The sequence below is a fragment of the Physeter macrocephalus genome, unplaced genomic scaffold, assembly GCF_002837175.3.
Source record: "Physeter macrocephalus isolate SW-GA unplaced genomic scaffold, ASM283717v5 random_360, whole genome shotgun sequence".
NCBI lineage: Eukaryota > Metazoa > Chordata > Mammalia > Artiodactyla > Physeteridae > Physeter > Physeter macrocephalus.
Window position 1 is genome coordinate 12,446 of NW_021145594.1, and position 62,555 is coordinate 75,000.

General features: G+C 53.6%; 2 protein-coding genes and 1 non-coding gene across 8 annotated transcripts; 2 read left to right on the top strand and 1 right to left on the bottom strand.

Annotated features, from left to right (window-relative positions):
- The first annotated feature begins 13,877 nt into the window (after nt 1–13,877).
- CDC37 (cell division cycle 37, HSP90 cochaperone) lies at nt 13,878–23,551 on the top strand. The gene is made up of 8 exons (XM_007107251.4): nt 13,878–14,098; nt 19,774–20,055; nt 20,393–20,501; nt 20,604–20,719; nt 20,806–20,928; nt 21,554–21,736; nt 21,837–21,908; nt 22,988–23,551. Exons 1-8 carry the CDS (start codon nt 13,997–13,999, stop codon nt 23,138–23,140), a joined length of 1,140 nt encoding a protein of 379 aa, XP_007107313.1. The 5' UTR covers nt 13,878–13,996; the 3' UTR covers nt 23,141–23,551.
- A 3,259-nt stretch (nt 23,552–26,810) lies between these two features.
- On the bottom strand, nt 26,811–26,914 carry LOC112067661 (U6 spliceosomal RNA). The gene has a single exon (XR_002893398.1). It is a non-coding gene; the product is annotated as a U6 spliceosomal RNA (small nuclear RNA).
- A 10,204-nt stretch (nt 26,915–37,118) lies between these two features.
- On the top strand, nt 37,119–60,079 carry TYK2 (tyrosine kinase 2). 6 transcript variants are annotated; one of them, XM_028485083.2, is made up of 26 exons: nt 37,119–37,195; nt 38,328–38,445; nt 38,586–38,691; nt 39,007–39,222; nt 42,619–42,742; nt 42,860–43,007; nt 43,328–43,491; nt 46,424–46,790; nt 47,375–47,584; nt 47,705–47,862; nt 50,768–50,876; nt 50,971–51,160; nt 51,244–51,347; nt 51,443–51,625; nt 51,714–51,801; nt 52,726–52,853; nt 53,744–53,879; nt 53,962–54,116; nt 54,837–54,987; nt 55,454–55,560; nt 55,791–55,983; nt 56,359–56,477; nt 56,851–57,023; nt 57,246–57,363; nt 58,304–58,414; nt 58,498–60,079. In XM_028485083.2, the coding sequence occupies exons 4-26, from the start codon at nt 39,027–39,029 to the stop codon at nt 58,630–58,632; spliced, it is 3,567 nt and encodes a 1,188-aa protein (XP_028340884.1). In that variant the 5' UTR covers nt 37,119–37,195; nt 38,328–38,445; nt 38,586–38,691; nt 39,007–39,026; the 3' UTR covers nt 58,633–60,079. The 6 variants fall into 6 exon arrangements, with proteins under 6 accessions (XP_028340884.1, XP_028340886.1, XP_028340885.1 ...); XM_024134298.3 differs by having other exon boundaries at nt 37,194–37,278; XM_028485082.2 differs by lacking the exon at nt 37,119–37,195 and adding an exon at nt 37,236–37,322.
- The last annotated feature ends 2,476 nt before the right edge of the window (nt 60,080–62,555 follow it).

The window sequence follows — 62,555 nt, forward strand, 5'->3', positions numbered from 1 at the left end:
GAAGATATGTGGAAAAGTCCCCGGCATGGAGCCCAAGAGTGAGCCATTATGAGATGGAGCTCACTAAGATAATGATGATGATTGTCACTCAGCCACTGTCCCCAGAGAGTAGCACCACAGAGACCAGGGTAGGGGGAATCCTTGGGGCCTAAAAAGGGACTAATGCCCAGTTCCTATTGGACCCCGCCCCCCCTTGGGTCTCTCAGGACAGTGACCTGCGCCAGTTTGGTGCACTGCCCCTGGTCTTGGCATTGCCTGCTGATTCCAGCTTTGTTTTCCTTCAGCCCCCCCTCCAGTTCCCTGTGGGAAACAGCAGGCTGTGAGTGCTGGATCCATGACACTTGCTTCCTGGGGGTGGGCAGGGGTGCTGGAGTGCCTCGAATGGAGGTGGGTGGGTGACCTGGAGGCTGTGGTGCCTGCTGGAGATCCCCAGAGAGAGCTAAAATAGTAGGGTCCCAGCCTAGAAGGGCCTCCCTCAGGAACTCCAGGAGAGGCCTGAATCTGACTGTCCCAGTGGTGTTCCAAGTAGAGGGGCACGCATGAGAGTCAGGTGAAGCACTCAGTCAAAGCCATCGGTCACACATGTCACCAGGACACAAAGTCAGACCCCATCGGAACACTAGGTGGTTAGAGGACAGCATGCCAGGGAGTTGGGTGCACGCCCCAAAAGTGAGAGCACCAACTCTCAGACACGGGCACACAAGCAGCCGAGAACATTTCACAGGGTCTCAATCACAGTGTCCAGGAACATACACATCACAGTGCCACCATCACTGCATCCCAGAAACACACGCTGTCACAATCACTGTCCTAGGAGCACACAGAGTCACTGTCACAATCACTGTCCTAGGAGCATGCACAGTCACTCTGTGACAATCACCACATCCTCCAGTCAGGGACACAAGCACAATGTCCTGGGAGCACATACAGCCACGCTGTCACAATCACAGTATTCCAGTAGCACACACAGTCATCCCATCACAATCACAGCACCCCAGGGGCACACTCAGTCACCCAGCAAAATCACTGTGTCCCAGGACCACTCGATGTCACTGTCACAACCTCTGTCCCAGAAGCACACAGTCACTTAGTCACAGTCCTGGGAGCACAGTCGTACAGTCACAATCACCATGTCCCTGAAGCACACAAGTCACACTGGCACAATCACTGTCCTGGGAGCACACAGTCAACATGTCACAAACTATACTATCCTGGACACACACAGTTATGCTGTCACGATCGTAGGACCCCAGAACCCCAGGCAGAGCATGCAGCCAAGGCAGCCACAGCTGGCCATCCCCAACAGCTGGAGCAAACTCAGGTCAATGAGAGGGTACCCAACTCACACTTCATCACTAACACTGTTACCTAGGGAGCCAGGCACTCCCTCACCCTGTACTGGGACTGTGCACCCCCTGAACACTGTTCCCTCCCTCTGGGCAGCTACTGAACCCTAACACTCCTGCCCTGAGCGGGGGCTCTGACATAGCACACAGGCCCTCAACACAGGGCTCCCCCAAGAGGCCCCTTTTAGATTACTGACCCCAGCTGCAGGGCAAGTCCATGAATCCCGCTCCCAATACAGTCCTCCCCACTCTAGAAGGACCCTGGGAGCGCCCCAGCCTGCAGGAAGCATTGTGGTTCTAGCAGGCACCCCCTACAGACTGACCCTTAGGCCATCCCCAAACACAGTGAATCTAGCCCCGTCAAGTGGCACCCAGCCTAGTCACTGTCCTGCACGGTCACTGACGAAGGCTACAGACCCCTAAAGCTGCAACCCTCAACCAAGACCCCGTTAATAGCACACGCAGCATGGCCCCCCCATAAATCGATCGCAGGATCATCTTCAGTAGGAAGTCTCGGGTACAGTGCACTACCGGGGGTCAGGTCCCAGACGCCCCCGCAGTAGAACTCCTCCCCCCAGCCCCGTCAGTCACACTGATCCCACCCGCATCACAGCGCCCCCCCGCGGTCAGAGGGGCGAGTTGCGTCCTCTCTGCGCGCCTATCCTCTCCGCGCGCGTCCGCCGCGGAGTCTTACCGCCTGCCGCTGCCTCCGCCCGCGCTGCCGCTGCCGGTGCCGGTGCCGTGAAAGGACGAGGGCCAGGACATGCGGGACGTGCGCAGGCCGGGCCGGTCGCCGGTGTCCACGGCGTCGGCGCGCTCTATGGGCCGGTGTGGCGGCCGCTCGGGCTCGGCGCGCTCCGCGCTGTCCGAGTAGCCGCGCTGCTGGATACGGATGGGGGTCCGTGGCTGCCGCCACAGGTGCTGGGGGGGCGGCTTCAGGGTGGCCTGGCCATCCCGGGGCCCGGGCAGAGACAGAGATAGGCTCCTCTCTGAGGGGACGGCCGGGGGCTCCATGGCCCCGGCCCCCACCTGCACCCCAGGGGGCCCCGGCCTCTCCAAGCTGCACCCCGTTCAGCTGCGCGCGAGCTGACGCGCCCGGGGCCCCGCAAGTGCCCCTGGCCTCGGTGGGGCCATGGCGCCCCGGGGAGAGACCCGGGGGCGCTACGGGCCGATCGCCCCCGGGCCGGGCGCGGAGGCTTCCTGTCAGCGCCTGGCGCTCTGCTTGATGCGGGGCAGCGCTCTCCGCGCTCGGCGTCCCGCTCGGAGGCAGCCCCGGCTCTCCCGCCCCGTCCCGCCTCTCCCCGCCCCACGCCCGCCGCGGCTGTCAGCGCCGCCCCCCTCCTCCTCCGTCCGGGCCAGTGGGGGGCAGCCACCCGAGGAGGGGGCCCTTCCCGCCCACGCAGAGCCCCGCTCCCGGCTGGGAGGGGGCGCCGGAACTCAGCTCTCTCCAGAGCGCCCTGCCTTAGCCGTGGCGCACACGGCCACGAAGGAGTTAAACGGTTAATCCGATCGTGAAGGAGACACGCGACTGGTTGCCGGTGTGTCAGTCAGTCCGTCCATCATGGTGGGGGCGGAGCCCAGTGCTGGCTTGTCCTCTTCGCTACCCCTGGCCAGGGGGAGCTTGTGGGAAGTGGTCCCGGTAACACGGATGCGGTCCCTGCAGCGGGCGGCGACGGTGCTCGGGGAATCTCCTGTTGGTGGGTCGGAGGACGGTGATGGTGTGTGCCCGGGGCGGGATGTGCGCGCACGTGGCCTCTTCCGAGGGATGTCTGTGTTTTCGGTGTCTGCTCGAAGTGTGTGTGCGCACGTGGTTGGCTGCTGCGGTCTGCCTGTTTACCTGGATTTCGCTGTGCGTGTATCTGCGTGTCTGTGGCTGAAGGAAGTGTGTGCACGTGTGCTGCCTGTTTGGAGGGTGTGTGCCTCTTACAGGGTCTGTTCTGGTGGCCTGGGGTCTGTGCTTGTGTTCCCCCGCGATTGGGTGTGTACTGTGCTGGGTCCGCGCTCGCGGAGCTGTGCACTCGATTCAGCCTCTGTTGTTTGACTGTGGTGTCTGAGGGAGTCCATGTGTGTTGGTGTTTGTGTGTGTGTGTGTGGCCAGCCTGGGGCCACTCTGAGGTGTTACTGGGGTGTGTCCCTTTGGCTCCTGTGTGGCTCCAGGAGGACACCCCGGCTCTGATACCCCGACTGCCCGCCCACCGCTCTGTGTATCGCTGCACCTTCTAAAGCTCTTCTGCAGCAGGTAAACTGAGGCAGGTCCCAGGCAGCCGCGGGACGCATCCCCGTGCCCTTTTCAGGCGAGTAAACAGCCGCGCCTCCTCCCCGCTGCCCCCGCCGGCAGAGCCCCCCTTCCGGCACCTAAATCGGGAGTCGCCGTGACTCACGCTCCCGCCTCCCCCAGCGCCGCACTGAGCGCGAGCGAGCAGAGAGCTAGCGGGATCCGAGCGCCCTCCCTTTCCCCCGCCCCGGCCCGGGCCGAGCCCTGGTGTCTGTGGCTGCGGGGCAAGGGGAGAGCACACACACCAGTGGCCCGCCCCCGGCCGCTGCGCGCTCGGATTAACCAGTTTGGGTGCAAGTACGCGCAACCAGGCCCCGCCCCCGCGCGCCCCCCTCAAGGGCTCCCCCCGGGCAAGCCTTGCCGTCTGCCACCGCCCTCCCTCCGCACTGTTCTTATTGGAAAAAAAAAAAACAACAAAAAAAAAACAAAGCCCGTCTCCAACCGTCACAGCCGCTTTTCTCCCCGCCAGAGGGGGCTCCAGGCGTGGGCGAACGCAGAGCCAGAAACGCCCTCCCAATAGCAGCGGCTGGATGTCCTAGAGGCCAGAACTGTGTCCCCCAACTTCTCTCAGGGACCCTCCCCACAAGTGCATACTCAAAAAGGCTTCTAGGGGATCGGTAAGGGCTGGAAGTCCTCCCCAGATCACTTGAGGGTCTTGGGCTGGACCAAGTTCTTGGCGGGGGGCGGGGGGTTGCTGTTGTCTTGTCAAAGCTCTGGGTGGGGTAACACAGGGTGGGGTTGAGGGTGGGGTCAGGTCACAGCGGGGGCTGCACAAAAAGGAAAGCCCAAGGCAGTGGGGCAGAGCTGGTAGTTGGATCTGCGCCCTAAACCAGGTAGAGGCTAGAGGAATTTTCTTTTTGTTTTTTTTTTTTGGAGGGGGGGTACATTAGACCACTGGAGAGGGGAATGACAGTCACTTCCTCCCCCATTTGGAAATGAACCATTGTACCATGATCCAAGCAGAGACCCTGGAGCCCTCCCATTGAGTAGACAAAGGGGTGGGTGGGGAGATTGAGGCTGCAGAGAACAGTGGCAGCTGACTGGCTTTCAAATTCATCCTTGGGCCAAGATGGGGGTTGAAGTGCCCTTCAAGGACCCCAGATGAGAAAGAGTAAGGAAGTGCAGTGTGAAGCTGAGCTCAGGAGAAAGAAAAATGCCAGTCCAGACCTCCTCCAGGGTCCCACCATCTCCTTTTAAGGCCTTGAAGAAACTGCATCCTCTCAGAAAGGAAAATAGAGGTGCACAGCGGATTGGTGGGAGGCTCACTCCCTAGCCTGGCCCAGCTCTCTGATTATGGGAGCATCGCTGGGGACTGGAGGGTTGAAACCCTTTCCGAAATCCTGCCCCTTGCTGACTCAGGCAGCTGCAAAATGGAAGATGGGGTTCCTAGAGGCTGCAAGAGGTGCCTCTTGCGGGGGCGGGGTTATGTCACAACCTGACCCACCAGGCTCCAGGAGAAGTTTCAGCTGCTTTTGCAAAACACAGGGAGCCAGGAGCCTAGAGCACGGGAAAGGGTTGGTGGCTGGACTTAGCCCAGGTGGCCCTGTTCCTCCACCCCACCTCCCAGCCTGGTCCACCTCCTGCCTACCTGTCAGCTTTGGTGATGGAAATCCGCGGGGGGATCAGCAGTGGCAGCGTGGTGGGCCGTGGTGGCAGAGGGACCCCAGTGTCCAAGGGCTCAGGCTCAGCCCAGCCCAGGCCTGGGCCCGTGGAGAGGCGTCGGCGAGGGCGTCGGAGGGCAGCCCCGAGCATGTTGGCTCGGCCGGGCTCGGGGGTCTCTCGCGGCCTCTGAGGTGTGACAAGGGCGGGATAGGGGTGCAGCCTGGTCAGGCAGCTCTGAGCCCCTCCCTGCAGTAACATCCCTCCCTAACCATCTGAGATAGTGGCCGATGGGGATATAGGCTCCTGTGCCCCTCTCATGTCTTTGCCACTCACTAATCCCTCCCACAGAGGATCCCTTCTCAGCTCTTACATCAGAAGGTTGCCCGTTCTCAGCCATAATTTTTGTGGGACTCCCTTTTTCCCCTCTCTTTTTTTTTTTTTTTTTGTGTGTGTGTGTGTGGGCGCACCACGAGGCATGCCGGATCTTAGTTCCCTGACCAGGGATCGAACCTGTGCCCCCTGCAGTGGAAGCACGGATTCTTAACCACTGGACGGCCAGGGCTCTGGGCCCTCATGCCTGTACTCTGCCCTTCACTGTGAAACCCCTCTAACACATCACCACCCTCCACATCCAGGAAGCCCCCTCTAGGCCTAAACGTCTGTGGCCCCCTCTCCTCATATCTGAGACCCTCAAGGCCTCACCCCCAGCACCCTCCCCTCCACCCTACAATCCTCTCCCTATTTGGAAAGCCCCTTGGAAGACCCTGCCTTCTATCCCTGGGCTGAGGGCCCTTAATTTGGGCAGTAGGAGAATAATGAAGTCAAGGGAGTAAACTGAGGCACAAGGGGACAAGACTCCTTGCTGCCTGGGGGGAAGTGAAGCCAGGCTTAGTGAGCAGTCAGTCTTGGTCTCTAGAGGGCTCCCTACTTCCCCTCGCAGCCCAAGCCCCGCCCCCAGCCAGGGCCCCGCCCCTCTCACCTCGTCACCGGTCCGGGCCACGGACAGGACACTGCGACTCCTCTTCATCCCGCCAGACTAGCGCGCCTTGGGGGCTTCAGGAGCCATGTCGGCCCCGGCCAGCACCTCCTGCAGGACCAGGCCGAAGGCATCCGCCATTAGCTCCCTGGGGCTCCCCCTGCCGGCTGAGCATGGAATCCGCCCCTGCCCCTCGCCAACTGCCTCTCCTGGGGCGTGACGTCAGCAGGTGGCTGACGCCCTGCCTGTCGGTGACGTCGCCCGTCTGTTGCCAGAGCGACAGCTGATGCACGACTGGGCTCTGAACAGCGTCAATGCCTGGATTGGCCACTGGGGGGCCGAGAGCCTCCGGCCCGGGTCGCCCCAACCCCCACCTGTCCTCTTGCGGGGGCTCCTCCAGCCTGGGGATCCCTCAGAGAAGACAGGGAGCTCCCAGAGCCGGCCGCGTGTGGCGCGTGGTCCGAGTCGGGGGCAGGAGGAAGCGTCTTCTCCGAGCTGTTGGGCTTTTATGCCTAAACCCGAAATAGCTCCGATGTGCGGGGGCCGGGCGCAGCGAGACGGCGGCTTGGGCACAGATGGGGGACGCGCAGGCAGAGGCGCGCAGAGACAGACAGGGACGCGTGGAAATAGAAACAGACAGGGACACAGACGCAACTCCCGATTATGAGTGCGCTCTGCTGCCGGCAATCCCTATCTAAAAGCTTGCGGGAGGGGAAGGCTGGCTCGCTGCACCGTCACACCCAGGCGCTGCAAATTATTGCTGTGTGGCCGTAGGTCAGTGACTTAAACTGTCTAAGCCTCAGTTTCACCTCTGTGAAATGGAATGATAATCCTTGCAGGTTCTATACGAGAATGAAATGAGATCAGACCATATTGAATTCTCGAAGAACAGCGTCTGGCACGCAGTAAGTGCTTAATAAATGCTATTACCATCTGAGCCTGTGGGAACCTGTTAGAACCCAAGTCAGATCATGTCCCTCTTCTGCTCAGAGCCCTCCATGGCTTTCACCTCCCTCAGAGGAGACGTCAATGTCCTCAACAAGAGGCTCACACAGTCCTGCTGTCCTCATCTCCTCCCACCCTCCTCCAGGTTCACTCTGCTCCAGCAGAGTGAACAGCCTCTTGGCTGTTTCTGGACACACCAGGCAAACTCTAGCCTCAGGGCTTTTACACTTTCTGTTCCCCCTGCCTGGAACTTTTCCCCCTTAAACATCAGCAGGTCCCTCACATCCTTCAGGTCTTTAATCACATCTCACCTTTTCAGCATTTCTCCTGGTGTTTCTCTCCGCCCCACCCCTGTTTAAAGTTGTTAGCCTCTCAGGATTCTTAAACTTCCTTATCCTGCTCTATTTTTTCACAGCATTTATCACCTCATAACATACTATGTAATTTACTTATTACCTGTATTGTCTGTTTTGTCCCATACTAGAATATCAGCTGCAGGAGGACAAAAATATTTTATCTATTTTATTAATATATCCCCAGTGCCTAGAACTGAATCTGGAACATCATAGGCTCTTAATAATTATTTGTTCAATGTCTAGTTATTGTTTTGAGGACTCAAGAGCATATTAATAATGTTCCTAGAAGGTCTCCTATGGACTAGCTCTTATTTCTTTTTCTTGCATTATAGCTCTAACTAGCACTTCAGTTCAATATGAACTAGTAGAAGTGAATGTAAAAAACGTCCTCTTACCCACATAGTGCTTAGCACCAGGCAAGTCTATGACAGACAGTTGTTGAACAAACGGATGAATGTATAAAGATAGCTTAAAGGTCACCTCCACTTCTCAGCTGGACTGAGCCAGTCCCTGTTCTGGGCTCCCACTGCTGTTTGTTCTGCCCCTATTAAAGCACTCATCATCTGGGGTTGTAATTATTTGTATTCCCCACTAGAGCTCTGTGAGGGCAAGAAATGGTACCCATTCATCATGGTCCCCCACACATAGCCTCAATGAATGCTGAGTGAATAAATGAAGGAATGAGTTAAACATACAGAGAAAGAGGCACCCTCTCCTCTGTATGCAGACAGACACATATGCTCAGACAGGCAGAGAAAGGGCCATGTAGTAAGGACCATGCTTAGGCTCCAGTATTACACTGACAGACATGCATTCAAATCCTGACTGTGCCACTTATTAGCTGTATATTTGGGGGCAAGTTGCCCAGCCTCTCTGAGCTTCAGTTTCCTTATCTGTAAAATGGGGATAATATTCATACCTATCTGAGGAGGTTGTTGTGAGGATGAAATGAAATAATGCATGTAAGGTTCTGAGCACAGTGCCTGGTTCATAGTAGGTGCTCATGAAACAGTAGCCACTATCTTAATAATACTAACAATTATCACTGTTGTTGACTCAGTGGAGCTATGGACATACATGGGAGACAGCTACACATTCACAGAGACCTCAATTCCTCCCGTCCTCCCCCCTCATCCCGCTGGCCTCCTCGCTGTTCCTCAAACACTTCAAGCATATTTAGACCTCAGGGACTTTGCACTTGCTTTTCCCTCCCCTGGAAAATCAGCCTCAGATATCCTGCGCTCCTCCCACCCCCGATCTCCCTGGCTCTGCTTTCATTTTGTTTGTTTTAGACTTACAACATTCTAACAAGATATATAATTTACCTATTTTATTATTGCCTGTCCATTGATTAGGACATGAGGTCAGGATGTTGGTCTGTTTTGTCCCCTGCTGGATCTCCAGGACCTAGGACAATGCTGGTATACGGTAGGTGCTCAACAAATGTCTCTTGAGTGAATGAATAAATCCACTTGACTCCCGCAGCTCCTTCACCTCCTCTACTCAAAGTCACCTCCTTTTAGAGGCCTTCCCTGGCCTGGATGCCTCCCCCCACCCCATCACCCTCTGTTTCTCACTGATCTTTACTTCTGTTCTCAGCACTCATCACCCCTGAGGTATCATATGTTTATGTTTCTGCTTGCCCCCACCCCTTAGTTCCATGAGGGCAGGGGATTTTTTCTGTCTTGTTCTAGGGCCAACTTCATGGACACGTGACCTGAGCAGTCCCACTGGGCTCCATGCTTAGAAGGTTTAATGCACTGCTGTCGTGGTCTTGAAATTCTTAATAATTTTAAACAGGGGTCTTGCATTTTCATCTGGCCCTGGGCTCTGCAGAATTCTTTAGCCGGTCCTGGCTGTATCCTCAGCGCCCAGAACAGCTCATTGTAGGTGCTCAAGGATTTGTGGAATGAAGGAAGGGAGGAGGCCAGGGGAGAGAGGTGGAGACACACATGCCACCACCATCTGGACACCTGTGCACATTTGCAGAAATCATCTCTGGCAGAAACCTGGGCATGGGACACAGGGCCTCAGAAACTGGCCTGAGTGCCCAGGTGGACGGGAGCCGCTAATCCTGCCTTCCCCTCCCCTGCACAGCAGCCGGTTGGCGAGGGGGGTCCAGATGGCAGAGCAGGCACCAGGCTCAGGCTGAGAAGAGGCCTCTTCCCTCATCCGGCTTGTCAGCGTCCCTGGCCTGGCCTGACAGAGGAGCACTGGCTTCACCCAACCTCCACTGCCTTCAGAAGGACAGGGAGATGGGCAGCCAAAGAGGGATGGAAATGACGATGAATACCCTCGTCCACAGCTTGCCCCAGATCATTCAGGCCTGAGGAGGGACGATGGTTACCCACGCTCCATGACCTGGAGCTGGGAAGGACTCTCAGCCCCCCTCCCCAGGGGGCATGCGTGCGCGTGTGTGTGTGTGTGTGTGTGTGCGCGCACGTGCGCATGCACGTGTATGAACGTGAGACTTTGTACACAGCTGTCCACATGCAACTGGACGGGTAGAACTCTCTGGGAGTCTGAGTGTTGTGTAGTTGAGACTAGACCATACATACCTACAGGAGTGTGTGTATGTGACAGAATGACACCATATCAGTCTATGTGGGCGTGAGGCTGGCTGTGTCTCTGTGTGACTCTGAGTATGTGTGTGTGTGGAGGCGGGGAGGGTACATGCATGTGGGTGCAGTGGGAAGTACACTGGTTAGAAATGTGGATTCTGGGTTCAAATCTCTGCATGGCCACCCAGTAGCTATGGGGCCTCAAGCACACAATTAACGTTCTCAGGCTCCAGCCTGTATGTGGTGTTTGTGTGATTACGTTTGTCTGGATCAAAGTGTGTGTGTGTGTGTGTGTGTGTGTGTTTGAAGGGTAATGCAACTCCTTTGGGAGGTCTTCCTGGATACCCAACCCAAAGTAGACCCCTCCATTTTTCTCTCTTGTCACAGGCTATTTCTATCACTGTCCTAATCACAGTTTGTTGTTATATATTTATTCGTTTGTTTATGTTGTTTCTTCTCTGTTTTCTCTACTAAATATCAGCTCCATGGGCATAGGGGGTTTTCTTCTGTTTGCTGTTGTCATGCAACTTTGTGGGGTATCTGTGTGTGTGTCTGTGTGTGTCTCTGTGTGTGTGTGTGTGTGTGTGTGTGTGTGTTTGAAGGGTAATGCAACTCCTTTGGGAGGTCTTCCTGGATACCCAACCCAAAGTAGACCCCTCCATTTTTCTCTCTTGTCACAGGCTATTTCTATCACTGTCCTAATCACAGTTTGTTGTTATATATTTATTCGTTTGTTTATGTTGTTTCTTCTCTGTTTTCTCTACTAAATATCAGCTCCATGGGCATAGGGGGTTTTCTTCTGTTTGCTGTTGTGTCCTGAGCACCTGGCACATAGTAGGCACTGAGTAAATACTTGTTGAATGGATGAATGCAGGGCTGTGTCTGTGTGGTATGGGGAGAGAGATGGGCACTGGCTGGGTGTCCCGGGTTCCTGGAGGGACCTGTGCTCAAGTCTGGTCTCTACTCTCTTCCATTCCCCGCTGTTCAAAACCATTCCTTCAGCCACCCTCACTTGTGTGGGAATGATGACACCCCGTCAGCTCCCTTATTGCCTTTGACGACATCTTTCCCTTTTCTGGGTCTTAGGGACTCACTCGCCTCATCCGTAAAATAGGAGAAAGGATGGACTGGTTCATGATAAGCCTCCTACCTGATCTAAAGTGTTATGAAAATAGTCTTAATCTAATCCCCTCTTTAACTCATTCAACATTTACTGAGCACCTATTGTGTACCAGCCACTCTTCTAGACCTGGCCCTCCCCTCATGGAGCTGAAAGAGAATGAGGAAGGCAGATACAAACCGTAAATCTCATTTAATCTTGAACATCTTTCCCTGCAGTCACTCTCTATGCCTCATGAAATTTTAGTCTTCACAGTCTGAAATCACCGTGGATATTTCTCTGTTCACACACTGATCTTGCTCCCTCACCAGTGTCCAGGGTCAGCAGAGCAGGGACCCAGCTGGTCTTGTTGGTTGCTGTAGCCTGACAGCCTGGTCACAGTGTCCTGCACACAGTAGGCTCTTGGGAAATATGTGTGAAATGAGCTGTAAAATAAATGATGGCGTAATGGCAGACTCGCCTGAATGATCTCCCCGAATCCTGGGTGTGTCATTACCCACTTTGCAGACGAGGAAACTGAGGCTCAGGAAGGCAAAGCCGTTTGCCCAGTCCCACAGCCGCAGCTAAGCAGTGTGTGGCTATGGGATGCAGCAGAGGAAGCTTGGCAGCCTAGAGGAGCATTCCCAGCCCCCCACCCCCACCCACAGGTACAAGACGCCCAGCAGGGTGCGCTGATGGGGGGAGGGCGGTTGGGAGTCCGAGGGACTGTGCAAAGCAACTCAGGGGTCTCTGTCTCAGTCCCCTGGGCTGGAGATGCTGTGTTGTCAGGAGATCAGTAAATGCTTGGCGCTGATCGGGGAGCTTCCGGCGCCCTGTCCCCAATTCTGGGAGCTGGGGCTCCTGGGACCCTATTTCCCTGGGGCCAGGCAGCTCCGGTCTCCGAAGCCAGGTAGAGACCCCCGCGCCTACCCGGGAATCCGGCATCCGGGGTCCTCCCTACACACCCTCAGTCTGGAGGCCAGCCTGAAGCCCTCAAAGGGCGTACAGGGGGCCCCTGACTTTCTTGGGGGGCGAGGGAAGTCCCCCCCCATCCAGACCCCCTCCCTCCCGGCGCCTGGTCCCCCTCCCCACCGCAGCTTGTGGTCCAAAGCTTACCTTGCAGGGGGGCTGGGCAGGGGATGCCCCGCCCTCTCCGGCCTGAGGGGAGGGAGGGGACGGGGGTGTCCAGACCCTTTGTTTGCTGGTGTGTGTGTGTGTGTGTGTGTGTGTGTGTGTGTGTGTGTGTGTGTGTGAGAGAGAGAGAGAGAGAGAGAGAGAGAGAGAGAGAGGGAGGGGAGGAGAGAGAGAGAGAGAGAGAGAGAGACGGACTGAGAGAGAGAGAGACTGTGAGAGAGAGACTGTGAGAGAGATCCCGCCGAGGTGTGGGTCCTTGCGCGTGCCCGGGACTTGACTGCCGCTGTGATGCTGGACTGCCGGGGCTGGAGGGGGAGGAGGAGGAGAGGGGGACTCCCCCGCCCCCGCCCGCCTACTCGCGGGTTTGAATGGAGCGCGAGGGGGAGGGGCGGCAGCAGGCGGGCACTTTTGTCCGGATGGCCCCTCCCCTTCCGTGGGCAGGGGAATCCCCCACATCCCCACCCTTTTAGAGACCTTTACTCCAGTCGCTCCAGCCCCTCCCTCCAACGCCCGCTCTGGGGGAGTCTGGAAGAGGCTCCCTTCACCAGAGTGGTTGATGCTCCTCCCGTCCACCCCGTCCCCCCAGCTCCCTTTAATCTGAGATAATCCTTGCCCTAGGCTGCAACGAAGCCTTTTATCCCGGTGTCACAGCGTGGATAGGGATGTATAAAAATGTGTGGCTGGGGTCGCCCAAGCTTAGTGTACTGGAGTCCTTAGCGCCCGGGACGAGGAAGGGGGCAGGAGCTGCGAGCAGTCCTAGAGTACATCAACGGGTCAAGACCCCCCGCCGTGCTCACTGCCAAGATCACCCCCACCCCCACCCCCACCCGGCGCGAGGCCAAGAGCAGGGGCCGCTAGTTAGACACTAGCGACACCCAGCGGCTGCACGGGGCGACGCAGTGGACAGGCTCCCGAGGCCTGTTAGTGTGGTCCGGGTGATTCCACAGGGGGCGTGTATGCGCGAATCCCCGCTAAAGAGGCAGAACATGCGGACGCGAGGGTTAGGCTGTGGTCCGAGCTGGGGAAACACCAGCCCTTAAGGCAGGGCTACATCGCCCCCACCTCCAACTCCTCAAGGGCAGGGCCATATCCTTCCTTCACTTAGACCCTCCCAGGGCAGGGCCCTGTACCCCTCGGACTGGGAATGTCCTTTCCTATCAGGCACAAAGTTAAGTTCCTCTTCACAAGGTGCGGGAGCGAGGCCTTCTCGCCGAGGCCCGGCCCCAGCAGTGGGCTCCGGCTGACGTCACTGCGGCGTGGCTAAGGGGACAATCCTCTCCCTCATTCTCGCCAACTGCCCCCCTCGCGGCCGCCGTAAACGCCCACCGTGGGGCAGCGGGAGATAAGGGGAGCTCGAGGATGGAGAATCCACCCGTATACCCCTAGGAGGTGCCTAGCGGAGGCCCCGAGCCCGATGGGGTGAGGTCTCGGCGAAGACTCCCGGGAGCCGGAACACGTGCGCAGGGGTCTTTAAGATCTCGGTCGCCAGTGCCGCTGCTGCGGTTACTAGGGATGTGACGTCACGCGCGGGCGGGGGCGTCCGCGCCCGGGCGGAAACGGAAGGGGCGGGGCTCTGCGGGCAGAGTCTGTGTACTGCTGCCGCCGTAGCCGCAGCGGCCGCTGCCGTCGCCGCCGCCGCTGCTGCTGCTGCTGCTGCTGCTGCTGCTGCCAGAGCCGGAGCGGGCTGGGCCGCGGAGGCAAGATGGTGGACTACAGCGTCTGGGACCACATCGAGGTGTCTGACGATGAAGACGAGACGCACCCCAACATCGACACAGCCAGCCTCTTCCGCTGGCGGCACCAGGTAGAGCGCGCGCGCCCAGCGCCTTCCCCCACTCCCGGGACTCCGCTTCAGAGCTCTGACCCCTGATACTGCCGTGGGCCCAGCCATTGACACCTGGGTTTCCCACCCTACAGTCTGGACTTTCAGGATCGCCCGGGGTCCTTTGGTTCAACTCCGGGGCAACAGAACTGCCGAGACCCTTGAGTTACTTGCCCGCGATCCCGGGCCCTCCCCCCTCCCCCTCCCCCTTCCCCCCTCCCCCTTCCCCTTCCAGTTTCTTCTTGGAACTCCCAGTTGACCCCTAGGGCGCCTTCTTCACAGTTTAGACTACCAAGACAAGCTTTGGACGTGCCCCCCCAATCCATTTGGGACCTTCCACTTACACCCAGAATTCTACCTCGGAATCTGCACCCTGAACATTTTCGGGTACCCACTTTTGATCTTGGATGTCCCACTGGCCCCTCCCAACCCCTAGAGTTCCCAATACTTTAAGTCTAGTCTGTGACCTGCCTTTCGGAATCTTGACGGTGATTCCCATTTAGATCTAGAGGTTCTGCTCCTCTCAGTAGAGCAAGGAATTCTGTCCTCCCCTGAGATTTCTGTTCCTGGCCTGGGACTCCAACCCACACCCAGGACCCCTTCTCTAGAACGTAGACCGGTGCCCCACCAGGGCCCTCAGTCCCATCTAGGACTGGAATTTTGAAACCTGATTCCCTTTCAGACTGAACCACCAGCTCCACCCTGATGGAACCTCCAATTCCGGCCGCTCTCCTTCAGCCTCATGTACTGTAGACCCAATTTCCCATTGCATCAGGAAACCCTACCCACGTGGCGTCCTGCCCAGCCAGAGCCCCTGCCCCTACTTGGTACTGCAGGCCCAGTCACCGCCCACCCGCAAGACAGGCTTCCTGTAGGAACCTCCGCCAGCATTGGAATGCCTCATTCAAACCCAAGTCCAGGACCTAAACCCACCCCAGCTTCCTTCTGACCCCAGTTTGGTCTGCTGTTCTCAGACACCCACACTGACCCTGCTTTTACCAGGAACCCTCCCAGTCTGATTCCAAATTCCCTGCCCCTTCTTTTATTTATTTTCCCCCAAATCCAGACCCCAGAATCCCAAGTCTGTGTGTTCTCTCACCCCTCTCCCTGACCAGCAGCACTCTCAGGCCAACAGAATGGCTCTCATGAGACCTAATGTTCTAATCTCCTGCTCCACCAAATCAGAGCTCCTGCACCCACATTCCTATGCTTGTTATACTCTCAAACTGAGGGCATATATCTCTCAGAATCTTCCAGTTAGGAATTCCTCACTCGACCTTCCCATATATCAGCTCCCAGTCGTTTATCTAGAAGCTTCTGGAAGGGCCCTTCCCCATCCTGCCAAGACCCAGCATTAGTCCCTACATCTGGTTCCCAGTCCCAGTTCCAACCCATTCCTTAAGCAGCAGCCTCCTGGGTAGTGTACCTGCCAGGTGGGCCCCTGGAGTGTAAGGAGAAAGTTCTAGCACTTCTCTTTCTTGCCATGTGTAACATTTTATTATGAAATATTGAATATCTCTGCAAGCTCTCAAGGCGATTCTTGGGAACACCTATTTCTGTCACATAGTTAATCTATATCACCGTGGGGAGGACGGTTTTGTCCTGCTGAGTTGGGAGGCCGATGCCCCCTCTCCTGCAGCATTCTCCTCCCTTCTCCCTCTTGGCACAAAACCTTTTCCTGGCCTGCCGCTGGGAGCCCCAGTGCTGGAGTGGAGACGGGGAGCCTGGTGTCTCCAGCATCCGGTTCAGTGGCCACCAAGCCTGGGTTCTCATCCCAGCCCTGCCACAGGGCCATTGCTGCTTTAGGGGGAGTGAGACCCCACCTCCCTGAGACCGTCGTAAGGACAACATGAAATGAGATCTGAAAAGAACTTGGCTCAGGGCCTGGGAGGGAGTAAGCAGGACCAGAGGGGAAAGGGAGATTAGAGAAAAGGTAGCCTGGTGTGCTTCTGAGCACAGGCCTACCCACCCAGGTTCAGATGCTGGCTCCTGCTGAATCACTGACCTGCTGCATTGCCCCCAGTGAGTTTTGATCTCTGTGCCTCAATTTCTCCAGCTGGGGATCTTATTAGTATCTACCTCATAGGGTTGTTGTGAGGGTTGCCTTATGTATTTAATGTGTGTAATGCTCTCAGGACAGCACCTGGCATGTAATAAACTGTGTAGAAACTTTAGCCATTATCATTATTATTACTCATGTAATTCACGCTCATGGTAAAAAAAATAATCCAAAGGTTCCAGAAGGGGACCAGCGAGTCTTCCCGGCTCCAGCTCCCTGGCTCCCTGGCTCCCTTGCCCAGAAACAGCCACCAGTACTAGTTTCTTGTGGCTCCTCCCAGTGAGCTGTGTGGCATCCAGGTTCTGTGCGCTTCGGGTCCCCTGTCTTTAAGGAGGGCAGTGCTACCTGTGGCCCCTTCTCGCTGCCGAGGCTTCTGCCGTGCCCAGCCTGCTACAGCCTCTCCCGGAGGCGTAAAGCTCAGGCCAGGCAGGCTGCCACCCCCAGCAGCTCCAGGAGGCCTTTATTTAGCTTTGGCCTCCCTGGCGGCTGCTCAAAGGATGCCGGGAAGATTTTGATGGCCGTCCAGCAGAAACCAGCAGTGTGGTAGATTCCTGCTGCCACCCAAGGCCAGCTGTAATGCCAACCATAACCCTCATAAGGCAGCAGGAAGGCTCCAGGTGACACAGGCCCATCATGGAAAAAGAGAAGTGGCAGAGGCCGCAAGGTGTCCTCCGCAAGGCGAGGGCCTTATCCGAGTGGGAAAAGTGAGGCTCAGTGTTGGCCTTGTCGGTCCTATGGGGCGTTAGAGAAGGATTCAGGTCTCCCGATTTTCACCCGCCGTCTTCCTGGCCCTGTGCTAGAACCTGGAGATACGGCCTCTAGTAAAACACAGAAGCAAGTTAGCAGACCATTCTGGTGGCCGTGGCCGTGGCCATGACGACGGTGATGACAGTTGAGGACACGTATACTGAGTGCTGTGTTGCAAGCAGTTTCCTGGGAGTAGCTCATTTAGTCCTCACAACAACCCTGTGAGGCCCCATTTCATAGAGGGGGACACCAAGGCAGGGAGAGATATGAGACTTGGCCAAGGTCACATCACCAGTAAGTGGTGGAGCTGGGCTGCTCTGATGATGCAGTAACAACTGCTCTCAGTTACCAGTTATAAGCCTTTACTGGATATCGAGCTAAGTACTTGAAGTACATTTTCTTGTTTGAGCCCCAGTATAGTCCCCAGAGAGACAGATTGTCCCCTTGGACAGACAGTAACGACAGCAGCCAACGTGGGAATGGTGCTGACTGAGCACCCAACACGGCTCTGGACTGTCTACTTTTATAACCTTTTTTGCTTTTCCCAGTGCAACCTTGTGAGGTCAGCACTGTTGTCTGCATCTGACAGATGAGGAAACTGAAGTTAGGGGACTGGCCCAGGGACACCCGGCCATTACATGGTGGCTGTGAGATATGACCCCAGGTCTGGTGCCCCAAGGCCTTCCACTAGCATCTCATCACGTCATCTGATCATAGAGGGGCCTTTGGGGCTCAGTGACTCTGGGGGTCGGGCACTTGGGGAAGGCTCTGTCGAAGCTGAGACTTGGGGACAAAGCAGATGGAGTAAGGGGAAGAGAGTTCCAGGTGGGAGGGACAGCATGTGCAGAGGCTAAGAGTCAGGAGAGAGCTGGTCCATTCAGGGCTAACATCAACCACAGGGGCCGGCATCGGCCTGGGACCCAGCCCCCCAGGGAGCCTTGGCCATCTGGCCAGCGTGGGGCAGGGGTGTGGGGTCCCCTCTGAACCCAGACACTCCAGTTTGAGGTAGCAGGGAGGGCTTGGGTCAGACAGGTACATTTCAAAGGCTCCTGTGGCAGCTTCCGAGCCTGGATTGGGGCGACAGCGATGGAAGATGGTGGCACCTCTCAGGGTTCAGTCATTGGCTCTGGGTTGAGCAGGCACTGCTGGGAGCCAAGCAGGGTTGGAGAGTGACAGGGCCCAGTGATCTGATAGGGGTCAGGATGGGGGGCTGAGGAGATGCGGTGCGGTGGAAGAGGAGGTCTGAGGAGCGGCGTCTAGGGTGGCGGGGGACAGGAGGCTGGTGGGCACTAGGCTGCGCTCAGGAGGGCATGCTGGCCTGGAGACAGAGCTGAGCGGGCCTCTGCAGATCCAGGTGCTGCACTCGGGGTGGAGCAAATTGTAGAAACAACTGGAAATGAAAAGTGTCAGGGGAGTTTCCTGGTAGCCTAGTGGTTAGGATTCTAGGCTTTCACTGCCGTGCCCCGGGTTCAATCCCTGGTCGAGGAACTGTGATGCCACAAGCCACGCAGCATGGCCAAAAAAAAAAAAATAGTGTCAGGATTTGGTGGCAGAGAGGGAGGGACAGGGCTCACAACAGGCCTCAGCTTGGGACGGGAGGCGGGGGCAGGCTCTTTGCTGAGGGAGGACACAGCAGTAAAACAGGTCTGGGGGGCTCCGATGGGGAGTTCAGTTTTGGGCACAGAATTTGAGGTGCCTGTGGGACACCCAAGCAGCGGTGGCTTGAGGGGCGTGGTTGGCACAGGAGGGTGCCCGAGTGTTACTGAGGGTGGCTCCAGGGAGGAGGGGGAACCTGAGACCCTGGGGAGGGGTGAGGCCTCTATCCAGCATCTTATTACTTTATTACATCCAATAAGGCTTTCCTGAGTCCGTACTGTGTGTCAGGCCCAGTTCCTGGCTCTGGAGGCACAACAGTGAACAGATCCCCACCTTCGTGGAGCCAGTATCCTTGGAGGAGGACAGTGCCCGAAACATGATAAATAATTGTCACAGGCTGTTGTCAGGTGACAAGTGCTGAGGAGGAAGATCAAGCAGAGCAGAGTAGGGGGAGGTTGAGACCTTCAGCCGGGTAGTCAAGGAAGGCCTCATCTGTAAGGGACTTTTTTTTTTTTTTTGCCACACTGCGCAGCTTGTGGGGTCTTAGTTCCCCAGCCAGGGATTGAACCACGGCCCTTGGCAGTGAAAGCACGAAGTCTTAACCACTGGACCACTAGGGAATTCCCTGGGACATTTGAAGATGATAAGGGGGACATTTGAAGATGATAAGGGGGGACTTCCCTGGTGGTCCAGTGGTTAAGACTCTACACTCCCAATTCACCGGGCACAGGTTCAACCCCTGATCAGGGAACCGCGATCTCGCATGCTGTAGGGTGCAGCCAATAAATGAATATATTTTTTAAAAAAAGAAGATAATAAGGATGCCGGGGTGGGGAGTATCTGGGGAGAGAACATTCCAGGCCAAGGGAACAGCCAGTGCAAAGGCCCTGAGGTTTGAAGTGGGTTCAAGAAAAGGTGAGGCAGCCAGCGTGGCTGGAGGGAGGGGGTGAGCAGGAAGAGGTGAGGCCATGGAGGGCACGGGACAGATTGCGCACGGCCCTGTGGGTCACAGGGAGGACTTAGGTTTTTGCTCCAAGTGAGGTGGGAGCCGTAGAGGGTTCTGAGCAGAAGAGGGACCCGCCCTGGCTCAGGTGCACCTGTAGGGGCGAGAGCGGGAGCTGGGAGTCCGGCCCACGGAGGTTGGTGCTGACATTCTCTGGGGTCATCCCAGGTGCAGCTGTTGGGGTCCGGGGGCTGGGGCTGGGGTCAAGGGACAAGCCGTTCCGCAGAGTGATGGGCCGTGCCTGTCCCACAGGCCCGGGTGGAGCGCATGGAGCAGTTCCAGAAAGAGAAGGAGGAGCTGGACAGGGGCTGTCGCGAGTGCAAGCGCAAGGTGGCCGAGTGCCAGCGGAAGCTGAAGGAGCTGGAGGCGGCCGACGGCGAGGGCAGCAAGGCCGAGCTGGAGCGGCTGCAGGCCGAGGCACAGCAGCTGCGCAGGGAGGAGCGGGGCTGGGAGCAGAAGCTAGAGGAGATGCGCAGGAAGGAGAAGAGCATGCCCTGGAACGTGGACACGCTCAGCAAGGACGGCTTCAGCAAGGTGTGCGAGGGCCGGGCGTGCCCGGCAGACGGCGGCAGGTGTGGCGGAGGGGACTGCCCAGGTCCAGGGGCGGGTGGATGGGGGTGGCGGGTGAGGGGATCACGTGTGGGGGCCCAGGCAGGTGAGGCACCCCACCGGTACCCCCCCTCTGATCTGCCCGAAGGCCCTAGTCCGAGGCCACACCTGCCACGCCCACGCTCCCGCCACACTGATGTTCATGGCACCGTCACCACCTCCACCCTGGATGGGATGGGCGCTGCGGCCGCGGCCCACCCGGCCACGCTTGAGGCGCTCCACAGCCTCGCCCCAGCCCGCTCCCCTTCTCACCCCACCACAGAGCATGGTCAATACCAAGCCTGAGCAGGCGGAGGAGGAGTCGGAGGAGGTGAGGGAACAGAAACACAAAACCTTCGTGGAGAAGTATGAGAAACAGATCAAGCACTTCGGTGAGTTGGGCCCAGGTGGGGGCCCGGTGGGCAGTGCACGTGACAAGGGGCTGGCCTCCGCCTCCAGGGCCCTTCCAACACCTTGCCAACACCTTCTCGCAGGCATGCTCCGCCGCTGGGACGACAGCCAGAAGTACCTGTCGGACAACGTCCACCTGGTGTGCGAGGAGACCGCCAACTACCTGGTCATCTGGTGCATTGACCTAGAGGTGGAGGAGGTATGTGGAGCCCGCCCCCGGGGCTGGGGAAAGGCTCTGCCCTGAGTCTGCCACTTGGTGACGCCGTGCTTATTTTCCCTTGGCAGAAATGTGCGTTGATGGAGCAGGTGGCCCACCAGACCATCGTCATGCAGTTTATCCTGGAGCTGGCCAAGAGTCTGAAGGTGGACCCCCGTGCCTGCTTCCGGCAGTTCTTCACCAAGATCAAGGTAGGGAGGGGCCGGAGCGGCCAGGGCAGAGTGGAGGGTGGTCCTCCTCAGGGAACCAGCCTGCGGTTCACTGGGGGAGACAGACACGGGTTTACTCGGACTCAAGCCCCTGTGATCAGTCCTCTCCTCAGTCAGGAGAGGGCTGGGCCATGGAGGAGCTGACAGCTGGTCGGCTCCTGGGCAGATTTGGAAAGCCGAGCTGGCACGATGTGCTGAAAGTCCTAACCTGGGGTGAGGGCCAGAGTCGAGGATGCCTGTGGGTTTCTTACCTGAGCACCTGAAGAGCAGAGCTACCCCTGCTGAGCTGGGGGAGATGCAGGACAGACTAAGGGGTGTGATCTGGAGCTCCGGGGTGGCTGTGTTGCATTTGAGGTGCCTGCTAAACTCCACAGGAGGACCTGGAGGAGGTGGGTGTCACGAGTCTGAAGTTCAGGGGGATGTGCAGGCAGGTGGTCGTGAGCACAGAGGTGTCAAGTCGAGTTCAGAGGAGGCAGAGGAGACTAGATGGAGCAGAGGAGAGCCCTGAGGCCCAGATGTGGGGAGCCCTGGGGCATCTCTGAGGACCTGCAGTGGGACGGTCTTGGGTCCCCCAGTTCAGTCCTGTGCACGCCCCTGCCCCCCGCAGACTGCTGACCGTCAGTACATGGAGGGCTTCAACGACGAGCTGGAGGCCTTCAAAGACCGCGTGCGGGGCCGGGCCAAGCTGCGCATCGAGAAGGCCATGAAGGAGTATGAGGAGGAGGAGCGCAAGAAACGGCTCGGCCCCGGCGGCCTGGACCCCGTCGAGGTCTACGAGTCCCTCCCTGAGGTGCGGCTCCCTGGGCCCTGGCGGGCAGCAGGCAGGCAGCCAGTGGGGTCCCCAGGGTCCCTGGGACCCAGGCCCTGACCCCGCCCCGCTGCACCCACAGGAACTCCAGAAATGCTTTGACGTGAAGGATGTGCAGATGCTCCAAGATGCCATCAGCAAGATGGACCCCACCGTGAGTAACTGCGCCCAAGCCCACCTGGGCGAGCGATGTGTCTCCCCTGCCCCCTCCAGCTCTGCTGCCCACATCATTGGTAGAAGTGTCCCTCCTGGGCTTCTCAAAGGCACAAGGAACGTTTTGTCACTGTGTGGCCAGCACACGAGGCAGCTAGGCTTTGTGCCACCTGCTCACTTACATTTATTGAGCACCTACTGTGTGCCCAGTATCCAGATTGAGTGTCCCTGTCCCTGTGGGCTGTTTATGAGCACACCAGCTGACCCCACCTTTGCCAGCAGCTCAGGGTGGCCCAAGGAGGGGGTCTCTTTCCAGCCCCAGTTACCTCATCAAACCACTTTCTCTCGAAATTAACTCACAAAATCCATGGAGAGGGCTGAGCACGTAGTTGGTGCTGGTAAAAACATCAGCTGTTTGGGGCAGTAACCGCGCTGGTAGATAAATACTTTGAGTCTTGATAGACCTCAGTTTGACCCCATTCCTGCTGCCTGTCTCACTGGTTGGCCACACTGCTTTCCTCATCTGTAAAATGAGTCTAGTCGGAAGACCTGGCCCAGGGTTTCTAGACGCTTCTGTGGGAATGAACATCTAGACCAAGGGTCTTCCGCCTATGGCTTGCAGGCTCATTGCCTGTCTCTACGTAAAACTTGATTGGAATGCAGCAGCCAGGCTGGTTCATTTTCATCTTGTCCGTGGCTGATGTTGTGCTACAACCATGAAGTTGAGGAATGATGGGTTGAGCGGTTTTGACAGAGACCATAGGGCCCGCAAACCAAAAATATTTACTGTCTGGCCCTTTACAAAAGAGTTTGCTGACCCTTGTTCTAGACTACACTGTTTAAACTTGAATTAAAGTTAAGTAAGATTTAAAGTTCCCCTGCACCAGCCACATTTGAAGTACTCGGTAGCCCCACGTGGCTGGTGGCTCCCACATTGTACGGCACAGATTACAGGCCATTTCCATCATTGCGGGCAGTTCTTTTGTAAAGCTGTCATCTAGAAAGAGTAGGAAGCAGGCTTGAGGATGTGCAGGGGACAGGCGGGCCACCAGAAGGTCCAACCTACACTTCTCCCTGCAGGACGCGAAGCACCACATGCAGCGCTGCATCGACTCCGGCCTCTGGGTCCCCAACTCCAAGTCCAGTGAGGCCAAAGAAGAGGAGGAGGCGGGTCCCGGGGACCCCTTGCTGGAAGCCTCCAATCCGGGCGACGAGAAAGACGTCAGCGCCTGACCCACCTCAGCTGTTGCCCGACTGCCTGCAGGCCCCTGTGTGCCCCTTTTCAGAAAACAAAAATAGACACCATCTCCCCAGCTCCCGGCTTCCTCCACTTTTGCTGCTCCCGCACCTAGCCCAGAGGGGCTTCCCACCCCCCTCCACCGACCCCACTCCCCGAGCGCTCATCCAAGTCTGCTTTGAGTCAAGGGGCTTCACTGCCTGCAGCTCCCCCACTTCAGCATTATGCCAAAGGCTCGGGGCTCCAGGGAGGGGTAGAGGTTGCCAGGCTGGTCCACGGGGTATGGGTGGGGTCCCCAGCCGAGGGCCCTGTCCCAGTCACTGTGGGCTCCGTTTTCACTGTTCATCTGCTGTTGAGTCTTCTATATAGTAAACAGCAATTATCTTCCAATAAAGGATTTCAGATGCTCCGCGAGACCTCAGGAGGGCTGGCACAGCTCTGCTCTTGCGGGGTGGGAGGGAACCCTGGTGAGTGTTGGCGGCTGGGCCTGAGATGCCCCCAGCTTTGCCCTGCAGCAAACAGGCAATGTCCTCCATCCTCACTCCAGGCTCTCCAGGAATGTGTCGTTCCGCCACCTGGAACACTTCCTCAGGACACCTTTGTGTCGGAGTTCTCGCTTCCCCCCCGCCCTGAAGCCTTGGGCTTATCTCATCCCTCTGAGACCCCCACCGCCGTCCGTCCAGGAGCATCATCTTGCACCGTGTCTCGCCTTCCACGTGGCCAGCTCTGCCTCCAGAACAAATCTTGAGTCTGTCCACTGCCCTTCGTCCTCCACCCTGGTTCAGGTCCCTATCACCTCTGGCCTGCATGCCCACTCCAGCCTCTTCCTTGTCTCCCCTGCCCTCACTGGACCCCAACAGGCAGCCCCCAGTGGGCACCTGTGAACACCTGAGTCAGGGCACATCCCTCAGAGCAGAAGCCTAAGACCTCCCTGCAGTTCACCAGGCCCTGCACCATCTGCCTGGTCACCTCCCTGCCCTCGTCTCATGTCCTCCCCTTGTCATCAACTCGCTCCTTGCTGATCCTTAAGCACTTTCAAGTTTTTCTATCAGCGTGACCTTGGGCAAATTCCTCAGCCTCAGTGTCCCCCTCTGTACAGTGAGAGTAACGTTCATGCCTTCCTCCCAGGGTTGCGATGAGGAGTAGGTGAGATAATGTACAGGCAAGCATGGCGCCTGGTACTCAGATGCTCAAAATCTGGGCCTCGGCACATGCCTGTCCCTCTGCTTGAACACCCTTCCCTTTAAAAAAGTAATCTTTTTAAAGCAGTCTTCCTTTAAAAGGTAATGGAATATTCGGGCCACAGGAAAGGCTTAAAGAATACTATAATAAACAAGGACACGTCAGCTTTTAAGACATGAAATACCAAGGAGCCAGTGAAGCCCGCTGCCCACGTCTTCTGGGGGACACCACCCCCTGGCAGCTGCTTCTCACTCCAATCAGAGCTCTGCCACCTCCTCCCAGAGGTCCTCCTTGACCCGCCTTTTGAGTCACCCGTCACGTCTGGCCACGCAGCTTCTTCACCTGCCTGGCTTTGCTGATGTGTGTATTGCTGTCTCCTTTATGCTGTGAGCACCACCACGGCACAAACTGGGTCTTTCTTGGTCCTAAAATATTCCCAAGCGCCCTGAAGGGGTCCTGGCCCAGTAAATGCCTTTGTGTCCAAGCTGATCACCACCAGGGGGCAACAGTGAGCTGCAAACCTGAGTGGTATTGCCTAAAGCTTTTTATATAGATGAGAGTGGCTGGTGGCGGGGGGGGGGGGGATGGGGGGCCCTCCTAAGGCCCTGGATAAACCCCACCCATCCAGGATCCACTCAGGATCGTCAACTTGTTAATTCTTTACTGCAAAAACTTTCAAAGATAGAATCCATATTCCTGATACTTCGTTTGACCTCAGGCTTCAATAGAGTTCAGCGCTGTTACTGATTTTTTTTTTAAGTTAATTAATTTATTTTTGGCTGCACTGGGTCTTCGTTGCTGTGCCCGGGCTTTCTCTAGTTGCAGCGAGCGGGGGCTACTCTTCGTTGCGGTGCGTGGGCTTCTCATTGCGTTGGCTTTTCTTGTGGAGCATGGGCTCTAGGTGCACGGGCTTCCGTAGTTGTGGCGTGCAGACTCAGTAGTTGTGGTGCACGGGCTTAGTTGTTCCGCGGCATGTGCGGTCTTCCCGGACCAGGGCTCGAACCCGTGTTCCCTGCATTGGGAGGCGGATTCTTAACCACTGAGCCACCAGGGAAGCTCTGTTTACTGATTTTTGACTTAAAATTTCAATATTTTGTTCATGTTTTTTTTCACATTAATGGTGTTTCTGGAAAATATTACATTAAAATATTTATCTCGATTACTGAGTTGGCGCTCTCTTTGCTTTCGTGCCTCGCCTGCCTCACCCTAGCGCCGGCTAGGATTTAAAACATCAGCTATTAAGAGAGACACATAGAGTAGGTTCTCTCTCTACTCACCCTCCACCCACCCTGTTCCCTGCCCGCAACCACGGGAACCCACTGTCTACGGTGTCTCGTGACTCCTTCCAGGGTTTCTTTTTCAAGTTCAAATGTAATCTTACCCCTTCCGTTCCTTTTTTACACAAAGCTAACACACTGCAGTCGGTGACACGTCTTTGCTGTTTTTCACTGAACCTTGTGGCCCTGCAGATTTTTCCTTATCAGTTCATCAGCACTTCCTCATTCTTTCTACTCTGGTAGAAAGTTCCAGTATGTGCACATCTCAGCATTTATTTCACCAGCGTTTTTTTTTTTTTTTTTTAACACTTGCAGGTTTTTCCATCTCTACTTTTACAAGCAATGCTATGAAAAATACCTTTGTGCACCATTTTCCACGAAGACAGGCATCCCACCTATAGAGTAAGCTCCCAGAAGCAGGACTGGCTGGGTCTTAGCGGCAAACAGAATTCCACTCAAAAGGGTTTCACTGAACAAAATGTAATGATGTGAGTGGGACGGGAGAACCAACAGATGGGTGTTGAGTGGATTCATTTTCTATGGCAGCTGTAACAAATCACCACAAGCTTAGTGGCTTCAACACAAATGCATTACCTTACACTCCGCAGGCAGGAAGTCTAACACGGGCCTCGCTGTGCTAAAATCAAGGCATTGGCAGGGCTGTGATCCTTTCGGAGGCTCTGGGTAAGATCCATTTCCTTGCTGTTTCCAGCTTCTAGGGGCTGCCTGTGTTCCTTGGCTCACAGCCCCCTTCCTCCATCTTCAAAGATGGCAAAGATGAATCAAGGTCTGTCACATCACTCTGACCTCTTTTTCTACCTCCCCGTTCCACTTTTTTTAAAAAATAAATAAATTTATTTCTTTGTTTGTTTATTTATTTATTTTTGGCTTCATTGGGTCTTTGTTGCTGCACGCGGGCTTTCTCTAGTTGAGGTGAGCGGGGGCTACTCTTCGTTACAGTGCACGGGCTTCTCATTGCAGTGGCTTCTCTTGCTGCGGAGCACGGACTCTAGGCGCTCAGGCTTCAGTAGTTGTGGCGCACGGGCTTAGTTGCTCCGTGGCATGTGGGATCTTCCCGGACCACGGCTCGAACCTGTGTCCCCTACATTCTTAACCACTGTGCCACCAGGGAAGTCCCCTCCCCTTTCCACTTTTAAGGACCTTTGTGGTTACACTGAGTCCACCAAAATAATCTCCCTATCATTTTTTTAATATGGAATGATTCACGTATTTGTGCGTCATCCTTGTGCAGGGGACATGCTAATCTCTGTATCCTTCCAATTTTAGTACACGTGCTGTTGAAGCAAGCGCTAATCTCCCTACCTTAAAGTCAGCTGAGTAGCATTTTTTTTTCTTTTTCTTTTTCTTTTTTTTTTTTTTTTTTTGCGGTACGCGGCCTCTCACTGTTGTGGCCTCTCCCGTCGCGGAGCACAGGCTCCGGACGCGCAGGCTCAGCGGCCATGGCTCACGGGCCCAGCCGCTCCGCGGCACGTGGGATCTTCCCGGACCGGGGCGCAAACCCGCGTCCCCTGCATCGGCCGGCCGACCCTCAACCTCTGCGCCACCAGGGAAGCCCTGAGTAGCATTCTTAATTCCTGATTCTCCCTTACTGGGGATTAGGGCTTGGACATCTTTGGGGCGTTGTAATCCCATAAGGCACCCGGAACTAGCAACAGTGGGGAGATTTTGACAGGACTAAAGGGGATGGGCAGGGAGCAGAACTTGCTGACATCTGGAGCCGTGAAGAAGGGGCTCCTTGCAGGTTATGTGGCCACAGAGAAACCACCACTGCCCAACTGTGGTTGGGCAGGGAGGGAATAGGGGCCCTCGTCTGTCTCCCACCTCTGACCTCCTGCCAGCCTTCCCCATCGGCAGAACCCACCAGAAGCCAAGGACATGGAAGCTGAGTGAAGCAGTGTGCTTTTTTTGTGTGGCTATAGGAGGAAGCCCTGAACACACAATTGCTCATAGGCAGCACATATCCTGCTGGGGGCCTGGAATTACACTGGGTGCTGAGGACAGAGCCTAAAACAAGTTACTCCTGCACCCTATACCCTTTATCTGCTCCACTCTTCTCTGCCCACCACTTCCACCTTCCAGCAAAACCCACAAAACCCACTAATTAGTATTTATCTGGTTTATGTAAGCTTCCTGAAGGCAGGGATTCCTGTGTTTTGTTCATGGCTAAACCCCCACGGCTGAGAACACAGCAAAGAGTAAGCATTCCGTAAGTGTGTGAGCGCGCGCGCGCGCGTGTGTGTGTGTGTTTAATTGTGGTAAAATGTACATAACATAAAACTGATCACTTGACGATTTTGGGTTGTTGTTTTGTTTTGTTTTTTGCCACGCCACGCAGTATGCGGGATCTTAGTTCCCTGACCAGGGATCAAACCCACGGCCCCTGCAGTGGGATGGGGAAGTCACAACCACTGGACCGCCAGGAAAGTCCCCATTTTAACAATTTTGAGGGGTACGATTCAGTGGTATTAAGTACAAGGCTTTATTTTTTTTAATTGAATTGTATACTTCATATTTTTTAAATTAATTAATTAATTTTTATTTTTGGCTGCGTTGGGTCTTTGTTGCTGTGCGCGGGCTTTCTCTAGTTGCGGTGAGCAGGGGCTACTCTTCGATGTGGTGTGGGGGCTTCTCATTGTGGTGGCTTCTTTTGCTGCAGAGCATGGGTTCTAGGCGCTTGGGCTTCAGTAGTTGCGGCACGTGGGCTCAGTAGTGGTAGCTGTGGCACACAGGCTTAGTTGCTCTGCGGCATGTGGGATCTTCCCGGACCAGGGCTCGAACCTGTGTCCCCTGCACTGGCAGGCGGATTCTTAACCACTGCGCCACCAGGGAAGTCCAAGTATGAGAATTTCTGTATGCATTAAACATTTAAGTCCCCACTCATAAAATATCTGTAATTTTGTTCCTGGCTTATTTCACTCAGTTTAGTGTTTTCAAGGTTCATCCATGGTGTAGCATGTACCAGAATGTTCTTCTTTTTAAAAATTTTTCTTTATGGCTGAATAATATTCCATTGTATAACACACCACATTTTGTTTATCCATTCATCCATCGATGGACACTTGGGTTGCTTCCCACCTCTTGGCTATTGTGAATAATGATGCTATGAACACGGATGTACAAATATCTCTCTGAGTCCGTGCTTTCTTTGTGTATACACCCAGAAATGCAATTGCTGGATCATATGGTAATTCTTTTTGAGGAACCATTAAACCATAGCATGTTTTGAATTCAGTAATGAGATGGGTGTCAGGGAGCTGGAAGAGTGGGGACCTGTCCTCAAAATCATTTTGTGCCTTTTCGATTTGGAACTATGTGAATGAATTACTTATTTAAAAAAAAATCCAAAAAAAATTAAAAAGAAAAAAAAGAGTGGGAAAAGTTTGTTTCCTGGAGACATTGAGACCACAAAATTGGAATTCACATAACTGTCCATTCATGGGGGAAGGGACAAATAAATTATAGCCTATTAATGTGTACAGTGCTGCACGACAGAGCAGTGAAACCAGGGAGAGTAACTCACATCAATATGGATGAAATTCATGAACAAAAATGCAGTGAACAACAAGAGAAGCCACTGCAATGAGAAGCCCACGCACTGCAATGAAGAGTAGCCCCCCGCTCGCCGCAACTAGAGAAAGCCCACGTGCAGCAACGGACACGACGCAGCCAAAAATAAATAAATAAATAAATTTATTTTAAAAAATTAATTAATTGTTAAAAGAAATAATGAGGGACTTCCCTGGTGCCTCAGTGGTTAAGAGTCCACCTGCCAATGCAGGGAACATGGGTTCAATCCCTGGTTGGGGAAGATCCCACATGCCACGGTGCAACTAAGCCCATGTGCCACAACTACTGAGCCCGCGTGCTGCAACTACCAAAGCCCGCGCGCCTAGAGCCCATGCTCTGCAACAAGAGAAGCCACCGCAATGAGAAGCCTGCACGCTGCAGCAAAGAGTAACCCCCGCTTGCCACAACTAGAGAAAAGCCCGTGCACAGCAACGAAGACACAACACAGCCAAGAATAAATAAATAAATTAATTAAATAAATTAAAAAGAAATAATGAAATGAGAAGAAAAGAAAAAAGAAATGCAGTGAAGCAAGTTATGGGGCCCAGCAGATAGATAGGAATTACATCAAGTTCAAGGACAGCCTTCTTCTCCAGACCTTTGCCTCAGCTGTTCCCCCTGCCTGGTACACCCTGCACCCGACATCCTTGTGTCTCCACCTCAGCTCCTGCAGATCAGAAAGATGGTCCCAGGCCACCCGATCTCCAGTGACGTCATCTCCCTGCTTTGCTTTTTCTATATCGTGTCACTCCGTCACACTATATATTTTTACTTGTTTTTCCTTGTTCTTGGCTGTCGTGCCATCTAGAATATCACGCCACTAGTGCAGGGAATTTTATCTGTTCCCTTCCCTGCTGTGTTGCCAGGACCTAGAACAAGGCCGAGCATAAAGTAGGTGCTCAAGAGATATGTATTGGCTAAATGAAAAGTGGCCCTTACTCATTGCTTAGGGGGTGGAAGGCACAACATCCACTTCCCTCCAGGGATGAAAGTGGAGAGTGGAACTCTGAGATCCTCCACGGTATTTATGCTGGTTTTGTTTTGTTTTGTTTTTTACCTCAGTGGATGGCACACAGACAATTTTTTTAGATTTTTAGAAAATTGAGAGGGAATTCCTTGGCAGTCCAGTGGCTGGGACTCCGTGCTTTCACTGACGGGGGCGCGGGTTCAATCCCTGGTCAAGGAAGATCCCGCAAGCCCTGCGGCGCAGCGCCCCCCCCCAAAAAAGAAAATTGAGGTATCATTGACATATAACATTATGTTAGTTTCAGGAACATCATAATGATTTGATGTTTGTATACACTGTGAAATGATCACCACAATAAGTCCAATTCACATCCATCACCATACACAGTTACAAAAACTTTTTTCTTGTGATGAGAACTTTTAAGATCCACCATCTTCGCAGATTTCAGTTATACAATACCGTATTATTAGCCACCATGCTGTACATTACATCCCCAGGGCTTATTTATTTTATAACTGGAAATTTGTACGTTTTGATCACCTTTGTCCATTTCACTAACCTCACTTCCCCCTGATTTTTAAAACATTGTGGTTAAAATACACATAACATAAAATTTCACGTTTAAATCATTCTTAAGTTTCTAGTTCAGGGGCAATGAGTACATTCACATTGTTGTGCAACCCTCACCACCATCCATCTCCAGAACTTTCTCATCTCCCCAAACTGAAACTCTGTTCGCGTTAAACACTCACTGCCCCTCCCCGTCCCTCAGCCCCTGGCCCCACCATTCTACTTTCTGTCTCCTCTAGGGACCTCCTATAAAGTGGAATCATACAGTATTCGTCTTCTTGTATCTGGCTTCTTGCACTTAATATGTTTTCTTTTTTAATATTTATTTATTTATTTGGCTGCACCAGGTCTTAGCTGCAGCCTGCAGGATCTTCATTAGTGGCATGTGGGATCTTTATTTGCGCATGCGGGATCTAGTTCCCTGACCAGGGATCGAACTCAGGCCCCCGACATTGGGAGTGCAGAGTCTTAACCACTGAACCACCAGGGAAGTCCCAGCACTTGACAGGTTTTCAAGTTTCATGCCCACTGTAGCATGTGTCAGAACTTCATTCCTTGTTATGGGTAAATAATACAATCGTCCCTCGGTATCCATGGGGATTCATTCCAGGACACCCCATGGATACCGAAATCTGCAGATGCTCAAGTCCCTTATATAAAATGGCATAGTATTTGCATATAACCTACGTACATCCTCCTGTACACTTTAAATCATCTCTAGATCACTTACAACACCTAATACCATGTAAATGATATGTAAATAATTGCCAGCGTATGGCAAATTCAAGTCTTTGCTTTTTTGTGGAATTTCCTTTTCTTTTGATTATTCTCCATCCATGGCTGGTTAAATCTGGGATTCAGAACCCGTGGATACAAAGGGTCGAATGTATTCCATTGTACGGCTATATTACATTTTGTTTGTTCATTCATCTGTTGATGGACCCTGGGTTTGTTTCCATCTGCTGCCTAGGCGATGTTTTTATTTATCTCTACACCTTTTTGGATGCCTGAAATATTTCCTATTAAAACAATTCCGGGACAACACTGTAAAGCAACCATACTCCAATAAAAATTAATTAAAAACAAAACAAAACAATTCTGGGGAATTCCCTGGAGGTCCAGTGGTTAGGACTCCAAGCTTTCACTGCCGAAGGACAGGTTCGATCCTTGGTCAGGGAAATAAGATCCCACAAGCTGCGAGGCACAGCAAAAAAAAAAAAAAAAAAAAAAGAAAAAGAAAAATCCACCCAATAGATCTATACACAGTGGAAAAGAAAGATATCTAAGAAATATTGTGAAATAAAAAAGATAATACCAGTTGCTCTGCGCCTGGCTCTTTATGTATATTAATTCATTTGATGATCCTAACACACACCTCTGAGTTTGGGATTCCAACTGGCCCCATTTTGCAGAAGAAGAAACTGAGGCATGGTGAGGTTGAGGGATGGCTTGGGATCACACCGGCCTTCTGGCTCCAGCCTTCATGTGTGTAACTCCTCTGTTTCCTCTGGAGTTCAGCACAGAATGTGCTTGTCTGTGGCTACTTGTGAGAATGTTCTGGAGGCCATGTATTCACACACATACAAGGGAAGGATTCCCAACCGACCTCATAGCTATTCTGGGGAGGGGGCTGACTGTTTCCTGAACCCTCCCATTCAAAAGGACACAGAGAGATTTTTGTTTTAATTTAGCAGCCCTTGACTTTCCCCTGGTTTGGCGGGGGCTCTAGGGAGGCCCCAGCAGGCCTCTCGGAGTCTGGGGAATTCCCCAACTCTAGCTTCCTCCTAAAAAAACCACCGGGGCAGGGTGACCAGTAGTCTCAGTGTGCCCAGGAATGTCCCAATTTTAACCTGGAAAGTCCCTTGCCTGGGAACCCCCCTCAGTCCTAGGCAAACCCCCATGGTTGGTGGGGTAACCCGGAGCCTCCCGGCTGGGGCTAGACCCCAGCTGAGATGTAGGAGGTCAGGAAAGAGGACTCAGGCCTGTGGGGCAGCACATGAGCCTCCCCACTGGCCTCCATGGCCTCTTTTTTCTTCAGCTGTCAAGTGGGGTACTCGTTCCACTTTAAAAGAACCTGAGAGGGCTCAGAGAATTTTCAACTCAAGAATGAGTTGAATTCTCACCTCAAGAGAATTCTCTCTCAAGAATGCCTGGGCCCAGACAGCATCCAGCCTAGAAAAATGTGAACTATCATTAGAGTTTATTATTATGACTGGGTTTATTACCATTATTGTTATTATTAATCACCCTATCTGACACTTCCTGTCGGTCCCTCCTCGGGTGGTAGACAGCAGGTCCCAGGCCCAGCCTGCCCTCTGTAGTCTGGCCTCCAGGCCCAGCGTGGCCAACCGACCTCACCCAGGCTGGCTGTTGAAAAATCTGGCACACTTGGTTTCCTGCTGCTGCGGTCCTAGTGGCAAAGAGGAAGCTGAGGCCGGAAGGCTATGGCCAGCCCTTCCGCAGCGGAGCAGGACAGTAGCCCCGGCCTAGACATCTCCGTAGATCATTCACTCCACCAGCTTCTTGGAGCCTACTGGGTGCCAGGCACAGTTCCAGGCACTGAGGACACCGTGGAGAACCCTTGTGGAGCTGACGTTCTAGAATGGAAGCCAGGCATTAAAACCAGTGCTCGAAGAGACTTCCAGTGGAATGTCAGACTGTCATAAAGGCTGCTGAGAAAAATATAGCAGGTGAAGGGGACAGGAAGATGGGCTTGCTGATTCAGAATGAGGAGCTTCTGGGGAGTGGTGAGGGTTTATTTCTTGGCCTGGGTATTTGGTTTGCTTTATTATTGTTCTTTCTTTAAAACTGGGCCCACGGGTGAAGCTCATGAAAGTTTTTTTTTTCTTTTTATATTTTAAAATATTTATTTATTTCTTTGGCTGCGCTGGGTCTTGGTTGCCTCACTCAGGATCTTCGTTGAGGCATGCAGGATCTTTAGTTGCATCATCTGAACTCTTAGTTGCAGCATGTGGGATCTAGTTCCCTGACCAGGGATCGAACCCGGGCCCCCTGCATTGGGAGTGCGGAGTCTCAGCCACTGGACCACCAGGGAAGTCCCTTAAATTTTTATTTTATATTGGAGTATAGTTTATTAACAGTGTTGTGTTCGTTTCAGCAAAGTCATTCAGTTATACACATAAGTGTATCTATTCTTTTCCAAATTCTTTTCCCATTTAGGTTATTCCACAGCCACTGGACCACCAGGGAAGTCCCTTAAATTTTTATTTTATATTGGAGTATAGTTTATTAACAGTGTTGTGTTCGTTTCAGCAAAGTCATTCAGTTATACACATAAGTGTATCTATTCTTTTCCAAATTCTTTTCCCATTTAGGTTATTCCGGAGTATTGAGCAGAGTTCCCTGTGCTATACAGTAGGTCCTCGTTGGTTATCTACTTTAAATATAACAGTGTGTACATGTCATTCCCAAACTCCCAGTCTATCCCTCCCACCAACCCTTCCCCCCCATAACCATAAGTTCATTCTCTAAGTCTGTGAGTCTGTTTCTGTTTTGTAAATAAGTTTATTTGTATCATTTTTTTTAGATTCCTCATATAAGTGATATCATATGATATTTGTCTTTTTCTATTTACTTCACTTAGTTTGACAATCTCCAGGTCCATCCATGAGTCACCTTATTAGCATAAACTCGGGTATGGTTGCTTAGGCTTATTACGAAAAACAAAAGATGTTTTTCTCACCTCTCACCTCTGTCACTCAGGAAATTCCAAGGGTTTTAGGAGCTCTGAGCCAGGAACCAGGGACTAAACCCAAATACTATAACAAAACATTATGCTATCAGCTGTTTCACTCAAGAAGTTTCAAGAGTTTTCGAAGTTCTGTGCCAGGAATCAGGGATGAAGACCAAATATATATTTCTTGTTATATCACAATATCACACGTAGAAGGGCCAACTCCTCCAGACAAGTGTATTGATGGGGTCAAAGTTCTCAGGGTCATCTGTGTCTGCCCAATATTCCCATTCCAAACCTCAGAGACTCACTCCTCTCCAGTCAGTGCCCTTACCTTAGCATAAGAGACCCTGAGCATTTAAATGGCTTTACAATTCTGTAACCCACACAAATCAGGCTCTGGGCCTGATCACCCATATCTATAAAGGATAGGAGATTGTGCTCAGATGCTCACAGATGCCCTGTGGGTGATGTAGGGAGGATAGACAAGGAGCTGGGGGTGGGCAGGGGCAAGGGGAGGAGCCTCAGACCAGGATAGAAGCAACTGCATTGGTCCAGGCAAGTGATGATGGGGGCTGGACTAGGAGGGGTGAGATTTTGCTGACGAGCCAAAGGTTGGCGTGAGACAAATGTGAGATTTTTTTCCTGAGATTCTCTGAAATTTTTTTCCTGGAGCTAACCAATATTTCTATATTTCTCTTGAGTCTTCCCATCGGTGGGCTGAACAGGCACAGGGAAATATAACACATTCTCTTTATTGTATATATTTCATTCTCTGTTATGAAATATATAGACACTCTGGAGATGTCTCCATATCAGTACAGAGCTCCTCTTTTTTTTTTTCCCCCAGTTGCAAATTATTCCCTTGTCAGGATGCAACACTGTTGATTCCCCAGTTCCCAAGTTCCTAGCACTCACTACCCTCCAGGTGCTAGGTTAAGTCTCTATCTACGACTTCACATTGAATCTCCATAGCTGCCCTGTGAAGAAGAGTCTGTTTTTCCCCACATTTTCTCAGACTGAGATGAGTAGCCACATGCCCTTGGCCACAGCAGTTATGGCTCCAACTTCAGAAATAAACCTGGTTCTGCTCTTTTGTGCTGGGAAACTAACTAACCTGGGAAAGTTACTCAGCCTCTGTTAAAGAAAAAAATTACTCTGACACTTGTTGAAAACTGTCGACTGAAAAAAAAAAGCATGACCTAAAAGTTGAGAGTTATATTTTATTCAGCAGACAAAACTGAGGATTAAGTCTGGGACACAGCATCTCAGATAACTCTGAGAGATTGCTCTGAAGAGGCAAGTGGTGATCCAGGATATACAGGAGTTTTTGCATCAAAGACCAGGTAGTCGGAACATAAAAAGATTATTGTTAATTAAAGAAAGCCAGCTATCTCAAGTTAAGGAATTTAGCACTTTTCTATGTATGGGAAGATGCAAGAGTCTGGGCTCCCTGAAGTCGTTCCTTTGATAGGCACCTCAGCTATCTAGGGCCAGTATCCTGGGCTTTCTCATCCTGAGTCTCCTCAGGGTGCATCATTGTGGGGTGTGTATGTGTGTGTGTGTGTGTGTGTGTGTGTGTGTGTGTGGTGTGGTGTGCTGTGGTTGATGCCTTGATGGTGGGCATCCTGTTTCTATCCTGAGTTCCCTCCAGGGTCACCATCTGGGGGGCTGTAATGTGATGGCTTTATGGCTACAACATCCTTTGTTTATTGATATGGCAGGCAATATCTTTCATTCACAGAACAGTAAGGAAGACTTTATTCAGGACTATTGCAATAGGCGGATTGCAAAATGGGAGAGCATTGGGCTCAACTCTGAATGCAGCAAAGACAGCTGGGGATTGACAGCCAAAGAGCAGAGTGAGGAGGTCCATGGAGACATCAAGGGTAGGGGGATTCTTGCTAAAGAGAGGACAAGGTGGGGAATGAGAAACTTGATCAGATATCAAGGGTTGGGGGATGACTTAGGATTCTTTGCTTAGACTGTACTGTGCAGGCAAAGACAGGACTGCGGCCAAGGTTGAGGAGTAGTCGAGAAGAAGGTTCAGAATACTACAGTTTGATCAAGGAGAGAGTCTGTCACCTCTCTGGGCCTCGGTTTCTTTCTCTGAGAAATGGGGATAATAGTCCCCGGAGGACTACTGCTAGCATCAAATGAGATAACGCGTGGAAAATGCTCAGCGCATAGCCTTTTCTGTAAAATGGCAGCGACCTGCTGTGTAGGCGTCAGAACTCGGATCAGGTGGGACGTCCAACCTGCTACCTTGAGAGCAAGGGGCCCTCAGAGGACAGGGCTACAGGTGATCAGAAAAGGGATGTGAGCTGGTGGGCCGGAAATGCCTCCCGTAGAGGAAGGGGGTCTCAGGCCGCGAAGCAGGGCTGGCCAGGCAGACAGGGACGAAAGGCAGGACAGATGTAGGGCCATATGGCAGGGGAGTTGGAGGACTGAAAGACTGCCGAGCTGAGGACCTGGGCTTGCACCAAGGTCAGGTACAGAAGCCTGACTTAGGCCCACGGCCCGCGTGGGTAACGGAAGCCGCAGGGCCGCGGGAAGACCTCACACGCCGGCCCGCTGCTGAGCAAAACATGAAGCCGGGACCAATGGGAGCGCCGCCGTAGCAGCGAGGGGGCGGAGCAGAGAGGCCGCCAATGACTGTGCCCGTTTCAGGCAGCCAATGGGAGGCGGTGTCCCAGCGGCGATCAAGCGGCGGCTGCCCCTGGCTGCTGGGCGGGGCGGGGTCCCAGGTTGGAGCCGGAGTTCCCCGGAAAGGGTGAGTCTGGAGGGGGCCGGGAGGTGGCGCGCCTGGGAGGTCCTCAAGAAGGATGCGGCCGGCGGGACTGCCCTTTGTAGGAGGTGGGTAGAAGCCCCCACACTGCTTTGGGACTGATTGATACCCGGTGTGTACACGTCGCGGTTCCCGCCCCTGCCAGCAGGGTTTGGAGATTTCTGTAGGGGGGCGGGGGCTGCGGACCTCACCCAGACCTCATCTTCAAAGCTGGGTCTGGGCCCAATGGGGACGAGGAAGGAGGAGATGGGCACCTGCAAAGCCCTATCCCCACGATCTTATCTCGAACGTTAATAAGATAATAATAGCGAACATTTATCAAGCACTTATTGCACGCCAGGCGCGGTGCGGAGCCCTTTCCCTGTCTCACCTCGCTGAATCCTCCCAACAACCCTTTGAGAGAGAGACTGTTTTATGCCCATTTTCTAAATGAGGAAACAGGTTCAGAGAGGAGTTGATTCTTGACGACTCCGACATTGTGCTATTACAACCTTCTCTTTTCCTCTATCACTGTCTTAAATCGGTAACATCGTTCGAATCGCTGACAGCCCCTCCCTGCAAATACTGGAGACCTCAGGAGGCCTGAGCCCTGGGCCTGGCTCTCGAAAAGTTCCAGATTGTTGGGGAAAGAGCTGAACACAGCCCCTTCTCCGCTCAGGGAGCCAGCAGGGACTGGGGTCGCTGGTGGGGGTAGATGTGGTATGCAGGAATCTCGGCTTGAAAGAGAAAAAGGATTATGATGATAAAACCAATAATGACTTCATTCTTGTTTTTATCGTATTTGTTATTTTTTCATGCTTGTATCAAGGTACTGAACATGTGACGTGCAGAATTGTGTTGAAACGTCACAACCTAATTGATCTACAACTCTAGTTTTAAAAAAAAAGGATGTAGAAAAAATAATCTTAATACAATAATCTGTTTTAGTTACACAATATAAAAAACATGTAAAGTGTAACAGCAGTAATCAAAATATGAAGTGGAGGAGAATGAAAAGTATAATGTTTACCAGTCCTATTGAAGTGAAGCTGTTATTAGCTTAAAATAGGGTGTTAAAAGTGTGAGATATGTTATGTAAGGCTCATAAAATGTCTTAAACTTATAACATTAAACTTAGGGTAACCACAAAGGAAAAATCTTATAGTAATTACATCCAAACACAAAGAAAGACAGCAGGATAAGAAACAAGGAACAATGGATCTACAGAACAACCAGAAAACAACAAAATGGCAATAGTAAGTCCTTACCTATCTGTAATATGGTGACAGTGGTGCATAATTCACTTACAGCTCTAGTTTAAAAGTTAAAAAAAAAAAGAATAGAAACTTCACAACCATCTCTTCATGGCAACACTCTCAGCTTCTCCATTTTCCAGATGGGGAAACTGAGGCCCAGCATGGCTAAGTGACTCATCTGAGTCGACCCAGGATTCACCCCCACGTCTGTCTGGCCACCCCTGTCTGCCTGGTTATTTTGGAAAGGTGGGTTCAGAGCAGATTTTTTTTAAAAAAATTTTATTGGACAGAGCAGATTTTTATATTGGTGAATTTGTCCAATAAAGGGGTTTGGTGGTGTTATTGTTCATGACTGATCTGGTAGGTGGGGACACATACCCCAACTCCATCAAACGGTTGTGGAAACTGGGGCTCAGGAAGGGGAATTGGGTGCCTAAGTTTGCACAGTGAGCAGGGGTCCAGAATCTTCCCCCCAAACCTCAGTCTGGATGGTTGGAAGGTTGAGGTGCTCAAAGGGACCTCCAGGCTGAGGCCTGGGGCTGACAGGATGTTCCTTCCCAGGCAAGCCAGCTGTCAAGAGCATGCCTCTGTGCCAATGGGGGGCCACCACCAGGGGCAGAAAGCCCGATGGGGATGGAGCTCAGCCCATGGCCACCAGAGGAGGCCTGAAGGTGCTTCTGCACTGGGCCGGACCCGGTGGCGGGGAGCCCTGGGTCACCTTCAGCGAGGCCACACTGACTGCGGAGGAGGTCTGCATCCACATTGCACACAAAGTCGGTAAGTCCCGGGCATCAGCCCCATGACGGGGTGGAGGTGCTGGTAGCTGCTGGGCCTCATCCATCCAATCATCTGCCCATTCATTCAGAGGACATTGAGTGAGCACCTAGTGTGTGCCAGCCCCCAGTTACTACATTTGCAGAGCTGATATTCTAATAGGGATCAACAAGAAACACAATAAATAAGAAAACTGTATAGGAGGCCAGAGATCATGGTAAAAGATTTAAAACTTGAGGAGATAAGGGACTGAGCCACAGGTATATCTTGGGGAAGATGGCACCAGGCAGCGGGAACAGCAAGTGCAAAGGCCCTGAGGTGGGAACTTGCCAGCAACAGCAAGGAGGCCAGTGTGGCTGTAGCCGAGTGAGTGAAGGGGAGACAGGAATAGGTGAGGGCAAGCAGGTGATGGCACAGGTTGTACAGGGCCTCTTGGGCCTCAGGGAGGACTTTGGATTTTGGTCCAAGTGAGGTGGGAGCCACAGAGGACTGTGAGTGAAGAAGGAACGTAATTGGACGCAAGTGTCACAGATGATCTCTGGCTTCTGTCGGGGGAGCAGACTGGCGGGTGAGGGCGGGAGTAAGGACCTCCAAGTAGGAGGTGATGGGGCAGAAATCAGCCAGGTTCAGATCTTACAGTGTTTTAAACCCCGCAGGGAAGAGTTTAGGGCTTAAAGTTTTCCCCAGGAACAGTAGTGAAGCATGGAATGGTTGAGAGAGCGTGCAGCAGATGTGCTTGAAAGTTAATTTCTCCTGCCGGAGGAGGAGAAGGTCTCTCCAAGGGGACTTTGCTTACATGCCCTTTCCTCCAGGATGTCCTCTCGAACCCCCTGTCCCACAACTGGATGGGGGCCTTCTGGTAGATTTCTATAACACCTTGTACTTTCCCATCAATGGCCGATTGCATGGAATGGTTGAGAGAGCATGCAGAATGATGTGCTTGAAAGTTAATTTCTCCTGCCGGAGGAGGAGAAGGTCTCTCCAAGGGGACTTTGCTTACATGCCCTTTCCTCCAGGACGTCCTCTCGAACCCCCTGTCCCACAACTGGATGGGGGCCTTCTGGTAGATTTCTATAACACCTTGTACTTTCCCATCAATGGCCGATTCTTAAAGAAGTACTGGTTTGCTGGGTGGTGTGAAACATGCCTGGCCAAGGACCCAGAGAACCTGATCTTTTTGAGGAAGCAAAAGATCTTAAGAGTAACTGGAGCATAGTTTTCAAGAATTTGGGGGCTTCCCTGGTGACACAGTGGTTGAGAGTATGCCTGCCGATGCAGGGGACGTGGGTTCGTGCCCCGGTCCGGGAGGATCCCACATGCCGCGGAGCGGCTGGGCCTGTGAGCCATGGCCGCTGAGCCTGCGCGTCCGGAGCCTGTGCTCCGCAACGGGAGAAGCCGCAGCAGTGAGAGGCCCGCGTACCACACACACACAAAAAAGAATTTGGAAGGGGAAGTAGGAATTGAAAGCAGAGCATAATTGTCTGGGTCCAGGTCACGGTTATTCAGTGCTGAGGGGGTTGGGCTTTCTCAGGGGGCAAAGGGGAGCGATGGAAGTTTTAAGCCAGAGAGTGAAACAGATTGGTTCTTTAGGAAGTTGTCTCATAGGGAGGCATGCTCCTTCTCTGGGGGGCAGTACACTTGGATGCAATGATTCTTTTCTTTTCTTTTTTTTTTTTGGCTGCACCATGCGGCTTGTAGAATCTTAGTTCCCCGACTAGGGATTGAATCTGGGCCCTCGGCAGTGAAAGCACCAAGTACTAACCACTGGACCACCAGGGAATTCCCGGATGCAATGATTTTGGAGAGCAATTTGGCATCGTCTAACATGGTTAAAATGTACATTCCCTGAGGGCACACAGTTCCACTCCTAGATACTCTACAGACACTCAGCTCACGTGTTCCAGGAGATGTACACGGGAATGTTCAGAGTGGCCTCATTTATCTTAGTGAAAATAGGAGACCATCTCAAAGTCTGTGTATAGGAGAATGCACAAATCAGTTGCAGTATGGTTGAACACTGGAATACTATACAGCCAGGAAAAAGGAATCTAACCAAAGTTACACATATCACGTGTGAAGCTTAAAACCTATCGTAGCATGAAAAAGCAAATTGCAGGACACCTGTGGTATAATACCGCATTTGAATTTATAACATTTAAAGCTAGGTGATAGAGAATATGAAAATGATAAACTCTAGTTCAGGAGTATGGTTACCTCTTTGTGGGAGGGGAGAGGAGGTGGATGTAGGTGGGGGCTTCAGTTGTACTTGCCAGGTTTTATTCTTTTTCTCGTGGCTGGTACTTAGGTGATTATAAATTATTCTGAAGGACTTCCCTGGTGGTCCAGTGGATAAGACTCTGCTCCCAATGCAGGGGGCCTGGGTTTGATCCCTGGTCGGGGAACTAGATCCTGCATGCATGCTGCAACTAAGGAGTCTGAATGCCACAACTAAAGATCCCTCATGCCGCAACTAAGACCTGGTGCAGCCAAAACAAAGAAAGAACGAAAGAAAAAAATTTTTAAATTAAAAAATAAAAATAAATAAATAATTCTGAACTATTTTAGATACAATTTTTAAGTGATGTGTATAAAAAATAGTTGCTTGGGCAGCCAGTGTGGGGAATGACATTAAGTTTGGAGGCTGAACTAGGGCTGAGTTTTGGATTTGAAGGAAGTGGGTAGATCCCGGAGAGATGGAGGATGCAGAAAGTACAGGACTTGTGACCGATCTGATGTGGAGAGGGGGTGGGACGAGTTGAGGACAAGGATGAAGTCTGGCAGAGAAGGGGCAGGTTTGGGGACCTCAGATGAGATCTATTTGGAACAAGGCACATCTCAGGGGGCCCGAGATGTCTAGAGGAAGACAGCCAAGGGGTAGTTGGATATTTCTCTGGGTCTGGAGTTCAGAGAGAGACCAGGCAAAGTGCCAGCAGTCTGTAGAGCTGTGTTAGTCAGTCTATGATAGGTTTTACTGTAGTAACAAGCAGCCCCCCCTCCCAATTCTACTGGGTTAAGACAATGAAAATTTATCTAGAATCTAATGCAGGTCAGATGGTTCCCCTCTATCTTATAGCTTCACCACTAGGCATAAGGGGTTTCCAACATCCCTGGGGCAGCGAAGATGGCAGGAAAGTTTTTTTCTAGACCTGGAAAAATGTACATCCCTTATGCCCACATCCCACTGGCCAAAAACCAGCCCAGTGCCTCCATCCTAGCTGCAAGGGAGGCTGGGAAATGTCGTTTTCCTGTGAGGCCACAGGATGGTTTACATATTGCATTGTCCTCTGTTGGCAAGGCAGGAGGCCCAGGGAAGGATTGTGAAGGGAGACAGTGGGTCTGGGGATCCACAGGGCTAACGGCAGCAGGCACTGACTCCTGACTCATTTCTCCCCTGTCCAGGCATCACTCCACCCTGCTTCAATCTTTTTGCCCTCTTCGATGTCCAGGCCCAGGTCTGGCTGCCTCCAAACCACGTCCTGGATATGTCCAGAGACTCGAGCCTGATGCTGTACTTCCGCATGAGGTGGGTGAAGTCCCCTTGGAAGGCTTTCGTTCTGTCCCCTCCCTCCCCTGTCCCCACCTTCCTGGACCTGGTCTGAATCTGTGCTAAACCCCAGCTGCGCCCCCTCCCTTCCTGCAGGTTTTATTTCCGGAACTGGCATGGCATGCATCCCCAGGAGCCGGCTGTGTACCGCTGCAGTCCCCCACGGTCCGAGCCTTCCTCAGAACAGGCAGAGCAGGGGGTGCAACTCCTGGACCCCGCCTCCTTTGAGTACCTCTTTGAGCAGGTGTGAGCAGGGCTGGGGAGGTGAGACTGTTTGTGAGGGAGGTTGCAAATGAGGAGTCCTCACTTCCCTCCCAATTTGCTATAGCTAGTAGGTTTCAACTCATGCCATCTGGGATCCTTTGGCTGCCTGAACCAAAGGTTTTTAAGACTCTTAGGGTTGTAGGGGTAAGAATGCTGTGATCGATTAGTGATGTCTGCCACAGGCATAGGGTTGGGCAGAGGAGGCATACATGTGGGGTCCTTCCCTTCCCCAAAGTGACCAGAAGCTGGGGAGTGAACAGGTTCTCATGCCTCCCTTTCTGCCTGATTCCCCATCCCCAGGGCAAGCATGAGTTTGTAAATGATGTGGCATCGCTGTGGGAGCTGTCAAGCGAGGAGGAGATCCACCACTTTCAGAATGAGAGCCTGGGCATGGCCTTTTTGCACCTCTGCCACCTCGCTCTCTGCCACGGTGTCCCCCTTGAGAAGGTGGCCAAGAAGATCAGGTATCTGAGAATGAGGCGGGAACACTGCATAGGTGGGTGGACATGCCCAGGCATCTGGTGGCCAGGGTAGACCTTGCATACTGTCATGCCTTCATTCTTTCAACAAACATTTATCGAGCACCTACTGTATGCTTGTACTAGTTTTTTTTTCTTCCAGCTGTGCTGAGTGTCTTGTAGGATCTTAGTTCCCCAACCAGGGATTGAACCCAGGTCCCTGGCAGTGAAAGCACTGAGTCCTAACCACTGGACCGCCAGGGAAGTCCCTGGTACTAGTTTTGGGTGTTGGGGACACAACAGTCAACAGGACAGACAAAAATCCCTGCTCTCCTGGAGGTCACATCTGATGAAGGAGACAGGCAATAAACAAAATACAAAAATAAAATGTATACTGTTTTAGACAATGATAAGTGCAATGGGGAAAAATTAAGCAGGAAAAGAGGAAGAAGGGGTGTGTCAGGGAATGAGGGGCGTACAATTTAAAACTGGGTCATCATAAGAACCTGCTGTCTAAAAAATAAATTAATTAAATTAAATTAAAAAAAAAAACAACAAACTGGGTCATCAGGGAATTCCTCACTGAGAAGGTGACATTCAAATTCAAAAATCTGAAGGAAGTGAAGGAGGGAGCCAGGTGGGTATTTGGGAGAAGAGAATTCTCCATAGAGGGATCAGCCAGTGCAAAGGCCCTAAGATTGTACCGTGCTTGATATATGGTGGAGGAAGTGTGGCTGGAGCAGGGTGAGCTTGGAGGACTCCCTAGAATTCAAGGGAAAAAAAGAGGCAGGAGTCTGGAGAGCTGCTAGCCTCCACTACAGTGAGGGCTGGGGCAATCAGGGCACACTGCCTGGAGGAGGCAGCAAGAGAAACGGGTCTTTCAGGACCTGCAGTTCTTTTTTGGCCACGCCACACAGCTTATGGGATCTCAGTTCCCCAACCAGGGATTGAACCCATGCCGAGTCCTAACCACTGGACCGCCAAGGAATTTCCCAGGACTTGCAGTACTTAAAGCACATATTTTTCAATCCCTGTTGTGTTATCACTGGAGGACTAGGGCTGTGACAGTGAAGCCCAGGATGCTGGGAAGCCCAGAGGAGGGACCCTATCCAGCCTGGAGATCAGAGGATGCTCCTGGGGGGAGGTGATTTCTGCTAAGACCTGAAGGTTGAGTTGGCTTTATCCAGATGTGAACTGCTTTGGCCAAGTATTCGAGGGAGAGGGAATAGCATATACAAAGTCCCAGAGGCAGGAGGTGGCAAAGGCCCATTTCCAGGGGAACTGAACTCAGAATGTGATTGCCCAAGTGCAGGAGACGGCCAGGCACTAGTCAGGGAAGCTTTTTCCCTGAGGGCACTAGGGATCCCTGGAAAGCTTGAAAGTGGGGGCAGAAGGCAGCTAGAGCCTTGACCTTTAGGATCTTTGTATTCAAAGGTTGGAAGAGGTGGCTTGGGACATGGAGGATGAGGCTTGGAAATCTGTTATCTAAGTGGGCTATGCTGGTGCGCAGGTGCAGGGCAGGAGAAGGGGTGAAGGGTATGGCTTTGTGAAGAGCAGAAGGGCTTCCCAGAGCTGTGCCTTTTATTGATAATCATATTAATGATCAAAACAATAGCGACTTCTCCAATAATAATAATAGCCAACACTCACATAGTCCTCATTTTATGCCAATCAGTAGTCCTGATTCTCTCATCAGCCCTAGAAGTGGGCACTGTTTGATCCCATTTTACAGATGAAAAGACAGAGTCCTTTAGAGCTTAAGGAAGTTGCCCAAGAGCTGGGATTTCCAACCCATAGTCTCCTCCAAAGTCCTGGGCCCTGGGCCCAGACACCACCTGGCCTCCCTGTGCTGGCCCTTTATAGCATTCTCTTTCCACCTTCATGACAGCCTGCCTGTTTTTTTATTGTTTTTGTTTTTTTTTTTCAGTTTTAATATTTTTTATTTTTATTTTTAAAATTTTTGGCTGCGCTGGGTCTTCGTTGCTGTGTGCGGGCTTTCTCTAGTTGTGGCGAGCGGGGGCTACTCTTTGGTGAGGTGTGCGGGCTTCTCATTGTGGTGGCTTCTCTTGTTGCAGAGCACGGTCTCTAGGCACATGGGCTTCAGTACTTGTGGTGCATGGGCTCAGTAGTTGTGACGTGCGGGCTCTAGAGCGCAGGCTCAGTAGTTGTGGTGCACAGGCTTAGTTGCTCCGAGGCATGTGGGATCTTCCCAGACCAGGGCTCGAACACGTGTCCCCTACATTGGCAGGCGGATTCTTAACCACTGTGATACCAGGGAAGCACCCCCTAATATTTTAAAAATTGAAATATAGCTGATTTACAATGTTGTGTTAATTTCTGCTATACAGCAAAGTGATTCAGTTATACATATATATACAGTCTTGTTTTTTTCATCCTCTTTTCCATTATGGTTTATCATAGGACACTGAATATAGTTCTCTGTGCTATACAGTAGGACCTTGTTGTTTATCCATTCTATGCATAAAAGCTTACATCTGCTAACCCCAGCCTCCCACTCCATCTGTCCCGCAACCTCCTCCCGCTTGGCAACCACCAGTGTGTTCTCTATGTCTGTGATTCTGTTTCTGTTTCGTAGATAGGTTCATTTGTGTCATATTTTAGATTCCACATATAAGTGCTATCATATGGTATTTGTCTTTCTCCTCCTGACTTACTTCACTCAGTATGACAATCTCTAGTTGCGTCCATGTTGCTGCAGATGGCATTATTTCATTCTTTTTTATGGCTGAGTAGTATTCCATTGTATATACGTACCACATCTTTATCCATTCATCTGTCGATGGACGTGCAGGTTGCAGCCTGTCTGTTTTCTGGATGAGGCAGCTGAGGTTCAGAGAGATTAAGCCACTTGCCCCACGTCACCCAGCTAGGCCTGCGATCCCGGCCCCTGACTGGCCCCTCCTGGTCGTCCCCACAGCTTCAAGGACTGCATCCCACGCTCCTTCCGGCAGCAGATCCGGCGGCACAATGCTCTGACGCGGCTGCGCCTGCAGAGCATCTTCCGCAAGTTCCTGCGGGCCTTCCAGCCGGGCTGCCTCTCCCAGCAGGTTGTCATGGTGAAGTACCTGGCCACACTCGAGCGGCTGGCGCCCCGCTTCGGCACAGAGCGCGTGCCCGTGTGCCACCTGGAGCTACTGGCCCAGGCCGAGGGGGAGCCCTGCTATATCCGGGATGGTGGACAGGCCCCTCCCGACCCCGGGCCCGAGTCGGCTGCCGGACCCCCCACCCACGAGGTGCTGGTGTCGGGCACCGACGGCATCCAGTGGCGGCTGGTACAGGCAGAGGTGAGTGGGGCGCCTCTTCCATCTGGCAGTCCAGGGCAGCTGGGGGTGGCGCGCTCTTGCTCAGCCTTGGCCTTGGCCTCCGAAGGTGGTTTTCCCCCACTTGCCTCTGGGTTGTGTTAGTCTGTACCTGGGAGTCTGTTCCTTTTTTTTGTTTTGTTTTGGTTTTTTTGGGTTTTTTTGGTCACATGGCGTGGCATGTGGGATCTTAGTTCCCCGACCAGGGATTGCACCCGTGCCCCTTGCATTGGAAGAGTGGAGTCTTAACCACTGGACCGCCAGAGAAGTCCCTGGGGGTCTGTTTCTTGGGGAGTGTCCTCAGTCTGCCTGCCCCCCTGGGGACCTGATTTCTGGGGTCTGGCATCTAGGGCCAAGAGGGTGAGGAGCCTCCATTCTGCTCTCCCCGAAGCTCCAGTTTCTGGCATGTGTATCTCTCTGGGTGGGTCTCCTGTCCAGCCTGTGACACTGGGGTTCATGGGGGGGATGCCTGGTCCCTCCAGCTCCCGCCTCTCCCCCGGGGAAAAGTGCAGTGGGACTAAACAGGCACTGCCCGGCTCCATTCACCTGCCCCACGTGCTGGTTTCCAGAGTCCCAGCGATGGTGGTGGTGGTGGCGGCGGAAGGATACCCCATGCTGGCCCATCTGGGAAGAAAGCCAAGGCCCAGGAGGTGGGCAACCAGCCAGTGGTCAGACCTCAGGAGGCCCCATGGGCCTACTTCTGCGACTTCCAGGACATCACCCACGTGGTGCTGAAAGATCGCCGCGTCAGCATTCATTGTCAGGACAACAAGTGCCTGGTGGGGCCCGGGCCCGGGGGCCGGGCTGGCCGTGGGGGGAGGGTTGGGGGGCGGTGGGCGCCTCTGGCCTGTGACATCTGCCTGATGTTGTCCTCCCCACCACCACCCCCCGGCCTGCAGGAGTTGACCCTGCCTTCCCGGGCTGCGGCCCTGTCCTTGGTGTCACTGGTGGATGGCTACTTCCGCCTGACGGCCGACTCGAGCCACTACCTATGCCATGATGTGGCTCCTCCACGGCTGGTGATGAGTATCCAGGACGGTATCCACGGACCCCTGCTGTGAGTGCCGGGGAAGGGCGGGTGGGCTGCGTGGTGGTGACTGTGAACTGGGCAGTGAGCTCTAGGGACTGTGGGGTTTGAATGAGGTGTGTGCATGTTGGTGTCTTAGTGTGTGCATGTCGGTGTCTTAGGGTGTGAAGGCCTGTGTGTTCACCCATGTGTATGAGTGCACGTGTGTGTGCAAGCCTCCATGTCTCAGTGTGTACATGTCAGTGTGTGGGTGCCTGTGTGTGCATGTGAGTGTGGGTGGGTGTGCATGCACGTGTGTGGGAGCATGCGTGTCTAGTGTGCACACGCGTGTCTGCGTGCGTGTACGTGTGCAAGGATTTGCTCATACTGCATTGTGCACGCGTTCACGTCAGTGGGTGCTCACGTGGGTGCATGTGCGACGCGTGCATGTGTGCAACCAGGGGTTACGGGGGGAGAAAGGGCACCTGTATTGGCACGGATGGCGTGTCTTGCTGAGAGTGCCTGGGTTTGGGACTGTCACCATGCATGTCTGGATGTGTAACAGCCCATTTGGCATGCAGCTGTGTCACTACTCTGGTGAGTGCGTTTTGTTTGGTTTTGGTGTGTGCATGTGAGTGTGGGTGGGTGTGCATGCACGCGTGTGGGAGCATGCGTGTCTAGTGTGCACACGCGTGTCTGCGTGCATGTACGTGTGCAAGGATTTGCTCATACTGCATTGTGCACGCGTTCACGTCAGTGGGTGCTCACGTGGGTGCATGTGCGACGCGTGCACGTGTGCAACCAGGGGTTACGGGGGGAGAAAGGGCACCTGTATTGGCACGGACGGCGTGTCTTGCTGAGAGTGCCTGGGTTTGGGACTGTCACCATGCATGTCTGGATGTGTAACAGCCCATTTGGCATGCAGCTGTGTCACTACTCTGGTGAGTGCGTTTTGTTTGGTTTTGTGTTTGTTGTTGGTTTGGCCGTGCCACGGGGCATGCGGGATCTTAGTTCCCCGGCCAGTGATGGAACCCATGCCCCCTGCAGTGGAATCGTGGCGTCTTAACCACTGGACCACCAGGGAAGTCCTCCAACTGCGTTTTAAATTGTCAGTGTGTGTTTTTGCACGTGACAGGACTGGTGAGTTTTGCTGGGCTATGCGTTGTCCAAACTCCGGTGGCTGTTCAGATATACGTGTGGGTGCTTACACCCCTGCAGGCATGTGTCTGTCCTGGTACTTGTGGATCGCTGTCTGAGCACTCCTGCTTGGACGTGTGGGGCTGAGAATGTGAAGTGTCAGGGCTTACGTGGTCATCAGGTGTGTGTGGCCATCCTGTATGCTGCCGGGTTGGGGTTTGTGACTATCAGCTCGTCTGGTCATTGGCCCTGTGCCTGGGTATCCCCTGTCCTACCTGTGACACTTGGACTGGCCCCTGGGTCAGTCTAAGAGGTCTCACCCTTCCAAGCCTAGTCTCTACACCAGAGGAGGGTAAGGTGGTCATTTCACCTCTCAAGGGCTGTGGCCGTATGGGGTCTGTGGGCCATGTCAGCATGTGTCTTAGTCCATTCGGGCTGCTGTAACAGAGTGCCAATGACTGGGTGGCTTAGAAACCACAGACACTTATTCCTCACAGTTCTGGAGGCTAGAAGTCCAAGTTCAAGGTGCTGGCAGATCCAGTGTCTGGTGAGAGCCCCACGTCCTGTTACATAACCAAAGTTCAGTCTTCTGGCTGTGTCCTCATATGGTGGAAGGGGTGAGCGAGATCTCTGGGGTCCATTTTATTTTACGTATTTATTTATTTAATTTAATGTATTTATTTAATTTACTTTTTGGCTGCGTTGGGTCTCTGTTGTGCCCGGGCTTCTCAGTGCGGTGGTTTCTCTTGTTGTGGAGCATGGGCTCTAGGCACACAGGCTTCAGTAGTTGTGGCGCTCAGGCTTCAGTAGTTGTGGCTCACGGGCTCTAGAGTGCGGGCTCAGTAGTTGTGGCACACGGGCTTCGTTGTTCCGTGGCATGTGGGATCTTCCTGGACCAGGGCTCGAACCCGTGTCCCCTGCATTGGCAGGCAGATTCTTAACCAGTGCGCCACCAGGGGAGTTCCTGTGGTCCAGGGACCACAAACCCCATTTGTGAGGGCTCCACCCTCATGATTTAATCACCTCCCCAAGACCCACTTCCTAATGCCATCACCTTGGTCGGGGGTCAGGGCTTCAACATAGGAATTTTGGGGGGACACAGACATTCAGTCTATGGCACCACATATGTAACTGTCAGAGTCTGTGTGGCTGTGTCACCTTGTAGTACCTGTTTGTGCTTATGACAGCTGTCATCTCTGGGTCTGGGATGCCAGTGCCCCTGTGCTGTTATGTTACACAGCGGCTGTGTCTGTGATCTTTCATACTTTTTTTCTTTTTTTTTTTTCGGCCGCACTGCGCGGCATGTGGGATCTTAGTTCCCCGACCAGGGATTGAACCTGCGCCCCCTGCAGTGGAAGCGTGGAGTCTTAACCACTGGACCTCCAGGGAAGTCCTCTGTCTGTGATCTTTTCCTTTCGGTGTGTGACAGACTGTGCATGTACGTCACCCTGGGAGTGGCAGTGTCTATGGCTGGGTGTGTGCCCATTTGGCATCTGATGGCTGTTTCCTGTGTGTGTGTGTGTGTGTGTGTGTGTGTGTGTGTGTGTGTGTGATCTTATCAGCCACGGTGTCCATAGTTATTACGCACGAGCGTGTGCCTGTTCCGGTACCTGTGTCTGTGTGTGAGTTTTCACGCATGGGACAGGGTTACCTATGTGTGTGTGTTCAGACAGTTTCACCACATAAGCTGTGTCTGACATTTATCCCAGCTGGGAGTGTGCCATGCTGGGCAGGTTTTGTGTGTCCTTGTTGCCAGGTGTGGGTCCAGCAGTGCCCCCAGGTGCCCTGATGGTGCCCCTTTGTGCCCCCACCCGCCCAGGGAGCCATTTGTGCTGGCCAGGCTGCAGCCCGAGGATGGCCTCTACCTCATCCACTGGAGCACCAGCCACCTCCACCGCCTTATCCTCACGGTGGCCCAGCGCGACCCGGTGGGCCTGGGGCGGGGGTCCTGGGCTGGGGCTGGGCGTGCTCCCTGCCTGGACCCCTGCTCACTGCCCTCATCCCTGCTGCCACCCGCTCCAGGCACCTGGCATGAAGGGCTTGCACCTGCGGAAGTTCCCCATCAAGCTGCAGGCTGGGACTGTCGTGCTGGAGGGCTGGGACCGGTCCTTCCCCAGCGTGCGCGAGCTGCGGGTTGCCCTGCAGGGCTGCTCCCTGCGGGCCGGCGACGACTGCTTTTCCCTGCGCCACTGCTGCCTGCCACGGCCGGGAGGTACCAAGACGGGGGTGCCACGGGGCCGGGGGGGGGTGCCTCTTCCCTCCGTGCCAGCCCTCAGGGACTGCTTCCATCCCCAGAGATCTCCAACCTCATCGTCACGCGGGGACCTCGGGCCAGCAGCAGGCCGCTCAACCTCAGCCATCTCAGCTTCCACCGGGTCCGCCAGGAAGACATCACCCAGGTGCGTGGCGCAGGGGTGGCCCCTGCGGGCGTAGGGCTCCAGGGAGGCAGGCTGGAGCCGTTGTCATGGAGATCTTCCACACCATGTCCCCACAGCTGTCCCACTTGGGCCAGGGCACAAGGACCAACGTGTATGAGGGCCTCTTGCGAGTGGGGGGCGGAGGCCCCGAGGAGGACAAGGTGGATGGCGGGGACCCCCCCATGCCCGGGGCGGGCTGTGAACAGGAGCTGCGAGTGGTACTCAAGGTGCTAGATCCCAGTCACCACGACATCGCCCTGGTGAGTGAGCATGGCCAGGGGATGGAGGGCAGGGTGAAGAGGGTCAGGGTCAGGGCCTGCAGCCCCCTAACCTGCCCCGTCCCCACAGGCCTTCTACGAGACAGCCAGCCTCATGAGCCAGGTCTCCCACGTGCACCTGGTCTTCGTGCACGGCATCTATGTGCATGGCTCCGAGAGTGAGTGGGCCCTGCCCCACCCCCGACATACACACACACCCCACCCCACTCTGCCCCATTTACAGCCCGACCCCACTTATACTCTTGACCTGCATCCTTATCCCTGACTGCACACTGACCTTTGACCTACACCCCGACTCATGAACGCACCCCAACCTGTGCCCATCGACTCTCACCTCCAGCCTAAACCCTGTCCACAGCATGACCCTTAGCAGCTCCCTGATCCCTGGCTACGCCCCAACCGTCTACCTACACCGCGACTCCAGGCTGCATCCCTAGCTCCGTCTACCACCCAAACACCTCTACAATCCAGCCCCTGTGTATCCTCTGACCCCCTCAATACCGTGACAGCATGCAGACCCCAGCCTTGTTGGCCACCCCGATCCTCCCAGACCTCAGCCCCTGCTCCTCCCCCACCTCTCCCGCTACTCTGTGTGCACCTCCTTGTACAGGGCGCCCACGGCCAGCCCCCAGACCCACCGACCTCAACGCCATGTGTCCATCTCTCCTGCTTTCCCCCCAAAGCTGGCCTACGTGCCGACCCGGCATACCTCTCACTGCACAAGCACCCCCAGCCCTGTGGGATCCCAACCTCCAGCTCCACTCCCTCCACTCGTCTGCACCCTCCCCCCCGGTTCCCCAGTCCCGTCCTGACCTTTGTCACTCACTCGCAGCCTCCTCTCTACCCCAGCCCCACCCCGGACCCAAATGCCACCGTTCAGCTCGGCCTCACCCTGCCCCCACCTCTGCTGGCCCTCCATACTGCATTCCTCCTCTCTCCAGAGTCGCTCCCGAGCCTCCCCCCACGCCCCTGCCCGACACCTTCCCCACCTACAATCCCAGCTCCCCCCCCACCGCGTCCTGCCCCCGGCACCCTGGAGGGTAAGCTGGTGGGCAGCACCTGCAGTGGCTGGGCCTTTGCAGACATCATGGTGACGGAGTACGTGGAGCACGGGCCCCTGGATGTGTGGCTGCGGCGGGAGAGGGGCCACGTGCCCCTGGCCTGGAAGCTGGCAGTGGCCCAGCAGCTGGCCAGCGCCCTCAGCTACCTGGTGCGTGGTTCTGCGGGCGGGGCCTGCGTGGGTGGGGAGGGTCAGGGCAGCCCCCGTGTTGCGTATGGAGGCCTGAACGCACCCATCCACGCACTAGATCTTCCCATGACCCTCCTCTGCTCACGCACCCCTGTGGCTCCCGTCTCTTCCCACCTCCTCCACTTGATGTCCAAGGCCCTGTGGCAGTCGCCTCTGTCACTCTTGCCGTTGGTTCCCGAGCCCTTCCTGGTCCAGTCACCCCAGTTTCCAGGACACCCCCCTGTGTGCCGGGCTCTGTCCTGGGCCCTGGGGACCCAACAGAGAACAAAACAGACAGAAGTTTCTGTCCTTGGGGAGCTGGCATTTTAGTTGGGAGGGACAAACGAGAAATAATCATTAGTACATTACATTACATAATATGCCAGAAAGTAGCAAGAACTGTGGGGAATAAAGCAGAGGTGGAGATGAGGATTTGATACAGTTTGGGGAAGAGGTGATGTCAAACAGGTGGGTTGGGGAAGGCCTCACTAAGGTGACCTGGAGGTGACATGGGGTGGGGGGAGAGAGGCGGGTAGTTGTGAGTGTATCTGGGGGAAGTGCATTCCAGGCAGAGGGGACAGCCAGTGCAAAGGCCCTGGGGAAGGAGCATGCCTGCCATGGGTTTGAGGACCATAGTAGGGTCCTCTGGCCTTTTGTCCCTGGCTGAGAGCCTTGGCCACCAGCACTGGGAAAACAGGAAGGACCCACTGGAGACCCAGTGCTGCCTTGTCACTATGACAATGGACTGGCATCTCCATAATGACCATGATTGTCTTTTTCACTTGGGCTGTCCCTGGGGGGGCCATGTGGGATGGGGTAGGGGTGGGGTCTACAGCCCCCAGTGGCCACGCCCCCTTTCCCCCCCACCCCAGGAAGACAAGAGCCTGGTTCACAGCAACGTGTGTGGCCGGAACATCCTGCTGGCACGGCTGGGGCTGGCGGAGGGCACCAGCCCCTTCATCAAGCTGAGTGATCCCGGTGTGGGCCTGAGCGCCCTCTCCAGGGAGGGTGAGGACGCAGGCAGGGCTGGGCACAGGGGCGGGCTTCCCCCACTCCTTTTACCTTGCTGACCTCTGGCTCTGGCCCCCAGAACGGGTGGAGCGGATCCCCTGGACAGCCCCTGAGTGCCTGTCCGGTGGAGCCAACAGCCTAAGCACTGCAGCCGACAAGTGGGGCTTTGGTGCCACCCTCCTGGAGATCTGCTTCGATGGGGAGGCCCCCCTGCAGGGCCGCAGCCCCTCCGAGGTATGTCCAGGGGACCCCTGGGCCCTTCCCACAAAGAGGGCTGGCACCGCCAGGGAGTCCAGAGGGTACATTCAGGGTCCAGAGCTGCCTCCTCTCTGGCTGTGAAGCCTCATCTCTCTGGGGCTCCATCAGGTCATCTGTCAGTTGCAGTGAACTGCAGTCCCAACCTCATAAGGTCGTTATGGCACAAAGCAAATAGATCACATGCTTTAGGCAGAGTGACCAGGGCATCAAGGGGGAGGCACAGGCTGTCGGGAGGAAGGGGACCCAGAGGATGCCCCTGACCCAGCTGAGGGGTGGGGCAGGGCTTCCCAGAGGAGGTTTTAATATAAGTGCAGAAATATCAGTGTCCCAGGCTAGGAAGAGCAGCCTAGGTGGTGGACACAGCCTATGCAAAGGCCGGGAGGCTTTGGGGCATTCAGGGAGCTGCAGTATGCAAAAGCGTCCTGGGAGCAGAGTTGGGTGGAAGGCAGGGCAGGAAGGGCCAAGTGTGAGATGCTCCAGCACAGCACAGTCTGCTCTACTTAGGTTCCAATCCTGACTCTGCGGTGGTGGGCAAGTCTGCATCCCATTGCCGAGGCTCAGTGGCCTCATCTGTAAAATGGGAATGACAAGAACAAGGACCTGGCTGGTCTAGCCCTGCTCTGAGGACTTGACTCTGCCTCTTGTGGAAGGAGACTGAGGGTGTACACCGCCTCCTTCCGGTTCCCTCTCCAACAGAAAGAGCGCTTCTACCAGAAGCAGCACAAGCTGCCTGAGCCCTCGTGCCCAGAGCTGGCCACACTCACCAGCCAGTGCCTGACCTATGAGCCAGCCCAGCGGCCATCCTTCCGCACCATCCTGCGTGACCTCACTCAGCTGCAGCCGCAAAGTGAGCATCACTCCAGGGCGGGGACCCTGGAGACGGGGAGGGGCTGGGATCCCTGCTGACTCGGGCATGGTGCACCCAAGTCTCTGTACAGTGGCTTAGGGTGTGTGCCGGTTTCTAATTCACTTAAGTAAGGGGGAGGGGAAGCCCCGAGTTCTCCTTTATGTTTTGCTTGGGGAGAGCCACAGCTTCTTTGGATGAGTTAGACCCTGGCAAATTTTTTGGTTATTAATGAAAAGTTTGTGCCCTTTACCCGATCTCAGAACATCCCAGGTGTTGGTTATGGTGCAGCCAACTCTGTGTTTTGGACAAGAAGTGGAATTTTCCAGCCCTTGCAAAAAAAAAAAAAAAAAAAAAAGTTTCCTTATCTCTGGGATCGGATGCTGGGGATAGCAGTAGCTGGCTTTCTGTGTCCCCAAGTGTGGACCCTTTTGGGGAAAGGGCTGTGTTCCAGACTCACCCACTGTAGCTCTTCCAGATCTCGTTGATGTCTTGTCTGTGAACCCGGACTCACCGGCGTCAGATCCTACGGTTTTCCACAAGCGCTATTTGAAAAAGATCCGGGATCTGGGTGAGGTAAGGGCGAGGCCTGGAGGACTGGGGGCAGGGCATGGGCTGCTAGAAGGCCCTGGCCTTAGAGACCCTCAGCTTCAAGGGAGGCCCCGGGGAATTGAAAGGGAGGCCTCGGCCACAAGGGGACCATCCACATGAAGTAGGTGGGGCCTTGGATTTTCCAAACAAACCTGCCTGGAGGTGGGGCCTGGGGAGCTGGGGGTGGGGCTGACGCTCCTGCACGCTCCGGCCAGGGTCACTTCGGAAAGGTCAGCCTGTACTGCTACGATCCAACCAATGACGGCACTGGTGAGATGGTGGCCGTGAAGGCCCTCAAGGCAGGCTGCGGTCCCCAGCTCCGTACAGGCTGGAGGCGAGAGATCGAAATCTTGCGCACACTCTACCACGAGCACATTGTCAAGTACAAGGGCTGCTGCGAGGACCAAGGTGGGCGGGGCCTAGAGATGTAACGGGGCGGGGCTATGTCTTGGGTGTGGCTTGGTGGGCGGGGCCAGCAGGACCTGGCCAATTAGAGCCTCTCAGTCCCAGGCTGGAGGATGCAGTTTTCAGACACCAAGGTGGGCGAGGCCCGGCTGCTTCCTTTCCATCCTTAGGCGCTCTGCTGGGGCCAGGATGGGTGGGAGCCACCGTCAGCTCCCTTGACTGTGGATGGGTTCAGGATGGGTCTGCCCCACCTGAGGACTGGTCCTAGTGTGGATGGATCTTGGTTTTCCCTCCCCACCTTGGGATAGGGGGTGCAGGGTGGGCAGCCTGTGGTCCAGGTCTCTACCATCCTTACGGGCCGCTCCTCTCCTGTGTCAGGCGAGAAGTCGGTACAGCTGGTCATGGAGTACGTGCCCCTGGGCAGCCTCCGAGACTACTTGCCCCGGCACAATGTCGGGCTGGCCCAGCTGCTGCTCTTCTCCCAGCAGATCTGCGAGGTGGGCCTGCCTGCCCCTGCTCCCAGAAGCTGCCCCCTTCTTTGGCTTGGCCTGAGCTTCCTATCTCTCCCACCAACCCCCCTGGGCCTGCTCTCCTCCATCCTTGTCCATTCAGCTGATCACCTGGCCACACCTCCACTGGCCCAGGGCCCCACCCCGCCTCCCAATTCTACCGCCCCCTGCCCCGGGGGAGCCCCCCATGTGGCTCCACCTCTGCTGTCCAGCTCTGCTCCTTTTTGCTCTGGCCGCAGCTGCCATCCTGCCTGTTCTCGCGCCAGGTCCCCGCCAACTTGACTGTCCCCCAGCCATCCTGGTCACTGCTTCTCAGGCCCGGTCCTGCCCCCGCGCTGATCCTGACTCACCCCACCCCCAGGGTATGGCCTACCTGCACGCGCAGCACTACGTGCACCGAGACCTGGCCGCACGCAACGTGCTGCTGGACAACAACAGGCTGGTCAAGATTGGGGACTTCGGCCTCGCCAAGGCCGTGCCCGAAGGCCATGAGTACTACTGTGTGCGCGAGGATGGGGACAGTCCCGTATTCTGGTAACCAGCGGGGCCCAGCCGGAGGGAGGGGTGCCAGGGTCACCTGGAGCAGGCAGGGTGGGGGAGATGGGTGCTGGGGTCTCAAGACGACAGGGCCTGGGTCAAGTGAGACTGCCCCCCCTCTTAAGCGGGGGGAGCTTAACTGGGGCCACAGGGCTCCTAAGCCTCAGGTAAGGACTCCAGCTCGGTCTGGCCCAAGGCCTGAGTGCCCTCTCTCCCCAGGTATGCCCCGGAGTGCCTGAAGGAGTGTAAGTTCTACTATGCATCCGACGTCTGGTCCTTTGGGGTCACCATGTATGAGCTGCTGACCTACTGTGACTCCACCCAGAGCCCCCCCTCGGTGAGAGCCAGGCCCGCGCCCCAACCCCATACTAGAGGAGTTAGCGAGGCATGCATTCAGTTCCCAGCTCCCCCACCCTAGCAAGAGCTTAACCCACCTGAGCCTCACAGTCGCATTCTGTAAAGTGGGCCAGTTACACTGCAGAGGGCTTGGATTGTGACAGAAACCCACTCAAATAGGAACGGCTTATTCTGCCATTTGCAAACCCCAAGGGGACAGTGGGAACATGGCTTGATCTAGACCTTCAAATGCCATCAGGAATCCCATTTTCTCCATCTCTCAGCTCTGCTGTTCTCCGTGGTAGCATTTTTTTTTCACCGTGCCATGCGGCATGTGGGATCTTAGTTCCCCCATCAGGGATCGAACCTGTGCCCTCTGCAGTGGAAGCACCGAGTCTTAACCACTGGTAGCATTTCTCAAGCAAGCCTTCCCTTTGTTGTGGCAACAGTGGACCCAGCTGAGGGGAGGAGGGTCTTTCTCTTTCCAACATAATTCAGGACTCTGATTGGCCCAGCTTGGCTCACGTGCCCTCCAGGGAGCCACTCACTGTGTAGTCCTTGGCTGACGGGAGGAGCCTAGAGTATGTTAGGGGTTTATTCCCAAAGCCAATCAGAGTGCCTTTATAGGAGAATTTAAAAAAAAGGTTTCTGAACAGGCAAAAACAACTTGCTGAGGCTAAATAGTAATAGCACCTGATTCAGACTTACTCTATGAATATTAGTTTATCTTAAGTTTCACAGTAACCCCAGGTGGTAGATGTTATCACCCATCTTACAGATGAGAGAACTGAGGTCCAGAGAGGCGAAGTCATAAGACCAATGTTATGCAGCTAAGAAGTGGTAGAGATGGCATTAGAACTCCTGCTGTCCAGCTTCAGGCTCTTGACCTCTATCTAGGCAGCCCCGCCTCTTAAAAAGAGCTTGTCCTGTTTCTTCTGTAGAAATTCATCGAGCTCATAGGCCTCACCCAGGGGCAGATGACAGTGCTGAGGCTCACTGAGCTGCTGGAACGAGGGGAGAGGCTGCCACAGCCAGAGAAATGTCCCTGTGAGGTGAGACCCTCCCTTTTCCCCCTGCCCCCACCATCGGACCAGGGAGAGAGCAGAGATCACAGCCTCAGTTTTTCCTTCCCCAGATCTATTGCCTCATGAAGAACTGCTGGAAAGCAGAGGCCTCATTCCGCCCGACCTTCCAGAACCTCATACCCATCCTCAAAACTGTCCACGAGAGATACCAAGGCCAGGCACCCTCAGTGTTCAGTGTCTGCTGAAGCCCGCCAGCAGCTCTGCTTGGGGGGATTGGAGCAGACAGTACCCACAGAGAGGACCTCCTGCTCCCCACCCTAAGAGGAGCCCAAGAGGGGGTGGTCAGCCTCACTGACTCCCTGTGCCTTACCCCTGTCTGGAGGCCCCACCCCTCTGAACTGACTTTCCTTGTCTTAGTCCGTTTGGGCTGCTATAACAAAACGCCACAGACTGGATGGCTTATAAACAACAGAAATATATTTGTCACAGTTCTGGAGGCTGGGAAGTCAAGATCAAGGCACCAGCTTTTTTGAATTTTGGCAAAAGCCCTCTTACTGGTTCATAGCCTATGCCTTCTTACTATGTCCCCACAAGGTCCAAGGGGGCAAGGCATCTTTCTGGAGCCTCTTTTATAAGGGCACTAATCACATTCATGAAGGCTCCACCCTCACGACCTATGCACCTCCTAATACCATCACGCTGGGTGTTAGGATTTCAACATAGTGATTTTGAAGGGGATGAAACATTCAAACCATAGAACCTGCCAAGATCATGAGCCTGATACAGGCGCCTGAGGGACCCAGGACAAGCAAGGAGCTAACCAGGCCCTTGAATCCGATCTTTTTTATCTTCCCCCAGCTCCTGCCATTGGAGCCCACTATCTCCCCTAACTGGTTAAAAACTCATATTTCCTCTGCTAGAGGCATGGTCCTTGGGCCCTTCTTCAGCAAGTGTCCACTCTCCTGGGAACTGCAGCTAGAGCAAGACACTCATTGCGGAAGAAGTCAGGTTCAACTATCGAACCTTTGCTCACCTCTAAATCACCAGCCAGCAATTAGACCAATGCCTGGAACACAGAAGGCCCTCAAGATATATGTTAAATGTATCAACAAAGGACCTGGGGGACCACATGCCATGTAAATAAGATTGCCAGTTTCACCTTTTTCTTGCTGTGTAACCTCAGGCAAGTGGCTTCCTCTCCATGGGCCTTAGCTCTCAACTATGAACTTGGGATGGTCATGCTTGCTGGCTTGTAGGACTAATGTCAAAAGCTAATGAGGGCTTCCCTGGTGGCGCAGTGGTTAAGAATCTGCATGCCAACGCAGGGGACATGGGTTTGATCCCTGGCCCAGGAAGATCACACATGCTGCAGAGCAACTAAGCCCATGCACCACAACTACTGAGCCTGCGCTCTAGAGCCCGTGAGCCACAACTACTGAAGCCTGTGCACCTAGAGCCCGTGCTCTGCAACAAGAGAAGCCACGACAATGAGAAGGCCGCACACTGCAACAAAGAGTAGCCCCCACTCGCTGCAACTAGAGAAAGCCCGCGCACAGCAATGAAGACCCAACACAGCCAAAAATAAAAGCAAATAATTTTTTTTGAAAAAGAGCTAATGAGGTCGTATCCGTTAAGTGCTTAGCAGAGAGATATGCAAACAACTGCTCAATAAACATTTGATATTATTGTTAATCTGGTGTCTGCCAACGTGTTTCTGCGTAACAGGTACACTTGAAATGGGTCTGCCACATTGTGAAAGGCAGGCAGATTTCTTTCCCATGGGATTTCCTAAGACCCTGTGCATTGCAGCTCTCCTGACTGGACAGTTTCACACTATTCTAGTGATATTTGCTTTTTATAACAGTTTTTAAAATTAAATATTCATTATAATTATAAATCTTCCTTTTTTTTTGATAGATATTGCCATAGGCAGTGAAATGTTTCCCTCCTCTATCCATCAGCCACCACTGTCACCTCGCTGGGAGACAACTAATGTTATCTGGTTTCCTGTTTTGGCTTCCAGAGACATTTTATCCAGATACAAGGAAATCTGTGCACATATTATATTTCTCCATCTTTCACAAAAATAATAGTATGTGCTGCTATATAGAGCTCTAGCCTGTATCTTTTCTATTTTTTTTCCCACATAATAGGCCTTGGAGGCAAACAGTGTTTTCTCTTTCTATTTTATGGTTGTGTTGTAGCTCATCATTCAGATGTCATCGGCATTTGTTCATGTAATCATTTCTTTTTTTTTTTTTTTTTTTTTTGTGGTATGCGGGCCTCCCCCTGTTGTGGCCTCTCCCGTTGCGGAGCACAGGCTCCGGACGCGCAAGCTCAGCGGCCATGGCTTACGGGCCCAGCCGCTCCGCGGCATGTGGGATCCTCCCAGACCGGGGCGCGAACCCGGTTCCCCTGCATCGGCAGGCGGACGCGCAACCACTGCGCCACCAGGGAAGCCCCATGTAATCATTTCTAATCCTTTGCCATACCCAGGGCTGCTGCAGTGAGTAACCATGTGTGCACATAGTTTCACCCACGTTCAAGGATATCTGTAGGACAAATTTCCAATGGGAATAGCTGCACGATCTAACTTGGTAATTTGGAAGGTCATTGCCAGTAGAATATATTTTGATAGTTGATAGGGCAAGTCTCTCCTCATTCTTTTCTCAAAATTATCTTGGCTTGTTCTTGGGCAGCTACTTTTTTTTGGCATTCTTTTTTTTAAAAAATATTTTCCGGGACTTCCCTGGTGGCACAGTGGTTAAGACTCCACACTCCCAGCGCAGGGGGCCCCGGTTCGATCCCTGGTCGGGGAACTAGATCCCACACACATGCCGCAACTGAGAGTTTGCATGACACAACTAAGGAGCCAACGAGCCGCAACTAAGGAGCCCTCCTGCTGCAACTGAGACCGAGTGCAACTAACTAAATAAATAAATATTTTTTAAAAATTATTTTCCGTTATGGTTTATCACAGGATGTTGAATATAGTTCCCTGTGCTATGCAGTAGGACCTTGTTGTTCTCTCTCTCTGTTTTATTCTTTTTCTTTTTCCTTTTGTCCTACCCAGTTACATGGAGATTTTCTTGCCCGTTTGGAAGTCTGGTATCTTCTGCCAGAGTTCGGTTGATGTTCTGTGAAAATCCTTGCACATGTCAATTTTTTTTTTTTTTGGCCGTGCGGCATGTGGGATCTTAGTTCCCCGACCAGGGATGGAACCCATGCCCCCGGCAGTGGAAGCGCGGATTCTTAACCACTGGACCACAAGGGTAGTCCCTGTAGATGTATTTTTGATGTATCTGTGGGAGAAGGTAAGCTCCACATCCTACTCCTCCGCCATCTTGATCCAATCTCAGGACCTTGTTGTTTATCCTTGTTGTAAACTATGTGTAATAGTTTGCATCGGGCAGCTACTTTTTTAAAACGTTTATTATGACCAATTTAAAGCATATTCATAACTAAGGAGAATAATGTAATGAACCTACACTTAACCAACAGCCAGCATCAATGGTTTCTAATACCCATGGCCAGTCTCTTTTTTTAAAAAATAAATTTATTTATTTATTTTTGGCTGCGTTGGGTCTTTGTCACTGTGCGTGGACTTCCTCTAGTTGCAGTGAGTGGGGTTACTCTTCGTTGCGGAGCACGGGCCCTAGGTGCACAGGCTCAGTAGCTGTGGCTCGAGGGCTCTAGAGTGCAGGCTCAGTAGTTGTGGCACACAGGCTTAGGTGCTCCGTGGTATGTGGGATCTTCCCGGACCAGGGCTTGAACCCATGTCCCCTGCATTGGCAGGCGGATTCTTAACCACTGCGCCACCAGGGAAGCCCCATGGCCAGTCTTCTTTCAACTTGACCCATGCCACTGGATCATTTGGAAGCAAATCTCAGAAGGCATAGCATTTCATCTGTAAAAACTTTGATATCTATCTTGAAAGATATTACCACAAACAATAACTACAATGTCATTATCACAACTGGAAAGTTTAATTCCTCAATATCATTGTATAGTTTAGAGTGTTTTGATTTCCCTAATTGTCTCTTCAGTATTTGGTGTTTGTTTGTTTACAGTTTGTTCAAATAAAACTCCAAACAAGGTCCATGCATTGACTTTGGTTGGGGGCAGGTTCCTTTAAGTTCTGGATTCCTCTTCTTCTTTTTCCCCCCTT

Excerpts from the sequence above, each read along its gene's own strand:
- CDC37 (XM_007107251.4), top strand. The coding sequence starts at position 13,997 with ATGGTGGACTACAGCGTCTGGGACCACATCGAGGTGTCTGACGATGAA. Across the intron at positions 20,502-20,603 it reads GAAACAGATCAAGCACTTCG|GCATGCTCCGCCGCTGGGAC; the intron begins GTGAGTTGGGCC and ends ACCTTCTCGCAG. Across the intron at positions 20,929-21,553 it reads AGTTCTTCACCAAGATCAAG|ACTGCTGACCGTCAGTACAT; the intron begins GTAGGGAGGGGC and ends TGCCCCCCGCAG.
- TYK2 (XM_028485083.2), top strand. The coding sequence starts at position 39,027 with ATGCCTCTGTGCCAATGGGGGGCCACCACCAGGGGCAGAAAGCCCGAT. Across the intron at positions 42,743-42,859 it reads ATGCTGTACTTCCGCATGAG|GTTTTATTTCCGGAACTGGC; the intron begins GTGGGTGAAGTC and ends CCCTTCCTGCAG. Across the intron at positions 47,585-47,704 it reads GTCAGGACAACAAGTGCCTG|GAGTTGACCCTGCCTTCCCG; the intron begins GTGGGGCCCGGG and ends CCCGGCCTGCAG.